Source organism: Physcomitrium patens, chromosome 23, assembly GCF_059467195.1.
Source record: "Physcomitrium patens ecotype Gransden chromosome 23, ASM5946719v1, whole genome shotgun sequence".
NCBI classification, from domain to species: domain Eukaryota; kingdom Viridiplantae; phylum Streptophyta; class Bryopsida; order Funariales; family Funariaceae; genus Physcomitrium; species Physcomitrium patens.
This window is the reverse complement of record NC_143432.1, coordinates 9,588,590-9,649,537: the sequence shown is the minus strand read 5'-3', so window position 1 is coordinate 9,649,537 and position 60,948 is coordinate 9,588,590. Positions and strand designations below refer to the sequence as shown.

General features: G+C 31.5%; 2 protein-coding genes and 1 long non-coding RNA gene across 11 annotated transcripts; all 3 read right to left on the bottom strand.

Moving 5' to 3' along the window:
- Positions 1 to 10,137: 10,137 nt before the first annotated feature.
- Positions 10,138 to 11,486, bottom strand: LOC112276223 (CDGSH iron-sulfur domain-containing protein NEET). 3 transcript variants are annotated; one of them, XM_024507346.3, is made up of 3 exons: positions 11,215 to 11,486; positions 10,782 to 11,043; positions 10,138 to 10,489 (listed from the first exon to the last, which is right to left on the bottom strand). In XM_024507346.3, exons 2-3 carry the CDS (start codon positions 11,018 to 11,020, stop codon positions 10,390 to 10,392), a joined length of 339 nt encoding a protein of 112 aa, XP_024363114.1. In that variant the 5' UTR covers positions 11,021 to 11,043; positions 11,215 to 11,486; the 3' UTR covers positions 10,138 to 10,389. The 3 variants fall into 3 exon arrangements, with proteins under 3 accessions (XP_024363114.1, XP_090102551.1, XP_090102550.1); XM_090246425.1 differs by having other exon boundaries at positions 10,782 to 11,110; positions 11,215 to 11,352; XM_090246424.1 differs by lacking the exon at positions 11,215 to 11,486 and having other exon boundaries at positions 10,782 to 11,184.
- On the bottom strand, positions 11,485 to 14,465 carry LOC149986519 (uncharacterized). Its single transcript, XR_016500193.1, has 5 exons — positions 13,809 to 14,465; positions 12,828 to 13,023; positions 12,430 to 12,545; positions 11,787 to 12,272; positions 11,485 to 11,623 (listed from the first exon to the last, which is right to left on the bottom strand). It is a non-coding gene; the product is annotated as an uncharacterized LOC149986519 (long non-coding RNA).
- A 117-nt stretch (positions 14,466 to 14,582) lies between these two features.
- On the bottom strand, positions 14,583 to 18,862 carry LOC112276222 (putative ethanolamine kinase). 7 transcript variants are annotated; one of them, XR_016500192.1, is made up of 12 exons: positions 18,562 to 18,861; positions 18,100 to 18,368; positions 17,787 to 17,878; positions 17,359 to 17,468; positions 17,145 to 17,250; positions 16,816 to 16,938; positions 16,451 to 16,542; positions 16,149 to 16,233; positions 15,786 to 15,891; positions 15,483 to 15,549; positions 15,107 to 15,315; positions 14,583 to 14,889 (listed from the first exon to the last, which is right to left on the bottom strand). XR_016500192.1 is itself a non-coding variant. In XM_024507343.3 (12 exons), exons 3-12 carry the CDS (start codon positions 17,788 to 17,790, stop codon positions 14,767 to 14,769), a joined length of 909 nt encoding a protein of 302 aa, XP_024363111.1. In that variant the 5' UTR covers positions 17,791 to 17,878; positions 18,093 to 18,368; positions 18,562 to 18,862; the 3' UTR covers positions 14,583 to 14,766. The 7 variants fall into 7 exon arrangements, 6 of the variants coding, with proteins under 6 accessions (XP_024363111.1, XP_090102549.1, XP_090102546.1 ...); XM_024507343.3 differs by having other exon boundaries at positions 15,107 to 15,199; positions 18,093 to 18,368; positions 18,562 to 18,862; XM_090246423.1 differs by having other exon boundaries at positions 15,107 to 15,199; positions 18,093 to 18,368; positions 18,698 to 18,862.
- Positions 18,863 to 60,948: the final 42,086 nt, after the last annotated feature.

Sequence of the window (60,948 nt, the reverse complement as noted above, 5' to 3'; positions counted from 1 at the left end):
TTGAGATAATATCTTTTATACTTATAGCAAGCTTAATTTCCAACAATTGTGCAAAATCTTAGAGCAATTGAATAATAAATTCAAAAAATATTAATGTTGAGAGATTAACATCAAGATTGTAGAAAGAGGCCAATGTCAAGGATATAAACCTTAAAGAACTAAAAGGCCAATATACTCTTATGTCACTCAAAAAAACTAAAAAATCACTCAAAGATGATATAGTATTGAATTAAAATGGCTATTATTAAAGATAAGAAGATTAAAAAGTTTTGAAACAAGATGAAGGACTAGAAAGGGGTTGATAATAGTGAAGAAGGTCTTGTCTCTATATATATTATTTAAATAGGAGCTATGTAGCAATGTTTTATAAGACATCCAATATGTATTGACTTTGAAAGACACATGTCTTAACTTATAAGGTAAATTATGTATAAGTGCGCCACATAGTTAGCTTGTTTCACAAGCTATCAACATGTGTGACATGTAGTTAATTTGTTGACCAAGTTTCTAATTTACCAATCAAATACAATCATGTGTAAAGTCAAAACCATATCTATGAAGCTTCTAAGAAACTTTCTTAGAAGATATTATAAAATTAATTTATTTCTAGTTACTTCTACCTAATCATATAAATAATTATTGAAGTAAATATGTATGTCTTTGACATAGAATTTACTTAGAAGTTATTTGAGGTTCATTAGAATTTATTTAGGATTTTATTAGGATTTTATTAAGATTTATTTGAAATTTATATATGATTTTTATTTTTAATATTTCTTAAAGGTTTACTTATGATTTAAAATATTTTAATTATATATATTATTTTAATTATATATATAATTATATATGTATATGTTTGGATTAATTTAATTATATATATAATATTTTTAGGATTGTGGTGGATTCCATACACTCTTTAATTTCTTGCCTTTGTCTTCTTATACGACATTATTGAACTGCTAGTTAAGAATTGACTTGTGTTGTGGTTTTGGATATTAAAGGTTCTTTTAGAGGTTTGATTTGCTGCATAAATTAATGATTTCAACTTTTGTATCTTATTTTTATTACAAAGACAATACTATCCAAATACACATATTGGTACAATGCACATGCAAAAGGTTTAGTGACAATACTTAATTATTATGAAAAGATGTTTAACCAAGATCAATATGCATACATAGATGTAAGATCTTTATTTTTTCTATATTCAACTTCATATGTGTAAATATATATGTGTGTATAAAGCAATAAATAATTTTTAGTAAATAAAACTATAAATATTTACTAGTTTATTTATTTATTTTTGTTTGCAAAATGTAACATTTTGAGAAACTTGAGATTTTTTTTGGAGCAAGTTATTATGAAAAAATATTTGAATATAATCATTAAAGATATATAGGCATAAGATCTTTATTTTTATATTATTATAATATATTTTCAAAGCACTTTGGTAATAAAATTTGATTAATTAAGTTATATGTACTCATTTTTATTCTACAAATACTTTTGTAAAAAAACCACATCAACAACTATTGTAAAAAAACTATAATTGTAAGACTTTAATTTCAAGCTTTCATATAAAATTTTCTATGTGCAACTTTATATGTATATATATATATATATATATATATATATATATATATGAATTTTTTTGTATGTGTAAAGCAATAAATAGTTTTTAAATTATATAGGAACATTTTTATTTTACAAATACTTTGTAAACTTAAGCAATATGGTCTAATTAGATATTTAAAACTATTTTCAACCATAGCAATAGTTGTTATAAAAACATCTAATTGTAAGAATTTCATTTTTAACTTTCATATGATTTTTTTTATATTCAGCTTCATATGTATAAACATACATATATTTGTTTGTGTGTATAAAATAGTAAATAAATTTTAATATTTTTTTAATAAATAAAGATTGAAATATTTTTTAATTTATTTATTCATTTTGATTTTTTAAATGCAATATTTAAAATAAATTGAGATTTTTGTTGTAAAAATTTATTATAAAAATATATTTAAATATAATTTATATATATATATATATATATATATAGATGCAGTATCTTTATTTTTGTATTATTATAATATATTATCAAAGCATTGTGATATTATAATTTAATTAATTAAGTTGTATTTATTCATTTTTATTTTATAAGTATTATATAATCTTGCTCAAATACTTGAATAATGTGGTTTTTTTGGAATTTTATTGAAGTGCAATAGTGATGCTTGAAAGTTTGTTTTGTTTTGTTTGTTTGTTTGTTTGTTTTTTTTTTTTTGTTTGTTTTTTATTTTATTTTATTTTATTTTATTTTTTGTAACAAATTTATCCATTTGTTTGATTGAATTTGTGTCATTATTAATAGTCTAGCTTTATCAATAATAAAAATTAATCAAAAAGTAATTGCTCAAAAATAGTAAAGATAACATAAGAAATCATAAATAGAAGTTGAAATAATTTATTGTAGAATACTTCCTCAACAACATCAAAGAAATCAAGAGAGAGTTCATAAAGAGAATGTAACTATTGTAGATGAGAATATTAATCCTAATTAGAGAGTAATTGGTCAATAATATAAGAAAATATTAATCCTAATTAGAGAATAATTAATCAATAATATAGGAGAATATTAATCCTAATTAGAGAGTAATTAGTCAATAATATAGGAGAAATTGTGAAAGAGATGAAGAAGAGAAAGATGATATTAATTATTGAAACTATAGAAAGGTGTAATTGCTACAAAGGAAAAATCATAATAAACTCAAACATACAAGGATTGAAGCCGTATATAATCTAGGTAGGATGAATGTTTTGTGTCAAGAGGTAGAAGGATATACTGTTATGATTAATAGAAATGATGGTAGTACTAGAGAGATTACTCAATCTATGAATTTTTAAAAAAATGCACAACAAAGTTGAAGAACATGGGAGGAAGCAATCTTATATACACAATATAAAGAAGAAGTAAAATTACATGATAGAACAAGAGAAATTGGTGAATAAGTGGAGAAATGTTTTCATAAACATTATAATAATAATAAAAAGATTAAAAGATCGTCATAATTTTGGAAATATAAATGTTCAATGCTTATATTATAAGACACTCTATTAAATGGATGAACAAACTATGCCATCAATAAAATTAAATCCATGATTTGGTACATGTTGTCTTCATGAAGATTAAACTTCCTTTTCTTGAAGATCCATTGTTATTAATTAGATAATTACTTAATGAATTAGATGAACAAAACAAAGAGTTTTGAAAGTATATTTGATGATATAATGCTATATATACAATCACCTTTCTTGATACAAAAGTTAATAATACTATCTTGCAAGGATATGGTTTGTATAGCTTTTGCATATTTAAAAAAATTTGGCATTAAATAAATATTTTTTTATTAGAACAAGATGTAGAAGCAAGTTATATACAATTTTATATTTACAATTGTGATATTGTATATGAAGCAAAGATTGCACATAATAGAAATTTATTAATTTAGATAATATAAGAGCTTCAAGAATGCTTGAAAAAATATCATGTATTTTTTCCACTTTGTTAAAAAGGTCATGAAATGTTGTTTGAAGCAAGAGAAAGAGGAAAGAGTAATGATGATATATATATATATATATATATATATATATATATCTTTATTTTAATAAAAAAATCAATAAAAGATATTATAATCTTGCAACTTCTAATGAGGTTGTAATTATTATTTTGGACAATAGAATAAAGGTAGAAGAAATAATAGATATAGATGTTTAAAGAAAAAACATAAGATTGCAACAAATTCATAAAGGATATCTTGCATACTTGTTATTCCACTATATTATTGTTATTTTTTTCATGTAGAAAAGTTAGATTACATGATCAAATGAGACATAGAGATATGAATGCCAATAAAGATAGGAATAAAAATACATAGATTATATATAATAATCAAATAAAATTTTATTCATATGTTTTTTACAATATAATGAGTACTTGATTATATTACATTATAAAAAGTTGCTATAAGAATTTATTGTAGATGCTTAGGTAGCAGTTGAACAAAATTAGTTGAGATATTTCAGTATAAATCAAAATAGGTTGTATGTAAATGTATGTCAAGGACTTACAAATATTTTTAAAGATGTACAAAACTAAAAATTTGACATGCAAAATATAAGGTAGAAGATAATTCTTTCATTGTCTCTTATTAAAAGTATAAAAAAACTATTTGATTTTTTTAAAGATTCTATTGTTATTATTTAATACTTTTAATATTCAAATATATTTGATACAATGATTGTAAATTTGTAATGAACAAAGATGCACTCTTTCTAAGAAAAAGACTCAAAGATTAGCTTGACTTGGTAGCAAAAGTGTTTGAACAAAAGAGTTGTATATTAATTGAAGTTATTTATAAATATCACATTTTAGGACAAGGACTCGCAAGAGTATATACTATTAAGTTTTAAAAGTAAGATCTTTTGCATATGTACTTCTTATTTTTAATTTTTTTTTGAATAAAATAAAAAATTAAAAGATTTGATCAATTTTAATACAATTGTTTGTGTGGAGTTTTTTATTTTAAAAAAAAATCTATTTTTATTTAAGACAAATAGCATTTGCATGGTTCATGGTCTATATGGACCTTGAAATATGTAAGTTCTATGCATGAAGGATGGAATATATTAAAAAAATATCCAAAATAATATTGAAAAGTGATATCAATGGATAGTAATGGCTTTTTCTAATATCATAGAAAGAATAATGAAATAACTTTTAAAGTTGGCAATCATATTATAGACAATTGAGATGTTTTATATAATCTTACTTTCAGTAAAAAATATAACTACCATATCAATATTAAAATTTGTGCTATGAAATATATTTACAAGTATATCTATTAAGGGCATGATTGTACAATAATACAAATTAGAAATAAAGAAGATGATGTCAAGCAATTTTCACAAGATATATATATTTATCCCAATAATTACTTATATAATTAGATAGAAATAGATAAATATAGATTAATTTCATAAAGTCTTCTAGAAAAGTTTTTTAAAACCTTCATAGACGTAATTTGTGATTTTAGATATATTTTTAGGATAGAAACTTAGCCAACAAGTTAATCACGTGTTGGTAGTTTGTGGAAGAAGTTAACTCCATATAATAGCTTGTGGAAGAAGCTAACTATGTGGTGCATACATAGATAACTTGCCTTGCAAGTTAAGACATGTAGCTAACAAAGTCAACACATGTTGGAGGTCCTATAGAATATCACCATGTAATTCTTACTTAGAGAATATATATGGAAGCAAGAATGAAACCTTCTTCACTCTTGTTAATGCTTTTCTAGTTCTTAGTCTTATTTCAAGACTTTCTAATCTTTTTGTTTTTAGCAATAGCCATTCTAGTTCAATAATATATCATCTTTGAGTGACTTCATAGTTCCTTTCAATAATAGAAAGTATTGAGGATTTTCTTTCTTCAAGATTCATATCCTTAACAGTTTGACAAGATTACTAACGTACTATTTTTCTCTTGTTTTAGAAGTGAGTAGATTATTACACTTCTATTATTACATTTTGAAGGTTGCAGACCATCCAACTTTAAATAAAAAATCTTACTTTTTAATACTCATCTTTTCCTTAAAAATAATAGATTATCCTTCTTTGTGGAAATTTTTATTAGAGATTGCAGATTATCCTCTTTTAATTTAACTTTTTGATTTTGTTTAAGTTATCTATAGAAGAAAAGATTATGGATACTATTCTTAGTAAAAGTAAGAATAGATTTGTAACTATTGTAGATCTTCATGAGCTTATCAACAATCTAAGAATAAAAATCTTACATATTTCTAACATGAATTATGGAGGTACTATGTCTACGCCTATGAAAAAAGTGCAGAGTTTATGGCAAGAAGTTGTGCAGTTGAAGGAAACAAGTAGATCAACCTCAAAACCAAATGCAGAGAGTTTTGGTTCTATAAGTATGATGGAGACAAGAATTAATATGCCTAAGAAATTTGATGGAACAAGATTAAAATTTCAAAGATTTTTGCAACAAGTCAAGCTCTATCTAAGATTACATCCTTTCCAATATCTTGATGGATTTACTCAAGTCAGATTCATAGGCGCACTTCTATCAAGAAGTGCTCTCTCTTAGTTTGCACCTTTATTGGAAAAAGATTCATGACTCATTTATGATTTGAATTCATTCCTATAACTGTTTATGGCCACATTTGGAGAAAGTATATAGACCACATTTGGAGAAAGTATATGGATCACATTCATTTAAAGATTTGCATATTATAAATGAAGTATTTCAACCAAACGTTAAGAGGATATGCTTAGGAATGGAATTATTGAAGGATGACAAAGAATGGAATCATTGCTTGAAAAAAGCCTGTGTAATGAAAATTGAGAAGCAATTAAAAATATTGTTTGCTATTAATTTCCTTTAATATTCACTTATATATATAAAAGAGCTATAAAATAAATTTATTTATTTTTATTTTTGGTATTGATGTAAATTAATAATTTGTTTAAAATTATAGAATTGAAATGCCAATAAAAAGACAAAAAATTGATTATATATTATTTATTCTTAATAAAATTCTTTAAAAATTAAGCAAAATATTGATAATTTTTTTATTAATATTATTATGGAAAAGGAATTTAAATAAAAATATCACAAACTGAATATTTACAGATCATATAGCATGGGATTGTAATAATCTAAAACAAATGATAGAAAAATATGTGCCAAAGTTGAATGATGATCAATAATTATATATTTGGATATCTTTGCTTTAATAGATAACAATCTTTGAAAGTTGTATTTTTTAAAAAGATAGTAAGAAGTGAGAAAATAACTATCTACAATACCTTAGCAATGTATTTTCAAAGTGATTGAGAAATTATTTTATGTATTGCTTCCTCTTGTATTAGACGACAACTTTTAAGTAGTAGATGGATTGTATTTTCTATGTTTAAAATTTTGCTCCATCTTAATATAAATTTTTTTCAAAAATATATTAAAAAAATCAATTTATATCATTTGGAATGAAATACCTAGAAACATCACCATTGTACTAGGATAATTGATAGAATTTTCTAAAACATAAACAACACTAAAAAGTTATTTGGCAGGATTACTATATTTTTGGATAGAGATTTTTGGCAAATTCTTTATATTGTTGAGAAATTCTCAAGATAAGAGATTTTTGATGCTTTTTTGCAACAATCAAATATTTGATCTAATATTTAAGTATATAAGTTAATCAAAAATATGTGTTTGAAAGGTATATTAGATAAAAATTAATTATTTATTTAACAGCTTTTGAAAGTATGCATTACATATGGTTGTTACTTTTGAGAGTTTTTTTTTCATGATATAATATTTTTATGTAATATATCTAATAATAGTTTTTATTTATAAATTAAAAATGGATCAATAATTAAAGATCAATTGAAAAGTAAGATAGTTCTTCTAAAACATATGAAAGTATCTCCAATATCAAATGATTTAATTCAAGCTTTTTATTTATGATTAAATGAAGATAGGACACTTAGAGATGGATATTTTACTGATAGGTACATTTTATCTATACAAAATTATAATAATGCTTATTTAAACAAGTATTATATTGTAATAACATAACGATATGGTAAAAAATAAAAACATGGATGTTGTTATAGAAGAGCATAGTAGGAAGATGTGGTAGAAAAATAAGAATAAATGATAGGAAGGTAATAAAAAGTTTAGTCTTAATATTGACTTTTAGAGAAGGAGCTTGTATTTTCTTTCTAAAGGCATAAATGTCTCAAATCAAAGTAATTGGTATATACATGTTTAGAAGGAATTTAAAAATAGATTCAAATTATCTCAAATTACCAAATATTGATATCCAAAGAAGATCAGTTGTCAATTTGGGTCTAAATCAAACCTTGAGGCATAAAACCATGTATTTGCAATGACTATAAGATTCTTTGGTAGATTAAAGAGTAAGATTTGAGAGCAAACTTGCAAAGGAATTTTTTACTATTGGTTTTATGTCAATTAAATTAATATTCAATTTTTAGAAGTTTTTCAAAGTTAGTAATATTCATGGTTGGATTAGATTTTGAAAAATAAAATTATATTTACAAAATTGAGGGTCTCTTAAGTTATGTGGTGTATATACGAATAAATTTTGGATAGTGTTTTGATATTTTAGTTGTTAGTATGTGTGCAAATTTTGAGATCAATCGAATGGTTAAATCAAGGTGTGTGAAGGTTTTTGTAGGTTGAGGCCTTAAAAATTGGAATTTGAAGGTCAATGAATATTTTTAAGATCTTTAAATTTTTTTTAATTGGATTGAAGTGATTTTTTTTGTATAGAGATTAGACTTAATATCCAATAGTTTAGGTGTATTTTGGAGGCAATTCAATAGTTCAAGAAGAAGATATTAATACTAAAAGTTTAACATTTATTTGAGAGTAGGAGGCTAACCAACATCCAAGCGGAATTTAGGTTTGATCTTTTATTTGATAAGTTTGATTTCTTCAAATTTTGTGTACTTGTTGCCAACTTAGTTGTTGAGAGGTGTATAAAATCTTAAGCAAGATCAATGGTATAATCGATAGATATTGAGGTTCTAAACTGCCATAGGATTGGATTAATTTGATTGGAGTTTGATTTATTGTTTAGAAATTGGTTAGGATTCATAATTTTTTTAGGATTTATTTAAGGTTTGACTTAGGATTTAAATAAGGACTATTAGAATTTTAATTATGATTAAATTAAGACTCAGTTGGAATTTATTTAAGATATATTTAGGATTTTATTCAAATACTTCTTTTGAGTTTCTTTAGGATTTCTTCATGCTTCTTTTGTAATTTTTTTGAAGTTTTTTTGGATTTGATTAAAACTTAATTAGCATTTTTAAGGTTTAATTGGAATTATTTAGAATTCTATTAATATTAGAATCTTATTATTACAATTTTTATTCTACCTTCAATAGCTAGGTACTTGGTGCATTCTCAAGCAAGGCTTCATATAATACAACAACGTACAATAGAAAGATTTCTCAGAATTTTATATGTTTATTTTAGTACAAATATAGTAATTATAGAAGATGGTACCAATAATGGTAATTATCATCCAATGAAGTATTTAAATAACTTAAGTCCATCTAGATTTCTACTATTTAGCTTGGAACTAAAGGTTGGATGTCTTTTTATGTTGCAAAACATTACTTTAGATCAAAGACTTTACAATAAATCATGCTTAATCATTATGCAACTGACTAATCATGTTATAGAGATAAGACTTTTATTTGGAGACTACAAGGGACAATTGTCTTTTCTTCCAAAAATCAAATTTTGCCTATCATTTGCAGAGATTTTGTTCAAATTGTGCAAAAGATAGTTTCCAATAAAGGTGGGGTTTGCAATGACCATTGATAAATCTCTACAATGACATTGTTATTATAGAATGAAGGTGTAAATCTTACAATTGCACTATTTGCATATAGACATTTATATATTGCCCTTTCACAATAATTTTTTTTGAATATAATCAAAAATTTATATTCTAAAAATAATAAATATAAAATTCTTTTACAAATATACTTCATTTGGGAGTTGTATTAACTTAATTATTTTATTTTTGTGAAAAATAAAAATTATATTTTCTATTTACAATGAATAAATATAAATACTTCCATTGTTATACATATACTTTTTGTCTTCTATTGTTCAACATTTCTTTAAGAATGGTCAATTTTTGACTTAACACCAAAATTTAAACTTTTACAGCTTCTCCTTCAGTAGGTTTTCAATAATATTCATTTGTATATGTTTATCTATCTATAGCCATATAGAGTAATTGTCAATTTTTGCATTTTAGACACAAGGACTGTCACGTCTAATTGGACTCATCTTCTGTAGACCTTTTCTCTCGGCAGCCTCAAGTTGGCCTCCGTTTCGCTAGCCCACGTGTAGTTTTCTCAAGTTCATTGCATGCATTGAACGACCTTCACGAAACACTATGAACAACAACCCACGTTGAAGAAACCAGCATTCGGGAGAATTCAACGCAAAGCGTGGCTCGTGCTTAGAAACACCGTCTCGAGAATGCAAACACAATCACTAAATACTTGTCAAAACCAAGTAAAACCTGTTAAGAGCACTGTCACGGCGAAGTATACACAAAAAAAAAAGTGTAGGAATTCACTTCTTATTTTACATCTCACATGCTCTCGAACTCTAAGTCTGCCTGCTACAAATGCTAGGATGAACTACATTGAACTATGCCGAGATCGATCTTATGAATACAGGATGACGGTTGCATTCTTGCATCAATTACAGGAACTCTCACTCTCTCCCGCATGTGAGGCTTACTTCTTCAACAGAAGGGGACCCACATTGTCACCTGTTTCCTTATTGTGCTTCACGTGGGCGCCGTTACAGAGAGGGAAGGTCTCGGATCTCCAGCATCTGTGTGAAACCAGAAACCGAAATTAGAGTAAGAGGATGAGAGATTGCTTGAAAAATGCGTATGCACCGAGCGGTGTAAATTGGAACAGAACTACCAGTTGTAATAACTGGACGATAGAGCATGTGTTCTAGATGGTTTCTACAATGAAAGCTGACTTCCGTTTATCAGTTGTTGAGAGCAAGAGAGACGCACACCAATGCAATCACGGTATCACCAGTCAGAAATCGATACACAGTGCGCACGTCAACAGATAATTATCCGAACTGGGTGCACACACGCTGATGTTTTTACCTGCAGTATGCCGTCAATGGCTTGGAGAGCTCGTTGGCTTGGACCGTGTCAACCACCTTGTCGGAGTCCTTGCGAATTGACGGGTTGATATGAGCAGCGGACGCAGTCGATGTCTCTGGGGCCTCTGCCCTCACTGCCAAGCTCACTCTCTGCGGCCTCCCTGCTCGCGAGGGTATCATAGATTCGGCTGGCAGCGCCACCCCACGGAGCAGAGTCGATGCGCTCGTCAATGTCGCCATGTCACCCAAATCTGAACAAATCACTGCTTGCAAACGGGAATGTCGACAACCTCAGCACACCCACCACGCTCCACAAATTGGCATAAGCTCCTGATTTTTAACAACGGAAACTGAGGAGTTGATGACTTTCAGTCACTAGACGGATTTAAAGAAGCTGTATGGACACGTACAGAGATATGCCAGCGCGCGCTTACCTGAAGATTTAAGCAGAGCGTGTGGCGAACACAGGAAAGAGGAAGAAGCGCAGGAAAGGAGGGATGCCCTTCTTCCGGAGTCTTCTGGCGATGCTTCTCGCGTCGATGATGGTTTGTGTGGCTGTGCTCGGCCCTCGATCAATCGTCTCTGTGGTGCTGCATTGCTCTGGTAGATCTTCCTCCTAGCTGAGCATTCATTCAAACTCTGGATGACCACAATAATTTGAGCTGAGTAAAATTGCGCCTAGGTTGATGAGCTTCCAATTCAAGGATGGAAATGAATGTGTAAATGTTGAGATGGAATCGGCTGCCTGACTCAAATACGGCAGTGATAAGATTCATGAGTAGTTGTCAGGTAGTATCAGTTCGTTTAAGCATGTATGTGCCTGTGTGAGTGATAAATATATGCCTGCATTTGTCAATGGTAGCCTCTGTCATGAACGTCAAGAGACCAGAGTATAAGAAAAGCAACTAGTTATCAGGAGACAAAAAGCTTGGCAGCATTACAAGTACATTTACTTGAAGGGTCTACTTGTCAGAAATCTCAATCCGGCATCAAAAGATTTACTTACTTAGAGCTTGAGGCTTTTCTGGAACATTATCTTCGATGTGCCAGTAATGGACTGCAGGCCGTTGCCGCATCCCTTAGCCCCAAGATCCAGTCAACTTTAATCAACATATTAGACTCAATTAGCCAGATAATATCCTGTAGTAGCAAATTTCAAACAAAACCTGCTGCTCTTACGGTTTCCATCAGTTCCATTCCATTGATACCAAAAGCCAAATACCCGACTTCATTCAGAGGCAGGTGGCATGCAGGTAGTGAGCAAAATAAATTAGTATCTGCCAAAACCACCTGATTAGATGACAGTCCGAAGAGGCACAAAGACCACGTTCTGAGGCTAACTGCTCAACACTGATTAGGAACGACTGACAACTTAAATAAATCAAGACCACAGATACAGCTCACACAAACCTGTAGAAGAACTGGGTCTACAACTCGACCTAAACCAGTTAGCAATGCTTGAGGTTGCATTTCTGCGCTCTCTGTATCGCAACTGCATCAAAGGACAAACAAAATAAGTTAGAGTATGTTGTAACAGAACATAAACTTATTTTTCTCGGTTACAAGGATTTCTTTCCCATTTTTCTAAAACTTCAATAAGGACCAGTTCTGCAAATCTAAAAAACAAAATTAGCAATGATGAAATGTACCTGCAAGTATGAGTTCTGGAAAGCTTAGCCTCTGCTCACAACAATCTACAAACGCCTCTGCTTATATCTTCCAGGAGAGGGCTCGCTAGCTATCATCCTTTCCCTTCCACAGCTCTCTGAAAATCACACGAATTCAAGTTAATTGACGCTTACCTAAGTGAATTTAGCTGTTAGAGTACCGCCGAATGACGAGATCTACAGTAGAACTGCTCTAAGAATTAGAGCTTAACGTTCACTCTTGATTCAATTCATCTACGTATTCAAATCAACAGAACCTTCACTTCAACTTGAATTTGAACTTCCATTTTAAAAGTTCAGTTATTTACTCAACCCGTTTATTGTTTAACAAGATGAAGCTGTTCTATCATCATCAACTATACTAGGAGTGTGCTAACAACCTCGCGAGCCAGTCCCATATCTTGAATAGTGAGCCGATACTCAACCGATCCTTGATCTCACTTGATGCTGGACTGCCTTCTGATGTCCCGAGCTTGTGAGCAATCGACTTTGGAACAGGAATAGCGCCGAAGGGAGCATAGATGGCGATTCGTTGCATATTTTCGTTGAAGGATAGCTGAAGAGTCAAATCATAAGCTGCAAAAATAGAATGAAATGAAATTCGCAAATACGAGTTGTCAACAGGGTTGTACTTAAGACTTATCCCGTCATTGAAGCATGAAACTTGATCACTAAGATGAGTTAAAGCGGGTTAAGGTTGATATCCAAGGGATCGATTCCATAGGGGGGGTCCAATCGGAGAACGTCCAAGAGCCTTCCATGTATACGAAAGGAACCCATGTACTTATTCACTCATGCACTTACATGGTAACTGAAATAACACCTTCGTTCCAAGTTCTGAGTAAGATAGCGTCATGAATTCATGATTTAAAACGTTGTAAGGCCCTGAATTGCCCCAAACTTGTTGCTTCAATGTCTAACAGTTAATGCACGACTCTACGAGATATCTTGCGAACTTCACAAATATCCCACACCCTGTCTTAGTCCAACAGAAATGCAGGCTAGAATGGACTGCAAGCCCGAAACAGTATACTCCTTTGTTCAAGATGAGACAAATGCAAGAAGAGGCAATTCACGTACTACCCAGCCAGCACAAGATTAACGACAACGATAAACAGGGAGGCATTCGACATCTCTCTCACACCTGTAGCAACAAAAGCTGAGAGAAGAACTGAGACAAAAACCACAAGTGCCTACTGCACACACTAGAGTGAGGGTAGCCATCATACTGAGTAAAACCGACGGAGAACAAAGTCCACATCGTAAAATGAACAGGCAAGACTCGTGGATATCGAGGTGTATCACGAAGGAAGAGCATCGAAAGTAGAGCAATACAGGGAAAAAACCGAACAATGCATAACCTTTTCGCAAACGTTGCATGCGTCGCCTGTTTAATACGCAAGCGAGAAAAAACATCATCGTGGTCATATTGTGCTGTTCTCGCTCTGATTACAAGCCTCGGATATGGTTCTGGTGCCGACGTGCCCTGATTCCAAAGGCATGAAAGTCTTTGGGAAAGTGTGAGGAGGGGGCGTCGCCATAGCAATGGATACCTTCCCAACGAGAGTTGGAAACCCTGAAACGCCAACTTCATGGCTATTTTATTACCGGCCTTACAAGAGAAGGATGCTTTGGACAATGAATTCATAGAATTGCATAATTGTGGTGCACTTTTTAGGTGTTAGTTAGAGAATGTGGTCTCGTTGAGATTGAGATTTTTGTTTTTATTTTATTTTTTAAGAGGAAACTGACCCACAGCCACATTGCAAAGTAGAGAAGCTCTGCGATGTACTTGCATAATTTTTTTGTGTTTTTGAAGAAAAAATCCAGTCTGTTCTTATTCTTAACCCGTCTTTTTTTATTAAAATACATTCTCGAATTTGAACTAATAAAAGAATCCAAAACAGCAAATACTTACTGAATGAGAATGTGACATTCGCTCATTCGCTCTATGTTCTCAGTAAACTTATTTGTGGATGCGGAAGCCAGACACAAATTATGACAATGACTTGTTACTGATTGCACAGAAGATGCCATCACTGAAGATCATTCATTATTCCAAGCAACTAGGTTTCTACCTAGTTTCAAATTCAGAAGCACAAGAAATGGAATCGAACTCATCAGCATAATCAGGATTGGAACATTGAAACTCAAATAAAATTGAGGTTAATCTTAATGTTATTTCCCAAAAGAGTTGACTAATTTTTCAGATATGGCTTACAACTTTTTGGCCACCTGAACTCTTCAATCAAATCTCATGAGCCTGATAAGCAGTGCAAATAACCAAATAGAAAAAAAACTAAAAAATCAACAGGTTGGCTACTTCCGCGAGTTTAGGTACTCAGATGTTCGAAGTTTTATGTCCTCGTTGCGTCTCTTATATTCATCAAATCGCTGGAAAAAGTACCCCAGGTAATCAAATTCGATATTGGAGTACCTTGCCTGCACAAAATTCATGTCTGGCAAGTTAGTAGAACAAAAAAACCTGGTTCTTGCACTTGACCCATGTATATCAGCAATTCTACAGGTGATTCAGGAGATTTTAGAGGGACTTCCAATGATAATATGTACGCGAATATCACATGTTAAGATACGAAAATTGAAAGTCTCATTTCAGACAGTCTACAATCAACTGAGGCTCTTGCAGAGTAGTAGTCACCTGAACAATTGCCCACGTGGCCCAATATAAGTGTGATGCCAAGGAATAGAAGCTGCATTCTGCATAAAGCTCTTCTAGCTCTGCCTTCGTACTCTGCATCTCATTTGGGACATTTTAAGAAGTTTCCAGAGTTACTGGCGCCTCCAACTTTTAAAGGTAACAGTGGAACTTCTTTCATATTCCTTAAAAGAATCCTGATTACGTATAGACTGCTTAACCACGAAGTGTGTTACTGTAAAGTTGGAAGTACCAGCAAACCTAGTCACTGGGCAAGATTGACTTTCAACATAAGAACGATTACCCTAGTACGCAGAAAGTCTTCATACATTACTTCTCAGCTATTACAGAATTGCACCAACTTTTAATTGAGACCCACCATTTCAGGTTGTTCGGGATGCAAGTAATGTCTGTAAAAGTAAAATTGCTTCTCCTTATCTGGATACCTGAGAGGACGGAAAAAAAGTTTGAGAACATAATATTAGGATCACAAAGCAGGTCAGCATCCTTCAATGCAGTTTAGTTCATATCAACACCAAGAGAAATCCATCAACGTATACAGTGAAATCTAACCAAGCTATCATGTCCTTGCTAATTAAGTGAAGAAAACGTAAAGTTTCCGCAGCTCATAATGAACCAAATTGAATAGGAGAGAGGGAGGCAACCAATGGAGAAAGCGTACAAGCTATAATCGCAGTCGAAGCCTGCATGCTCGTTGAGGTAATTGGCAATGTCATAGCCTCGATAATTGTGTGACCCGTATTCATAATCAATAATGTACAATTGTCCTGCAGTAAAAGTAGTGTTGTTTTCTTGAGTTTAAATATATTGATATATTGCATCATACAATGATTTCTGAAATTCCCGTCTTTCACAATGGTAAGCCAGCTGTACAGCAATTATAATTAAATAAATGACATGTTTAAGTCAAATGAAACATATAATAGCTAAAAGATTTGAAGAAACACTACGTCAACTATGCCATCTAAGAAAATAGAAAAATGAGAAACTTCATGCTCATCGGAGGAACTGCACACTTCATTACCTTTCTCTTCATTATACATAAAATTTCCAGAAAGAAGATCGTTATGTGCAAAAACTACAGGTGCTTTAAAACTGTCACTGATTGCCTGCACGATACATCTCATGAGAATGATATGAGAGGCACTTCAATAGGATAGGCGTTCAACTGAATGGAAGAATTCTGCAATTTTAAACCCCTTCATATCTCATGAGTAAAAGAGGACAAGTAGACTAAACTCCATGAATCACTTGCATTACATTTGTCGAAACGATTAAGCAAAAAACAATTTAGCACCATGAGCAGGTGTGCTTCGGATTCGTTACCTTTATCTCTTCAACTTCCTCCCTGATGTTCTCAAATGAAATCGTTTCATAAGTCTTCTGCTTTTCACTGTCTTCAAATACGACTGTTGAACCTTCATGTCACACGAGAACAGAGAATAAAAGTGGTATGGTTAGTGCCAAGTTATTCCCTCCTCGACGGAACAAGTGATGCTCCAACACCGCATCCCTACCCAATTATAAAATAAAACAGTGTCTATTATCTGATGTTTAGCGGCGCGATTGTATGATAAGGGTTTGAAAGCAGATCACCGAAGACACAACTTACATGACTGGGAGCCAACTGAAAATCAGTTAGCCTTCCTGTACTACATCAACCAGAGGCAAATATCGAGAGCAAACAATACCCTTTTCAATAAACTTATAAATGTCATTCCACAGTTGTGGTTCCTTAGAGCCAGGAATCTCTAACTCATGCAGTCTTCGAACTTCCACAGCTATCAGCTTAGCAAACTCTGGTTTAGCGATGTCTGCCAACAAATGCAGGCCAAACTTAACGAAGTTAAATGCATGTCTTTTGATACATTTCTGGAAAAAAAACCAAGAACAACCAAGCCAAAAACAAAACAAAACAAACAAACAAACAAACAAACAAAACCATTCACCAATACGCGCACCTCTCGTGACACAGAAGAATACACGGGTTTGAAACTGCAAAGTTGAGTGAAATAAATACCATGAGGTTCGAGTGTTCTTCCAACAAGATAGGATTGAATCATGCCGTTTCCAAATACACCTAGCAACTTAGCTCCAAACCCGGCTGAAGATAAGAACGCGATTGCCTACATGCCCAGATTGATTGGCATAATGTTAGAACTTTAAAAAAGACAATTGAACAGGATGACTCTGAGAAGTACAATTAAGTTGTCAATACTCAAGTTCACAAACACCTGGAGTTCTCGACCCCGATCAATAACAGCATCCGTATTAGGCCCAAACACGCGCACAGTTAATGGTTGGAGTTGGTCATCGTTTTCACCTTCCACTTCAGCCTTAAGCACTGCTCACACAACCAACACAACCACAATACTTCAGTCTAGCTTTCAAACGTGGCATACAATGTATTCCAGAGGCAAACTGCAAACACTGCAAACAATGAAAGATTGCAAGCTTCCACATAGATGAATTTATTACTTAGCATAGTAAGCTTCAATAACAAAAAAGAACCCCTGTTTCTATGAAGATTGACCGAAATGTATTGATTCCAGCCTGATTGGCTTTGAGGTTGACATTGGAACTGAAAGTATCAAGGTTTACAAGAGAGTGAAGGGAATGAAGTGGGGACATGCGAAATGGTGATGGTCAGGGACCAACGTACACATGTTAGTGATTCCGCCCGTGATTTTCGTCACCAGTATTTTGGAGTCGTCCACATCTGCCCACCTCCTCAAAAGCGTCTTGCAAACTCCACTGAAAATAGCTCAAGACATAAATACATGTGGAATCACTTCAAATTTATTTACAAAAAAAAAAAAAAAAAAAAAAAAAAAAAACAACAATTGCAGATCCCTACTGTGACTTGAACACTGAAGGACTCCACCAGCCTATCCTGGGAGATTCACAGAATTGTTTGGAAATTTGATGGCGCATGGTCAGTGATAGCGAAAGATCAAAGAGGATTTACATCTCACATGGCTCGAGAGAACAAAGCAGAATCCGGGAGGCGCGTATCCACGATCAAACTGCATGTGCGCACCGCCATGGAGCTGTCCGACCTCTCGGCAAAGATTTTGATAGTCCTCATGGTTTCGATCTCTTCGTCTCCTGCAATCCGGTCCTCTTGCCTGAATCTGTACCTCTCTCTTGCTTCTGAATGTCCTTCTTGTCCACCCTCTCCTTTTCCACATGAGAGATGGCCAGCGCCCAGGTCTGTTGCTCAACCGTGTTCATCACAAGTGGACTGCATACAATATCAACACCTCATTAGAACACAGCCCTCGACGCCAAACTTGTGATGGCGTCTTGATCGCCTTCACCTTTACCACTTTCCTCAACCTCACGAACTCCATGCTGAGAGAAAAACAACAAAACAAAGTTACCGTAAACAGCTTTACACCTCAAACAATCACAGAGCTGCAGCAAACATCCTCCACCTTCCCAATTACTACGCGTCGTAGATAAGGATCATCTTCATCCCCAGCAACCTTAGCGGCAACGAATTACTCCCCCCCACGTTCACCCACGACTAACACCTGATAAAGTCTGATGGAGGAAACCTGGCCTTCTTGCCTGAATATTCATTTCCAGACATTCTCCAGCCAAATTCGACTGGAAAAGTTTCCGTTTTGCAGACAAATTCCCGAGATAAACCAAGAGAACTCAACAAACCTTCGCACTCTGGGTTTGCTTGAATGCCTGCGCAAGCATGCGGATCGCAAGTCCCTTGTCAACAGTGCTCAGGCTACAAAAGTGCCTTGCAAGAGCGCATGACACGACTAAGCATTCCTTGGACCCACAATCTGCATGCATGGCAACGCACACAACAAGTGTCAACCTCTCCACACCAATGATAAGTAAGCTTAGATAGATATTAGAGACAAAGAAAACTTTCTCATTCACCAAAATCAAAGAAATTTGGAAGAAGCAAAAAACCATGTATTACTTGCAGAAAGACATTATAGATATGCACCTAGAAGTGTAATGGCATAAAAACAAAATTTTGAAGATTCATCAATACATTATAGATACGCACCTAGAAGTGTAATGGCATAAAAACAAAATTTTGAAGATTCATCAATAGAGTAAAATTAGTGATTGAATTTCAACCCCAAAGCTATTTAATTCTAAGATCACAAGTCAAGTTTATTAAAACAATACTTTCAAATTTTGTATTATCATGGTTTTTATCTTATATTGAATGACAAAATCCAATATTGAACAATTTGGAGGTTTTCTTGGCAGAGTTTTGATCTATGTATGGAGAATATAATACAATTTGTGTTACAACAAACAAAATCTGTATTTTGCAATAAAGTAATCAATTAATAACATTATATGCTTTATATTTTTTACAACTTGCAACTAATATTAAGTAGGATGATGATGCATTCATTAGCCAATTTTTCTACAAATTACAATATAAGGTAAAGAAATTGATGGTCAACTTACTTAATCCTCAAACATTGAGTTAAGTAATTGACTTTGCTATTGAATGTGATAATTGATTTTTTGAATTTTGATTTGAAAGTAGTATAAATGAGCCTCAACATTTTTACAATTCAATAGCAACATCAACATCTTCTCAACACATATATTTAGAAATAGAAGATATGTAAATTAACATAGTTTATTTCAAACTTCTTATTAAAAAAAGAAAAGATTTGTCATTAATAAAAAAGATTGTGCATATATTGTAGAAAATCTATGAGCATTGTTCAACATTGTCCAAAGAAGAAATGCAACCACAAAATGAGGAGTATGGCTATCAAAAATGATAATAAGTCAAAAAATGAGTTTATTCAACTATAGTAGGGACCGTGTAACTAAAATCTTGTACAATACATTATAAAGGTCTTATTTCCTCCTCAAAACCTTCTCTTTATTTCACAATAGATGTTAGTTTAGGACCTAAACATTACAAAGCCCCTACTTTATTAAATTCATAAACCTCAACTTGTTTTTTAAATGAAGAATTTGTTAAAAAAACATAATATGCTTTTAATAAAGAAAACTAAATATGTTCATATAGAAGTTATAGATGGTTATATATAATAAATATGAATTACTAATTGGACCAATCTATAATATATTATAAAATGAGGTGGCAAAATTCAAAGAATACATTGATGAAAAGTTTGCCAAGAATTTCACATGCCATTCAAAAATTCTAATATGAGCTTCTATTTTATTTGTGAAGAAAAAAGATAAATCATTATAGATGTATGTAGATTATTTAGGATTCAACAAGATTACTATTAAAAATAGACATCCTCTATTTTTGATATCAAGGCTTTTTGATCAATTGAATGAAGCTAAGAACTATATTAAAATAAATCTACAAAGAGCATACAATCTAGTATTCTTCAAAAAAAGAGTTAAATGGAGGACAACATTTTGAACTAAGTATGGACATTTTGAATATATTGTCATGTCTTTTGGACTCATAAATGCCCCACTTACTTTTTAACATCTTAAAAATAATATCTTTTGAGAATTTTTAGATGATTTTGTTATATATATATATATATATATATATATATATATAATATACTATTCAAATTAATTTCTTAAGATATATCAATTCAAATAATGGCATTATGATGGATCTTAAGAAAATTCAAAGTATCATAGATTAGAAGGTTCTAAAAATAGTAAAAAATATCTTATATATTTTAAATTTTTTCAATTTTTATTAGATCTTCATCAAGAATATTTTTCAAGTTACAGTTCTACTTATACATTTGATATGTAAAGACAAACTTGAATAGAGCAAAGAATTCAGTGTATTTTTTAAAGCCTTAAAGACAATATTTATTTCTTCACTAATTTTGTATTGTATTGACTTTTCCAAAGCATTCTATATGAAAACAAATGCATTAGATTTTTTCTTGAGTGTTGAATATTCACAAATAGGAATAGATAATAAATTCCACTTAAGAGCTTATCAATCTAAGAAATTTTTAGTAATCAAGATCAACTACAAAATCTATAATAAAGACCTTCTAGTAATTGTAGATTTATTTCAAGAATTACATCATTTCATAATAGGCACTTTCAATCCAATCACCATATATACAAACAACAAAAATCTTGAGTATTTTATTGTTATAGATATTCAAAAAGAAGATTTTATAAATATTCTTAAAATATTTTGTTAAATTTCAAAAGATTATATGAGATTCTTAAAATATTTTAAAAATAATTTAGAAGATTTTTAATAGTTTTTAAAATATTCTAGTAGATTTTAAAAGATTTTAGGAGGATTAAAGAAATTGTTTAAATAGCTTCTTAAGGTTGCTTCATCTTAAAGCAATATAGAAACTTCTCAAAAAGCTTCCTAATACTTAATATATATTAGAGCCAAAGTTGAGGAGATCCTCAATTTCGACAACACATCTCTTAGAGTTTTAGTTCATCTTTCTTGGTATTGATATTATACTCATCTAGTTTAATTAAATTTTTGTTATCTTTCTTATTAAAATTCTTTTATTCAACTTCTTATTTAATTTCTTATATAGTGTATCTGTAACATTTTGTTGAAACTGCCTTCCTAGCAATAATAGACCTTGATCTTTTTTGATAGAAAGTAGATTATTCTTCTTCTTCAAGGCATCTAAGCGCATTAGAGGTTTTGGAGTACCCTACTCTAAACTAGTATTATTTAGATTTCTTTTTTTCTTTTTTTCTTTTTTTCAAGATAGTTGGAAGTGAAGATGTTAGAATAGTTGAATCTCTTCAATCAAAGTTAGATGTTATTATAAATACATTGAATGCTTTAGCTTGTAGAATTGCTGAAATTGATAATTCTTTTGCAAAATTTTATGGTGATGTTAGACTTGGAGCAAGTCACCTTATGATGCAACGACTTTCTTAAGCTTTTACATCTAAGGAGGCAATGGCAGCTATACTTCAATAAGAAAATTTATCTATTTGACAATGTAAGGAGCCTTGGACTAATCTTTGAAAAATATTTGAAGATCCATGCTTGAAGCTTCAAGAATTTGTTATCCAAATTTGATTTGTAAATTTTTTATAACTTGAGCACTATCTAATAGAAGAATTACAAGTTGATTTAGTTAGAAATTTACTTATAAGACAAGCCTTATCTTAGTTTGCTCCTTTATTTGAAAAGAGATCTCTAATCTTTAACAATTTTGAAGCTTTTTTAAAAGTATTTGCAAAGGCATTTAAAAAACATAATAAGACTCAATAGTTGACAACAAAGATTTTTTCATAATGTCAAAGATTACATTCTATATCAATTTATGAATTTGAATTTAGGCAATTGGCTTGTGACATCAATTGAAATGAACAAGCTTTCATGAATCAATTCTATTGGTGATTAAAAAATAATGTGAAAGTCCTATTATTATTACTTAATATTTAAACATTCAATGAAGATATCAGCCAAGCTATGAAATGTATTAATTGATTATTTTAATATTATTAAGATTAACGCTTATGGACTTTGACAAAGCAACATATTAGAAATTCATACTCTGCTGCTTCAACAAATACATTACTTCTATACTTCAAAGTTGAGGATATGCAAATTGATACAATACAATTCAAATTTCTTATAGTAGAAGAAAAGAAGCATCAATTTGAAGAAGACTTATACTTATATAATTGTGAAGAGGGCCACAAATTTGAAAACTATCCAAAAAAAACAACATAGAATAACAACTAGGAGTGTTATCATTCAAGAAAATAAAGACGCTTATTTACAATAGGAATTATATGGCTAGACATTCCAACACCTCAAATTTATTAAGGTCCTTTTTTTTTTATCCAACCTTCTTGTTATTTTATAATATCTTTATTTCTTTTATTTATTTTATAATATCTTTATAAAGACTTCAAATAAATGCTTTATTAAATTCAAGAGCATTTTTTAGTTTTTTTTATGAAGAATTTTTTAAACTTCATAAAATTCATTTGATATAAAAGTCAAAATCTATAAATGTAGAAGTAATAGATTGTTGACTTTTATCTTTAGGTAATATTACTTATGAGACTATACTACTAGAAGTATCATTTTAGAATGATAGTAAAAAAATAATATTCAACATTATTAGAACTTCATCTAATTTTATTATTCTAAGACTTTTATGGTTAAAAAGATATAATCTATCTATAGATTAGAGATTTTGTACGATTGGATTTCCTATTGAATGCCTTTGGATAAAGCCTATCAAAAAATCATCAACAGCTAAGTCCTTACTTTTAAGAGTAAGGGCTTTTATGAAGATGGCTACAAAGAAAATGACATTTGTTATTTATGAAATTCTAGCTCATAAAGAATCAAATTATTAGTAGCTATCTTAGAGCAATATAAGGAGTTTCACGTTGTTTTTGAAAAAAAGAATGCTGATAAATTGCTAGAATATCGACAATACGATTGTGCTATTAATCTTCAAAAAAGGGATCAACTATTATTTTGAAAATCCATGATCTATCACAAAACAAGCTTTTTGTATTGAAGGATTATATTGATAAAAATCTTGTAAAAAACTTTATTTGATATCTATTTTTGGTAAAAAAAAAGATAGATCTTTACAAATGTATATTCATAATTGCCACCTCAACAAAATAAAGGTGAAGAATCATTATCCATTATCTTTGATATCAAGCCTTTTGGAGAAACTTGGTATCATATTACATGTCTTCTTATTTGAAAATGCACCAAGCACCTTGCTATGGAAAGTGAAGTTGTATGTTATAATTATTTAAAAAATCTTAATAGGTTTCAACTAGTAAGAAGGAAGCAATTTGAATTCCAATACAAAAAGATTTAAAGCCAATGAAAAGTCCTCAAAAATACTCTTCTTAATTACTTTAAGAAAATACAAATCCTAATTATCTTATTATTTTATTTTTTTGTAACTTCTAATTTTTTTTCCAAATCTTAATATTAGGTAACAAGCTTCAATTTGCAATAATTCTTAATCCAAACTTTTAGTTGATGAATAAAATTTCTTTTTAGTGAAATAATACATCATTTATATGCTCAAAAAATTTCAACTCAATCCAACTTACAAATTATGAAAAAAATACAAAAAAATTGCATTGTTGTCCCTCAATCACTAATTTAAAGATTGATGATGAAGTTTGAGCAATAATTTCTCTATCTCCAACTATTAACTTCAATTCCAAATTAGTGTGTAGCTTGATATGTTAGTCTATTAAAACCACACCAAATTTCTTTTTTTTTTTTATCAATAAATGGATCTTCATATATTATAAAAATCTTCTCCAATTCTAAACTGCCAACTTTTGGTACTTCTTTACATTAATAACTTAATATCTTTCAATTTCATTTTTAGAATAATACAAAAGTTTACATACAATTAGCACATCTATTCAACTATTCATTGAAAAAATTTGAATTATAGATGTTGTACACATCTTACAAAGCAATCAATAATGTTAGCTCTAATTTTATTGTGTAAATTCAAAGTCACTAATATAAACTTTGATTTTGCACAACAATTGCAAAGTCTTCTCAAAATCTATAAAAAAAAGCTTTACAACTTTAAAACAAGCTTAAAGCCAATTCTCCAATTCAATTCTCTTATCTCCAAAAATTCTCCCCTATTTAGTCCTAATTAGCCTTATTAGTGGCTAAAGGTTTGATTTTGACCTCAATCTATAGAAGGTCATCTTTTGAGTATCAATCTAATATTTTTTAAGAGTTATTTAATAAAATCCTATCCTTAACTTCATCTTAGAGTTGACCATACTAAATATTTATTTAATCTATTTTATTTTTATTAATTTATGATCTTTTTAAGATATTAAAAGAGTTTTTTAAAACCTAGAAGGTAAATTTACTAACCAAAATTTAATCTACTAGCTATCAAATAAGAAAATAAACCAAGAGGCTTTAATAAAAGCCTTGTTTAAATGTCTATAACTATTATTGAACCAAGATGATAGAATATAAATCATAATATTATTATTTTTTTTTTATATTTTCACTATATAATAGTATTACAATATAACATTAGTCAAGCTAAGATCTATACTAAAATAGATCAATATAGAAAATATAATTTGGTATGGATTAAAGAAGGTAATAAATGAAAGATTATATTTTGGATAAGGTACGAGCATTTTGAATATAATGTCATGTCTTTTGGATTGCTAAATGCTCCAATTATATTCAAGTATTTGATGTATGTTATTTTTTGAGAATTTTTAGGTAAATTTGTTGTCTATTATTTTGATAATATCTTAATCTATTTTAAGACTCTTGAAGAATATAAAGAATATATGAAATTAGTCGTGCAAAAGTTACAAGATGTAGGATTATGCACCAAATTGAAAAAATATATATTCTATCAATCAAAAGTAAATATATTTAGATATATTATATTCAATGAAAGCTTATTGATGGATCCAAAGAAAATTCAAGTTCTAATGGATTAAGCAACTTTAAAGATTTGCTAATTTCTATTACACACTTATAAAAAATTACTCCTAAGTTACTACTCATTTCACTTTATTGACATCTCAAGATAAATTGGAATGAAGACTTCAAGCCTAAGGGGGCTTTTAAAAATTTAAAGACAAATTTTACTACAATTCCAATCTTACTTCATGTAGATTTCACAAAGGTCTTTTATTTGGAGACTAATGCTTCCAACTTTGCATTAGGAGCTGTACTATCATAGATGGTAAAAAAAATAGTATTAGATAAGTAATATACTACTCTCTTGAAGCTAGATCAATTTTATTTATGTGCTATTTTTATGATTACATCTATTGATTTAAGTTTTTTTGAATAAATTTATACACCGTTAGCTAAAGATCTATTAATTTATAATATGAATTAGTGCCTTGACAAAAATAAGTTTAAGATTATAGAAGATCTTTTGTCTTTTGAAGATTAGTTATATATTCCAAAAAGATCAATGCAACTTTGCATTCTTCAATCTTATCATGATTTTCTTACTGCAAAATATTTTAGATTTAACAAAACATTGAAACTTATCTCTCAAGCTTTTTAATGGCTTCAAATATAGACAACAATGAAGAACTTTGTCCTCTTGTGTGATATTTGTTTAAGATCTAAGAATTCCTGACATTGTCTTTATAAACTTCTATAGCCACTAGCTATGTCAAAGTAACCATCATCTTTAATATTAATGAATTTCATCATTGATTTGCTACTATCAGCTATATTTGATTTATTTTTATATTGTTGTAGATTGATTTATAAAGATGGCATATTTTATTCCATAAAAAAATATAATTTTTGAAGAAGAAATAAAAAAGCTCATTTTTGATAATATATATCAACATCATTGCCTATCTAATGACATCATTTCTAATCAAGGACTTTAATTTATATCAAAGTTTTAGAAATCTTTTTTTGAGATATTGAAGGTGATATTAAACTATCTTCCACCTTCCACCTTTAAGTAGTTGGTCAAACAAAATAAGTCAATTAAATTTTAGAATTTTATTTAAAATATACCATCAACTATCAATAAGATAATTAGACCTCATATTTATCTTTAGCAAAATTTTCTTATAATAATATATTTTATACTTGAACTCAATAAATACCATTTTATTCCAATTATAGTTATCATCCAAAGCTTGATTTGTTAGGTACATCAAAGGATGAAAATCTAACAGCTGAAGATTTTACAAAATAATTTTTATAACTTCAAAAAATCTTGAAGCTCCATTTACAAGCAGCTCAAGACTCTTACAAAGCATCTTTAGACAAATTTAGAAAATAATTCCTTAATTTTTAAGTTAGAGATAAAATATAGCTTCTTCAATAAAATATCAAGATTAATCAACCTTACAATAATTTAGATTATCAAAGATTGGAGCTATTTTGTATTCAAAAGAAAATCATTCTAATGGCCAATCGGTTGGAATTACCTACATCTATGAAGGTATATCTAATTTTTCATATTTCTCTCTTATAAACTTATACAATATCAAATATTTCAGGAAGAATATAACTATCACTACCTTGTATTAAAATAGATAATCATGTGAAATATGTGGTAGAAAAGATCCTTGATTTTTGATGAAGAAGAGATAAGTTGGAGTATTTTATTCATTAGCATAGCTACAATATTCATGATTGTATATGAAAACCAATAGAAAATCTAATTAATGTGTAATAAAAGATACAAGAGTTTTTTTGACGTTATCTTAAAAAATATAAGCCTATTTTAAGATAACTTATTTATGAAGTTATTACTAGGATGTTATATATAACAAGGAAAGTAGATATGAAAGTAATATTCTTTGAGGAAATCAGAATTAGAAAGAAAGATAATACTACAAATATCAAATAAAGATTTTAAGAATATTTTAAGAATATTCTATTAGATTTTAGAAGCTGTATAAGATTTTAAAAAGATTTTTAGAATAATCTAAAAGATTTTAGATAATTTTTAGAATATTTTAATAGCTTTTAAAAAAAATTTAAGAAGATTATGGAGGTTGTTTGAAAATCTCTCTAGGATTGCATCATCTTTAAATAACGTAGAAACTTCTTGAAAAGCTTCTTGTGGTTGCTTCATCTTCTAAAAATATGAAAACCTCTTGAGAAGCTTTCTAATACCTAATATGTATTAGAATTGGGATTGAGAGGATTATCAGTCTTAATAATGCATCTCTTGAAACTTTAGTTCATCTTTCTTGCTATTGATCTTATACTTATTTAATTTAATTAAATTCTTATTAGTTTTTTTTATTTTTATTTTTAATTTTTTATTCAACTTTTTATTTGGTCTTTTGTATAATATATCTATGATATTTATGACATCATGTATTTTGAATTGCAACCAAGCTCATTGGAGCATGTCTTTATTAAGATTTTATTTTAAGATTATTTATTGATTAAAAAAATAATAAGATTTTTTAGATTCTTTTTTTAGATATTTTTATCTTATACCAAAAAAATTATGTAAATTTTGATAAACAAAAAACATCTTTTTTTAAAACAAAAGATTTTTATTTTTAAGCAATAAAATCAATATTAACTATTGATTCAATTTTTTTAAAGCAAGTTCAACTAAGTATATCCTTTTATTTATTTTTTTATTATATTAAGAATAACTCTTTTAAGTCTAATGATATTTCTAAGTTTAAATTCAAGAATAATCTATTCTATTTTAAAGAACACTTATATATTCAAGAAAGCAAAGCACAATTATGTATTTTTTTAAGCTAATCATAACTTTCCAACTGTTAGGAACTATATACAAGAAAAAGATTTAAGACCAAGAAATGGAGTTAACTCGACATTAGAACAATAACTAGAAATAAGGTAAGAAGGTCTTGGTTAGACCTTAAGAAGTGAGTTATTGAGAGTGAGGATCTCCTTAGCCTATATATAATAGCTCTTAGGAAGCTTCTTGAGAAGTTTCTATGAGACTTGGGAACAAAGCAAGCCTAAGATCTTTCTTTGGTAATTTCCTAAATCATCTAAAGCCTCTTAGAATCTTCTAGGATCTCCTATAACCTTCTAAAATTTTCTTAGAATCTATAAGAATCTTCTAGAACCTTCTAGGATTTATAAGAATTTTTTTAGAATCTTCTAAAATTTTTTAGCACTTCATAGAATCTTTTAAAATCTTCTTTAATTGTATGTCTATGACATAACCTCCTCTTCTAGCTTCAAGGTCTCCAAGAAGCAATGTTGCTACAAGTGAATATATGCGCAAGAAGTTGAAGATCTGTCGTATGGTGTCTGTTATATATTCTAGTTGTTTTTTGCAAGGCAAATAGTTCATAGGCCCCTATAGCCATTGATAGTGTCTCAACCCTTCTATTTGTGTCCAAGTATTAACTTTGATATCTTTGTTATGAAATTTTCTTGCAAACATTCTTTCTGGACATCTTTTATAGACAGGTTCTAACTCAAATACAATTACTAGTGACCTATTATTAGGTATCCTTCAATGTCTTTGTGGTTCAAGCAACTTTTCATCTCGGAGTCGTTTCCGCAAGCTATTTGGTTGAGATGATATGATCGGCAAGATATCTATTTCTTGACTATCCATATCATATAAAGTAGATAAGACCAAAAGAATATAAACAGGCTATGGTCGTAAACTCAAATTATTAACTTATACTGTTTTAAACATTTGAAAAAACTCCCTCTTTAAAGGTTGCCTCTCCTCCTTCTTTATGATGCCGAAAACTAAGAATCTTTATGGTGAAGCCATCTTACTAAGCTACTATTTTTTATTCTGCCGCTTTTGGTTTAGATGAATATTGTTGATGGAACTTTTGAACCTTCATTTGTAAATTTATAAGATAGTAGTTTCCATGTGCAATTGTTGATATCATATCCTTACTAATGGATCAGATATTCAAGCCTTTTATATCTTATTTTTGAATCTAATACCTCTTCTATCTCAAATTCAACATGATCATTGATTTCAATCATAGGAGGTGGTAGTTATCTTCGACTTGGTATATTTGATTATTTATACCTTTCCAAAAATGAAATATAAAAGACTAGATGAATCTTCATGGATGAAGGTAATTCCTAGTAATAAGTTATTTTATTGATTTATTTCTGAATTACAAATGGTTCCAACTTTTGGTAGTCCAACTTATCACATGGCCTATTGATTTTTATATTATGTTGAAGAAACCATACTTTATCACCAACTTGGAATAAAAGATGTTCGTTCCTTAATTCATCCGCCACTAGCTTATAACGTTGTTGAGCCCTTTCTAGGTGAATCTTTATGGTTGCTTGAAGTTCAACATCCTTCGTAGCAAATTCCTCTACTGCTGGATTTATTAACTATGAAGGCTCTATCATATCCAACTTTGGATGATGATCGTAGTTTGAGTAGAATGGCATTTGTTGCTTAGATGCATGAATTATATTATTATATGCAAAGTTTGCCAACAACAAGTAAGAAGTCTAGTTGTCTTATTGATAATTGATGGTCACCTCAAATATTGCTCGAGAATTTTGTTGATCTGCTTTGTTTATGTATTAGTTTGAAGGTGGAAGGCAGAAAAAGGTTGATGTCAATCTTAAGAATCTTGAAAAGTACCTTTCAAAACTAAATAATGTTAAACCTCTAAATCCTAAATCCTAAATGATTATCTAAAATTGCTTCGGTTTTAATAAGGTTGCCCATTGTTGATCATATGTTGCCTCATTTTCTTTTGGTTCAAAGTACGAATGTCTTGATAATGCATCTCATAACTCTTATTGGCTCTCAAGTCGATATGTGATGTAAAAGTCAAATTGTGATAAAGATATATTCTAATACACTTGGTGACAATTCAAGACTCAAGTTGACATAAAGTATTCAAGATTCTTATGATTTATATATAAATATATATATATATATATATATATATATATATATATATATAGTTACCTGATAAAAAGTATCTTCAAGAAAGTGGTGATATTTTTAGAAAGAATCCACAATAGTAAGTATAGAATAGATATTAATTCGTTTTTGAAAGATATTGGTAAAATATATTAATAGTCCATATAATAGGAAATTCAGGAAGACAGATGAGTGATTTAGTTATTAAAAGCAGTTAATTACAGAATTACGATTAGAATCTGGAGAATCAGGGGAAAGTATATAAGAGTTGTAGAAGTTAATTAGGATGCCATCGCTGTGATAGTTGTGAGCCGGAGTAAGCTTGGTGCTACCTCTTTTCTTTTGTTTGTTATTTTCTTTGAATAAGAGGATTGAGAGTTTTTGAATATTGTGAAGTGAATTATGGAATAGAAATGTGATTGGTATTATTTGAAAAGAAGAAAGATTGAATGCTGAAATCTGATTGTAGTTCAGCAGAGAGAATGAGTCTGTGTTTGTGTGAAACACCGTAATGTGAATGGCAGTTCTATGTGAAGAATTCCAGTGATTGGAATGAGGATAATTGTGTGCTGAAAACTGTGAGGGCACAATATTACAGTTGGAGATTATGAGGGTGAATATATTGGTGGAAATAGCAGTTATTGGTATGACTGAATTACTGTAAGGAAGAGACCGATAAGGTGAAGGAAGAGATTATAGTTTCCTTGTGTGTTCAGATATTAGAAATAGAGACGATATATTCAAGAGGTAATTGATTGTGTGATCCTAACGTGAATACTTAAGCAATTAGTGATTCCCTGTATTCGAATCTGTCTATACAGATTTATTCTCATTAGATTAATTTGGAATAAGTAAAACGAACAATCACATTTTGGCGCCACTGCCGAGGAGTGATAATAGCTTTGAGTGTTAGGAATTAATTATCAAACGTGTGAAAAAATTGGCAATGGAAGACGATTTTAGTAGTATTTGAAGCAAGATTATGGTTAATAAGAACGAGAGCATTGCATCGAGGAAAATAAATCAGTTGAGAGAAAGACAAGGAAGAGCGCAAGGAAAGAACTTGCTTAGAGAGGAGCAAGAACATTGTCGTATTACGTGCTTTCTTGCTTGAGAACGCGCCGGGCGTCTGGTTGTAGAAGGTAGTATGGAGATTTGCAAATAGTCAAGCAGTCTATCAGTTTTTGACTGCTGGAATATAAACGACTGCAAGAATACATCGTAAATCTATACGGATGCCCTTCGACTGCTTGTCGAAGTCCTTTTTGTCCCAATCGGTAGGTCTCTAGACGTTACACACAACCCCGAACAATCCAATCTACTAATCTCCGATACCGCTTTGTACTTACGATCTTGTATCCACTGATTGTCTTGTTAGATTAACTCAATAAATTTCATTCACTCCACATACTCAATCCTATAGACACCCTTTTAATCCTTTAATCACAGACGTAACTCGATTTCACAAAATAGTCAAGAGTAATCAAACCCACTTCATTAAAAAATCTCGATTCACCATTACAACACTGACTTTAGCAACGATTGCCTTAGTCTTCCCAAAACTCTATGAAGAAGAAAAATCCAATTCTCCGTCTTTTCTTCCCCGACCCGAAGCATGAAGCTCTTCTCCAATCTCCTTGATCTTCAAAAACCTCCAATGAAACCGAACTAACAACCTTGCAAAGAGCTTGAAGCTAGCTCTTTGATCCAAAAAAAAACCCCCCCCTTCCATCTAAAAAAAAAAAAACCCCCTCAAAAACTATTCTCCTCCTAACCTTATCCTCTGAATTTCTTCAATCTTCCATCTTGGATCCGAAATTGGCTCCCGCCGTCAGAGCTTAGATCCGAAATTGGCTCTCACCGTCAGAGCTTTTCCCCCCATTTTTACCTTTAAGAAATCCATTTACCGAAAACAACGTTCCCTGAAACAGAGAATATGACAGCCTGAAACAGAATCGAAACCCCGTACTCGAATCCACATTGAGTCGCCCGACCAATTCAGGTCTCATATTGGATAAGAGTCCAGTAGTAAGACGTGGATTTTCCCGTAATCAGACTGCATTGGGTTGCCCGACCAACGCAGGTCTCATATTGGATAAGATGCCCGTAGTAACCTGGATGTTCTCGTAATTAAACTGCATTGGGTTGCCTGACCAATGCAGGTCTTATATTGGGTAAGAGGACCCGGATTGGATTCTTGAAATTGGATCCAATTGGCTCTTCGAATCAAGCTCACCCGTCGTGTGAATTGGTCCTTTCTCTTCCTGCTGGCTCCCGTTATTGGAATCGAATGGAGCATTTTAGTATGCCCCGGCTGATTGTAATGGGATGACTGAACCTGGCCACTCAGTATTTGCACTGGAGTTGGTCGTTGCTCCCAATATTCGAGGTAACTGAACATTAATAAAAGTCCCCTTTCTTTATATTTTCATGGTATACTCGTGTTACAATACGACATCCACCCCCTCTGAACCTGTGCATCCTCCAGTATGCACGAGTTTACCCAATTGCTGTTTAATTCAGAATATATCCTCTATGTCTTTGTCCTGTTCGTCTTCGTCACCTTCATTATCCAAATCACTTTCATCTTCTTGCTGCTGAATCTCGATACCTTCATTAAGGTCTTCTATATTCATCTCTGCGTGTCTTCGTTTAAATATTTTTACTCGCTTCCCTGCAATTGGTATTTTCAATTATGTACCATCTAACTCCCGTAACGAGTAAGTCAAATTATCACAAACTGTTGTTACCGCATATGGTCCAAACCAACGTTTTGAAAATTTTTGCAAAGTACTATGTTGATTATCCAGACTATTGTTATAAACAAGTACTCAGTCACGTTCTTCGATTGCTTTTGGTCTCAATCGATGTTGCTTATCGAATCGCGCCTTGTTCTCTAACCTTGCTCTTTTTAACCTTCCCAATGCTATCTGGACATCTTCCGTTCTTTGCTCCAATTGTCGAATCCTAATAGCCAGAAGTTCTTTTCTTGTCAATCCATCTTCCCATGGTAGCTTACTCCAAGTAAGTACCTTTTCTTCAATCGGCATAATTGGTTTTTGACCTATCATAAGTTCTACTGGCATATATCCTGTCACCGAACTATGTGTTGTTCGATCAGCCCATAATGCAAATGACAAAAGCCGTGGCCACTCTTTAACTTTCCTATTACAAGTTTTAACTAATGCTTTCACAATAGGTAGGTGACCGCGTTCCCTTTTTGCATTCCCTTCTGGATTATAAGCAATAGTCAGTGATAGTTTAACTCCACATCTTTCAAAGAACTTATGAGCTTCTTGTGCATTTAATTCTCCACGATCTGCAGTGATTTTTCCTACACATCCGTAGTGGCAAATGACATCTTCAAGCAAAAACCTACAAATCCCCTCTGTAGATTTTGTCCTCAATGCTCTTCCTTCTACTTGATTTGATAAATCTTCACGAGCTAAAACCAAATATCTCATCTGCCATAACCCAACCGGCATAATAACCAAATCAACAACCCATTTAAAATGAATAGCCAGAGGATACGTAGGATGAAGACCATCTCGATGTCGGATATTAAAATACGATTGACAGATTTCACATGACTCTACGAATGAGAGCACATCTCGACACATATTTTTCCACCAATATCATTCCTTGAGTTTAGCAAAAGTAGCCTAGATTCCTCTATGCCCTGCCTATAAACTATCATGAAACTCCTTTAATAATTTTAGTTTTTCTTCCCTTTTGCCTATCACTCGTCATGGCATCTCAATTCCTTTCTTCGGTCTCTTCCATAAGAATCCATCTCGAAGTAAAAATCCATATGCTTTTTTTCTTATTTGTTTGAATTTTTCTGTAGACCAATTCCCTTGCTTAGTCAAGGTATTCAAGTAATGACCAATATCTAATAATTCTCCTTCATAAGATTCTTCAAGAAATAGCTTGTCTTCTCTGTTGAGATTTGATATTGAATAGAATTTCAATCCGACGTCATCAATGTCTTCAACTATTTTGTCTTCCCTCTTGTATCTTGCTCGAGATAGCATGTCTGCTACTAAATTGTCTTTCCCAATAATATGCTTAAATTCTGGATTTAGTGACTTAATATAAGCAATCCATCTCAACATTGCAATATCTGGCGTTGAACAGTTAATAATCATTCCAAGCAATAGCAAGCAATCTGTTTCAATTACTACTACTGCCCCAATCAAATAGTCCTTTTCAGCTTTCATAGCCGAAACAACTCCCCAAAGTTCTCTTTTGACTTGCAAATATGCACGCTGACGAAAACTTAAAACTTTAGCCCCAAATCGAACTGCAAATCTACCCCCATTTGAATCATTTTGACCCACAGTCCATCCAATGGCAATTGGACTAGCGTCCACAGTAAGAATCACTGGTCTATTGCACTTATAATCAACCTTCCTCAATATTGGAGGTGACATCAATAATTTCTTCAATCTTTGCATTGCCTGAATATGCCTTTCTTTCCATTTAAATCGGTAATCCTTGCGTAACAGTTCATATAATGGATCCGCTATGTGAGCAAAATGAAGGATCCAGATTCGATAAAATACACATGCACCCAAAAACCTGCGAACCTCTGTTAAAGAATCACAATCCTCTTTCATCCTTCTAATTGCATCAACTTTAGTCGGATCTGGTTTTCTTCCGTAAGATCCACATAAATGTCCAACAATTACAACCTCTCATACTCCAAATACGGACTTCATACCCGATAATGTAAGATGAACTTCTCCAAGCCAAGTTAAAATCTTTTCACAATCTTGTATATGATCAATAACATATTTGTGACACCCCCTCATATCTAAAGTTTCATCCTTGTCTCCTTCTCTGCACCTTTTTATAGGAACATCATCCAGAAAAGGCATAGTCTTTTTCGGAATAAAATCTCTCAATACCTTATTCATCCCATTCATCATATGCGCAACTGAGTTGGTTGCGCCTTGAGGAAGAGTGCACATTCTAATCAATCCAAGTGGTGTCCTCATTGTTGTCATATCTCTACTTCCTTCGGTAAGTTGAAATTGATCATAACCTGAATACGAGTCACCCATTGAATAAATCGCCCTTCCAGCAAACGCCTCAGCAAATTCATCCACAATAGGCCCAATTCCTACATTCCTGACAGTTACTCCATTCACCGGTTGTATATCTTGAATAAACCGGAGTGACCCATTCTTCTTAGGTACCGTAAACCATCGACTAGAATATGGCGCAAATGAAGGTTCCAATATTTTCATCTTTATCTTTTATTTTAATAATTCAACCAATTTAGGTAAATGTGCCCTCGGTACTAGAATCGGTCTTAGATTCTAAGGTACATGTGGTACAGTGAAGATAACCATAGGTGTTACAATATTTGGATCCACACATCCAATTTCATGAGATTCGAAGGCAAACGATCTACCTTGTTTAGCCAACATCTTTTTGAAGCAAGTAATTTCCTCTAGCAATAAAGAACCATCAGAACCAATCTTCAATTCTTCAAAAGTTTCTTTAGTAAACTGATGTCCAATACTCATTGGATCTCTTAAACTTGCTTCTTTTGATGCTTCTTCCATTTGTTCTTTAGAATCTTCTGGTAATGATCCGGCAACAGGCTTTACCTTCTTATCTGCCGTTTTATATCTCGTCTCTACAGTGACTTCTGGTGCTTGAAAAGATTTAAGCATGGTATAAACCTCTCTTGAATGAATCTCAACAATCTTATCATTATCCCCTAACCCAATAGATGTAATCAATTCCAATGAATCTTCCAGTCCATTTTCTTCATAAACACCTAAAATCCTCTCATCATCTTGCAATGTACCTAACTTGCGTAATTGTCTTTCAATATCATATAATCTTTTTCTTTCTTTTCTTTTAAAATCATCAACTTTCTTATACATAATATTTCCATTCTCCAATATACCAATAAAACTCGCATCAAAGGCACCTTCATCTCGCGAGAGTACCTCCTCTTTTGTACCTCCATAATCTCGCTTTATAGTGGTACCTCCCCAAAATCCTTAAATCCTTCAACAATCTTTGGTAATGGTTTCTCCCTCAACCTATCTCGATTCCGTTCATGGTTAGGAGGTACTGTAAGAAATTGTACAGCTTTCCTTCCATCTTCGCTCCGTACCCTTGCATAAGCAAAACCATCGTCAAGTACTTTTGATTCCATCCGTGTTGCCGTGATACAAGGTTGTCCTAAAATCAACGGATAAGACGTTGTATCTTGAACAAAGAAATGTTGCTCCGTCGCAACATCCCCAATCCGAATTTTGACATCTGGACAAGCTCCATATAATTCGCCCCGTGTGTTATTAGCCGCTCGAACTGCCCATCCATGTTCCATATCAATTGGCCATTTTTGCTTCTTATAAAGATCTTTAGACATGAGATTTATTTCAGAACCATGGTCGACTAAAGCAACAATTGGTTCTTCTATATCTCCTACTTTCACCAATACCTCAGTAGTTGCTCTTGCCCAATATTTCCGAGTATAATGGCTCAAAGTTTCCATTTTCTTGTCACTAGAATCTTCGAAATGTACTCGTTGATTATACCCATTCTTTTCATTTGTTGGTTACTTGTAACCAATATCAATATCTTCTTCATCTCTATATATTCTTGCATCAATAGCATGACTCATTCCAGTTTGCCCATTAATTGCCTCTTTCGCTTAATGCTGTCAATGATGACATCATGAAACTCCTTCTTTGCAATTCCCAAGACTTCTTTTAATGTGAATTCCACCTTAGCGTTTAATATACGTTCTTCCAACACCCCTTTCAAATTTGTTGCCGCTTCAATGTCAGAAAGTAGCTTATAAGCAATTGATTTGCCCTTATCTTTTGTCTCCTTTGTTTTTTCTCCAAATGATGCTGAGGTATCCTTTACAGGCAATTCTTATGAAGCTGCCTCCCGAGCCTTGTCTCCTCGAGTTTGTCTCTTAGAAGAATTTCCTTCTCTAGTATCATCAAAATTTCCTCGTCTCTTTTCTTCCATCAAAGCTTCATGTTGGCTCTTAGCAATATATGCATGAACTGAAAGAGACTCAACAGGATCCCCCCAACTTGTTCTACCTCGTATTGTAGCTACAGTCCTCAATAACGCTTCTCGAGGTAATTTTCCTTCTTGCATTGTAGAAACGGCAGAAGCCCAAAACTCACTAGTTTCCGTACTTCCACCAATTTCATCATCTACTCTAGCACCATAACTTGCACTTTCTCGTGCTGCTGTTTCATGCTCTTTTAGGTAATCTTGAACCAATGCTCTCATTCCTCCCTTGCCAAAATTGGTTTAAAGAAGATCCTCTCTATTTTTCAATGCTATCTTCACATCTTTCCAGCAAATAATTCCCTGCCGTATCATATTATTAAATTCATTGCAATCTTTTCTAGTGTGTGAAGCATCATCACACCAAATGCATCTTTGTACATATCCTTGTTTTGAAACATTCTTCGAATTGTTTATAGAAGTATTCTCTTCAAGTCTTGCCAATTTGATTTGAAGATCTCGCATTCCTCGTATAATTTCTTCCATCCCCATATCTGCTTTCTTTGATAAGGATGTTGAAGGTTGAACTGTAGGCATTGTTGGTGGTATTGTACATACTGGAGCTTTGGGTGCTTGTATTGTTTTCGGAATATTACTCCTATCTTTCCTCTTTTCTCTTTTTGTAAGCAATCCCACCGCATCTTCAACGTTCTTCCACTTTGTTGTTAATCCTTCATCTTCTTCTTTGTCTTGAAGAAGGAGTTCTAATTTCCCTTGCAATTCTCCATCAGCAGCTTGAAGAAATAGATCAACTTTGTTTGGCTCCAATGTCAATTTTTCTACCTTCGATAATTGAGAGTACTGCCTCTCAAATTCCCTTAGTAGCTCTGTTGCTTGCAAATTCTTATTAGGCTATTCAATCCATTCCAGAAACAGCTTCTTAGTAACGTGATCAGCATCTTCCAAGAAATATTCGTCTTTCAATGCATGTGAAAAAACCTCCCATGAATTCCCATAACGATCCGTAATCGATGTAATGTGGTCTCTTATCTCTGGTATTGTGGCAAGTCCAAATAGTTCAACCATTTTCTTCTCAGAAACCCGATTTAATTCCATTTCACGAACATAACATCTTAAATACCTTGAAATATTCCTTCCATCAAATTGATCAATTTTATTGACCACTGCTTGCAATGCTTTGGTTGCCAAAGCTTCCTTTTGATCATTACTTTGCTGTTGCTGCATTGATAATGAGAAGGCTTGAAACATACTAGCAATAGACGGATCCATGTGCATACCTTGTCCTTTAGAAGAATACCCACCAGAAACTCCTCCCAAAAATCCTTCAAAATTTTTATTTTCGTTTTCCATAAAATAAAGATAAAATCAACCGAAATCTAATACCTTCCACCTCAAGCTTTCACGTTGGGTTCACCACTTTTGTCGTATTACGTGCTTTCCTGCTCGAGAACGTGCCGGGCGTCTCGTTGTAGAAGGTAGTATGGAGATTCGCCAATAGTCAAGCAGTCTATCAGTTTTTGACTGCTGGAATATAAACGACTGCAAGAATACACCGTAAATCTATACGGATGCCCTTCGACTGCTTGTCGAAGTCCTTTTTGCCCCAATCGATAGGTCTCTAGACGTTACACAGAACCCCGAACAATCCAATCTGCTAATCTCTGATACCGCTTAGTACTTACGATCTTGTATCCACTAACTGTCTCGTTAGATTAACTCAATAAATTTCATTCACTCCACATACTCAATCCTATAGACACCCTTTTAATCCTTCAATCACAGACGTAACTCGATTTCACAAAATAGTCAAGAGTAATCAAACCCACTTCATTAAAAAATCTCGATTCACCATTACAACACTGACTTCAGCAACGATTGCCTTAGTCTTCCCAAAACTCTATGAAGAAGAAAAATCCAATTCTCCGTCTTTTCTTCCCCGACCCGAAGCATGAAGCTCTTCTCCAATCCCCTTGATCTTCAAAAACCTCCAATGAAACCAAACTAGTAACCTTGCAAAGAGCTTGAAGCTAGCTCTTTGATCCAAAAAAAACCCCCCCCCCCCTCCATCTGAAAAAATAAACCCCCCCCCCTCCATCTGAAAAAAAAAAACCCCCCTTAAAACTATTCTCCTCCTAACCTTATCCTCTGAATTTCTTCAATCTTCCGTCTTGGATCCGAAATTGGCTCCCGTCGTCAGAGCTTAGATCCGAAATTGGCTCTCACCGTCAGAGCTTTTCTCCCCATTTTTACCTTTAAGAAATCCATTTACCGAAAACAACGTTCCCTGAAACAGAGAATATGACAGCCTGAAACAGAATCGAAACCCCGTACTCGGATGCACATTGAGTCGCCCGACCAATTCAGGTCTCATATTGGATAAGAGTTCAGTAGTAAGACGTGGATTTTCCCGTAATCAGACTGCATTGGGTTGCCCGACCAACGCAGGTCTCATATTGGATAAAATGCCCGTAGTAACCTGGATGTTCCCGTAACTAGACTGCATTGGGTTGCCTGACCAATACAGGTCTCATATTGGGTAAGAGGACCCGGATTGGATTCTTGAAATTAGATCCAATTGGCTCTTCGAACCAAGTTCACCCGTCGTGTGAATTGGTCCTTTCTCTTCCTGCTGGCTCCCATTATTGGAATCGAACGGAGCATTTCAGTATGCCCCGGCTAATTGTAATGGGATGACTGAACCTGGCCACTCAGTATTTGCACTGGAGTTGGTCGTTGCTCCCAATATTCAAGGTAACTGAACATTAATAAAAGTCCCATTTCTTTATATTTTCACGGTATACTCATGTTACAACATGACAACGTAATGTTAAAAGGAAGCATCGACAGAATTGGATTAAACCATGATTGCAAGCTTGTCGACACATCCGAACATATCAAGAACTGGATAGACTATTAATTCTACAGTCCTATGTACTGTTAGAAAAACTACCAAGAACACTTGCGAGAAATTTTGTGAACATTTCAGTGGAAATCTTGAAGCCGTTAACTGAAAGAGAAGGAGGCGTAGAAGAATTTGGTACTCCATTGGATATTTTTTCAATAGGGGGTACCATTCAAACAAGCAATACTGGCTCTTCAGATTGGCACAAATTGATCGCCAATAAAAATAACTATATTATATTTCAAAATCTAACATTTTCACCTGCAATTCAACCAATAAAACTATTTGCAAAAAACAACAGTAAATAGAGGAGCACTGAGAGCTTGAAAATTAGAATAAGGGAAAGCAGAGATTATTTTAAAACAGAGTTTAGCGGAACAAGAAATTCAATGGTGTCAGGAAGACCAGCCATTCAGATTGCAGTACAAATGGGTACAATAAGCAATCGTACAACTAGTGTTGTCATACTGTAAATGCTTACAGTATGTAAAAATTAGTTAAAACATATTACATGTTGATAAATCTAGATGTGTGTTAGAGTGGCTAGTAGATTAAATTAAAAAGAGTTGGTATAAGAAACTTTACTTTGTTTCTTTATTTCTTTTGATTTTGACATTAAATATATATATATATATATATATATATATATATATAGGACCTAAATATTTAGTATGAAGCCTTGGGAGAAGGTAGAAGCGTAAAGATGAAGATTTAAACTAATAGGAGGTTAATTAGGAGGGATGAAACCAAGGCATGGTTGGATGAAGGTAGAAATAAGGAACTTCATCTCTATTGGTCGAAATCCTTAAATATAGATAACAAACAATAAAATTCTTAAAGAAATATTAGAATGATCACAAATATTACTCAAATATATGTCAATTCAACCTTAATTTAATTCTAATTAAAACCCTATTGAATTTCACTCAAACTTTAGACCAAACCTAATTAAATCTTAAATCCTAACAAATCCTAAACCCTAGTCAAGTCCTAAACAAACCTTAAATTAAACCCTAAATCAAACCCTATTTCTAAACCCTAAACCAAACCCTAAATCAACCCTAAACCCTAAACCAAACCCTAAATCCTAAACCAAACCTTAAATCAAACCCTAACCAAATTCTAAACCCTAATCCAAACCCTAAATCAAATCCTAACCAAACTCTAAATCCTAATCCCATACCTAATCCAAATCCTAAATCAAACCCTAACCAAACCCTAAATTCTAAATCAAACCCTAAATCGAACCCTAGCCAAACCCGAATCCAAAGCCTAGTAATTCCTATGACAGATTTAAACCTTAATATCTAATGAATAAACCGTTGATCTCAATTTAAAATTTGCATATTTCTTAAAAATCAAGTTTAAAACAAGCAAAAAAAAATTTGAAAAGGATCGGAGTTACGAAATTGACAAAAACCTCAAAAATGTGTTTGGGTGTTAGCCGGCCTCCTTCTCCAATCTTGATGCCAATCTTCCAGAGCCAATTTCTCTTCTTTGCATTGTTCGATTGGTTTCAAATTTCTCACGGACATAGAAAAATAAGTCTATCACCCTCTCACAGAAGTTTTACTCCAATCCAACCAGTAGATTGCATGAAATCTTAAAAATCCTCACTAGACCTAAAATTCTACTTTCTGAGACCTTGACCCGCTTAAACCTCAATAACTCTCACTTTAACCGTTAGATCGAGCTCAAATTCACAACATGTATTTAAAACAACTATAATCATAAATCCAAAAAATTTCACCCATAGATCTGCAACGAAACTCTTGAAATCACTCAAAACATAAACCCTATTTTATTTCATAAAATCCAAGTCATCCAAAACAAATTTCCCCTTTGTCAAAGCTCTTACAAAGTCATATCAACTCCAAATCACCTAAAATCAATGCCCATAGAAACCCTATCCAATCTTCTATGAAATCCCACTCTCTGATTTGCCAAAGAGTCCCGAAGTCGTCGTCGAGACTCGGTTTTGTGCCTCAGGGTCTGATTTCGACCCTGATTCATAACCGGCCCTCTCCGGGTATCAACTTTCGTCTTCTTGAGGTAATTTTTACGAATTTGCACTCCTAACTCCTCCTTACACATGTCTATATTCTTTATTTTTCTAATCTACCTTGTTTTTCTTTATTTATGGCCTTACAAAGTAAATAGAAGCATAATTTGTAAAAAGGTAGCATTAGCACCTTTAATTTTTCTACCTTTTTACTAATATCTATTTTTCCAAGATAATTTGCTACAATATTTTTGAAGTGAGATCCTCAAAACATGATATATTTCTTCACCCTTTTACCTACTAGTCATATTACATCACGACACCGTACTAAAGAAATTCATGAAGTTAGCTTAAACCCAAATCCAGGAGTACCTTCCTCAATTGATTGGTACAATATCATGGAGAATCTCAATTACCAGAATCAAAATTTACATCAGACAATGAGAGTCAATCGATTGAGGAAGATGCCGATGGTATAGGTTCACCACAATTTGGGGTAGGACAAAACACTTTAACAGCAAAGGCATGAGTCTACCAATGTGGAAGTCCCGGCGAATATTTACTGCATCTAGAAGATGTGACTAACTCAGATCATGCTATTGCCGAATGGATGAACAATTCCATAGTCAATAGAGTCAACACATTGGAACCAGATTTGGGTGGTTGTCATATGTCGAATAATAGAAGATATTCAGATCAGGAGAAGACAATTAAATCAAAGGTTGTTGAAGGCCCTGTGTGTGAATCCATTAACCTGAGCACCAACGAAATACCACAGCTAATTAAAATATATGTCGGTATTATAGGTACAGAATTGGATGCTTGGAAACAATTTTTTGTCTATCACAAATCTGCCTTTGCATGGTCGTATGCGAATTTGAAAGGAATTTTGGTTGACCTGTATGAGCACCAGATTATTTTGGAGGAGGATGTTATGCCAGTTTGTCAAAAATAACATCGGCTTAACTCAAAATATTCTCTTTTAGTAAAAGAAGAATTGGATAAACTTCTCGACGTGGATTTTATTTGTCCTATTCCACATAGTGCATGGGTATCACCAATCATGATGGTATTGAAGAAGAATGGGAAAATCCAAATTTGTCAGGATTTTCGGAAACTTAATGCAGCCACCAAGAAAGATTACTTTCCATTATCTTTCATGGATAGTATGGGTAACATTTTGTCATTATCACCAAGTAATAAAAGAATAGGAGTGGAGCACCGGTTAAAGTCATTCTATGGTGTTGTTTTGGGTTGGCTGGAGTGCCATTTTTTTGTATTTCTTATGTTTTCAAGAGTAGTAGTTCCAGTTAAGAGTTAACAGTGAGGAGCTGGTCACAAGTGTCGATTGAAGATATTCTAGAATGAATGAGTCAGCAGCAACAATAATTGGATCTTCGGAATATCCAGATCTTCAAACTGGATGCTCAAGACCGTGTGCTGGGTGAGTATAATGAAGTTCTATCAAACCAGTTGAAGAAGGAGCCAATGGATGGACTGGAAGAAGAAGAAGAAGATTTATAATTGGAACCAAATTTGGTGGAACGCACATTAAATAATGCAGCAAATGATCAATTGGGTGGGCCAAAGGAACTAGTAATTTTGTAGAATTTTATTAGATAATTTTTAGATAGGTATCAATTGAGTGTTTGCAAGGACGCTGTACAGATAGAAGTGGGGCTATGTAGAATAGATATTAATTTGTTTTTAAAAGATATTGGTAAAATATATTAATAGTCCATATAATAGGAAATTCAAGAGGACGGATGAGTGATTTAGTTATTAAAAGTGGTTAATTATAGAATTACGATTAGAATCTGGAGAATCAAGAAAAAGTATATAGGAGTTATAGAAATTAATTAGGATGCCATCGCTGTGATAATTGTGAGCCGGAGTAAGCTTGGTGCTACCTCTTTTCTTTTGTTTGTTATTTTCTTTGAATAAGAGGATTGAGAGTTTCTGAATATTGAGAAGTGAATTATAGAATGGAAATGTGATTGGTATTATTTGAAAAGAAGAAAGATTGAATGCTAAAATCTGATTGTAATTCAGTAGAGAAAATGAGTCTGTATTCGTGTGAAACACCGTAATGTGAATGGCAGTTCTGTGTGAAGAATTCTAGTGATTGGAATGAGGATAATTGTGTGTTGAAAACTGTGAGGGTACAATATTACAGTTAGAGATTATGAGGGTGAATATATTAGTGGAAATAGCAATTATTGATCTGACTAAATTGCTGTAAGGAAGAGACCGATAAGATGAAGGAGGAGATTATAGTTTCCTTGTATGTTCAAATATTGAAAATAGAGACGATACATTCAGGAGGTAATTGATTGTGTGATCCTAACGTGAACGCTTAAGCAACTAGTCATTTCCTAAGTTCGTATCCCTCTATACGGCTTTATTTCCATTAGATTAATTTGGAATAAGTAAAATGAGCAATCACAGCAAGCAACTCTTTATTGTGGATTTTGTAGTTGATTTCTACCACTGAGAATTTTTTAGAATGGAATACAATTAGAAGAAGTTTACCATCTTTTCTATATTGCAACAAAACTACTCTTAATACAAAGTCTAAGGCATCAGTCTCTATTAAATAGGACTTGTTGAAATGTCAATGTATCAAAATTAGAGCTGTTGTGAAAGCATCTTTTAAGCTTTGAAAAGCTTTGTCTATTTTGAGACCCTAATCTAGCTTGTCCTGGCATATCAACCACTTTATTATATTATAACATGACTATACGGTAAAAGATGATAATATGTATCTTATTATAGAAGAGTCAAGTTAAAAGATAAAGTAAAAAAATATGGATAAAAGATACTAAAACTTTTAGTACTAATGCTATTTTTTTAGGAAAGTGACTTCTGTTTACTTTGTTGGACCATAAATAAGGCAAAATAAAGTAGATTAAAAAAATAAAGAATATGAGCATTTATAGGAAGAAGTTAGGAGTTGATTTTAACAAAAATTAACTCAAAAAGACAAAATTTGATACCCAAGGAGGACCGGTTATCAATGTGGATCAAAATCAGACCTTGAGCACAAAACGGAGTACCTACAGCAATTCGAGGATTCTTTTGCAGATCGAAGAAGAGAATTTGATAGGAGACTAAATAAGATCTATATGAATATTATTTTTTGTGATTTGGATTTGTAATTACTTTGTAAGGGCTTTACAAAGTTAAGTTTTTTTTGGATGACTTGGATTTTTGTAAAATAAAATAAGATTGACATTTTGAACAATTTTAAGAGTTTTATAATAGATCTACAAGTAAAATTTTGTAGTTTATTGGTCATAGTTGTGTTTAATGTGTTGTAAATTTTAGCTTGATATAATGGTTGAATTGAGGGTTATTGAAGTTTTAATGGATTAAGCTCTCAAAAAGTAGAATTTTAGATCTAGTGAGTTTTTTTAAGATTTCTTACAATCTACTAGTTGAATTGGAGTAAAATTTATGTGTAAGGATATAAAAATTGTTTTTCTATGTATATAAGAATTTTTTGATCAATAGAATGGTGAAAAAGAAAGATATTGGCTCTGGCAGATTGGCATCAAGGTTAGAGAAGGAGGCTAGCTAATACCCAAGTACATTTTTGAGGCTATCGTCTATTTGATAATTCTGTGCTTGTTTTTAATTTAACTGTTAAGAAGTGTGCAAATTTAGAGTTAAGATCAATAGTTCATTTATTAGTAATTGAGGTTTAAATTTGTTGTAGGAATTATTAGGGTTTGATTTAAGATTAGAATTTCATTTAGGATTTAGGATTTGATTAGGATTTAGTTTAAGATTGAAGAGTTGATTAGGATTTGATTTAGGATTTAGGATTTGGTTAGGATTTGATTTAGAATTAGGATTTAGGATTTGATTAGGGTTTAGTTTAGGATTTAGAATTTGATTAGGATTTAGCTTAGGATTTAGGATTTTATTAGGATTTGTTTAGGATTTAAAATTTAGTTAGTTTTTAGCCTAAAGTTTGAATGAAGTCCAATAGTATTTAAACTAGGATTAAATTAAGATTGAATTGGAATATATTTTAGATATATTTGTGTTCATTCTAATATTTCTTTAAGATTTCTTATTGTTTCTTTGTAAGTCCTTTGAAGTTTCTTTGAATTTGATTAAAGCTTGCTTAGCATTGTTATTATCTAATTAAATTTTAGTTAGTATTCTATTAGAGCTAGGATTTTGTTGTTGCAATTTCTATTTTATCTTCTACAACCAAGTATCTGGAGCATTCTTAAGCAAGACTTCACATATTACGACAATATAAGTGGAGCAACAATCTTAGAATAATTCTTAATAAAATCCCTGTAAAATTTTATAAATTTAAGAAAGCATTAGATATCACATACAATATTTGGCTTTGATTAATTAATGATTGCTTGTACTTTCTTTGGATCTATAAAAAAATTCTTTGTTGGAAATAGTATATCCAAAAAATTTGACTTGAGATGCATAAAATACACATTTTTCAAGTTTTGCATATAGTCCAACACTTTGTAGCTTTTCAACCATAAGATAGACATATTTTTTGTGGTCTTCCAGATTCTTTGAAAAGATTAGAATATCATCCAAATAAATCATAACAAAGTTGTTGAGATGCTTGCAAAATATGTCATTTATTAAATGTTGGAATATGGCTGGTGCATTGATAAGTCCAAAAGGCATGACATTGTATTCAAAATGTCCATACCTAATACAAAAGGCTGCCTTTCATTCATCTCCCTCTTTAATGCATACTAAGTTATATGCACCTCATAGATCAAACTTTGTAAAGAAGTTAAGATATCAATAGTAATAGATATTGATTTTTTACCATAATTTTATTAAAACCGCAATAATTAACACACATCCATATAAATTCATCTTTCTTCTTCATAAATAATATCAAAGCACTAGTTGACAACTTGGAATGTTGAATAAAATTCTTAGTTAGATTTTCCTCAATATTTTCTTTTAAAGTTGCAAGCTCATTTTGGAATAAAGTGTAAATGGATCCAAATGGTGGTTGCTCAATCTATGAATAGATTAGATATCCATAGTTGCCATGATTGTTAAAGCATCCAGATTGGCTACTATGGTTGTTAAAGGTTATTTCTAATGGAATTGTTTCATGAATGACATCTCTAGAGGATAAAGGTTGACCATCTATTACTTCTACATATACAACTTTGGATTTTTTGATTCTATAGATTTTATGTGATCTAAAAAATTCTTCATCAATAAATCATACAAAGATCTCTAAGTGAAGTAATACATGATACTTTAGTTTTGTGACTCCTAATTGTATAGGTATAATAAAATAATGGGAAGGGCTAAAAGATAGTACATGACTTTTTTTGATTTGTGATAGTGAAGAATCCAATCACATTATTCCTATCGTAATTAGACACCCTCGTTTTCTTATAAAGATTTTGACAATGTGGCTGCACTCTTCATTTGATATATATGCTAGCATTTCTCTAAACAATTATTAATCTTTTGGCCAGATTTTTTACAATATAAGTATAGGCTAAGTTCTCTTTGATGTTTTTTTCTTATTTAGAAAGAGGTTTGAAGTGAACTGCATTAATTTGCATATCTTTTGCTTCCAAATGCTCATTAGAATTTGATGGTGAAGAAGCTGCAGAATAATTGATGTATATATGTGGCATAATTGAAGAATGTTTATCTTGTCATTGTTGAAATAAATAGTTGTCATACTTCATAGCTTGATTAATAGCTTCATTGAATATTTGAGGATTTTGCATAGACAACAATAAGTCTTTGATATTTTTCTTTAATCCCAAATGAAACTGGCTCATCAATGCATCTTCTCTTCAATTTATATCACATGCTAATTGTCAAAAATTTGAGACATATGTTGATGCAAAATGCATTTTTTGTCAAAAGCTTCAAATTTTAGTTATTAAAGAATAAGCCTTATCATGTTCACCAAATGCTTCTATAAATACTGTAAAAAATGCTTCAAAATTGTGCAATATATGAGAATTCTTTTCAAATAAGGAAGCAAACAAAGATAAAGCTTGACCTGAGATGCTTCAAACCAAACCAAACTAACATAAGATGCTTCAATAAAGTATCATTGAGTTTGAAGTAAGGTGATTAGTTGTACTTATTTTACAAAGCCACAAAATTTTGAACAGGTATCATCAAACTTTTTCAGAAGGCTAATCCTTGATTCTTTTGCTATTATTATTGTCAGACTATTGTCTTGAGTGGATGCACCTTCCATATTTGTTGAAGCAGAAAAAGTCATTTGAGAATTTGTAACCTCTATTGCCATTTGATGTGGTAGTTGAGGCACTCCGGCTCCTAGACCATTATATATGGTCATATATAGTTCTTCATTCTACTTTGACAAAGTATTTGTCTTGATCCTCAATGCTTCAAGAGCATTAATTATAGAATCTAATTTGATCTCTTTAGAATTTGTCATATTGACTTTTCCACCTTCTACCATAAAAAATCAGAGAAACACACATTCAAAAGAAAAAAACCTGATTTATAGTACAAAGGAAAAAAACCAAAAGAATATTAAGAAAAGAACAATATTAGTTTGTGGGAGGGTAATCCAAAACCTTTAGAATGCTATTATACTTCCAAAAAGAGTGGTAATTCACTCTTTGTCAAGAAATACTAAACTTCTAATATTTTTTTATTGTAATCTTGACAAACTGTTAAGAACCATATACAAGACAAGGATTCAAGACCAAGAAATGGAATTAGTTTAACATTAGAACAATAATTGAAGATAAGAGAAGAAGATCTTGGTTAGACTACAAGAAGTGAATTGTTGAGAGTGAGGATCCCCTCAACTACAATTCTTTTATATATTAGGTCCAAGGAAGCTTTTTAAGAAGTTTTTATGAGGCATGGAAACAAAACAAGCCTAAGATCCTTTTTTGGCAACTTCATAAATCATCTAAAGCCTCCTAGAACCTTCTAAGGTCTCTTATAACCTTTTAGAACTTTCTTAGAATCTATTAGAATCTTTTAAAATCTTCTAGAATCTATAAGAATCTTCTTAGAACTTTTTAGAACTTCGTAGAATCTTCTTGAATCCTCTTCAATAATATATCCGTGACACCAACACTATGACATTTTAGATACAACAAGATATTGGAGCTAATATCCAAAGATTTTTAGTGGCTTCAAATAAAGACTTTTTATAAACATGTGATTTTTGTTTCAAGATAAATAATTCCTTGTCGTCAAGCTTATGAAAATTTTCAACCATTATCTATTTTAAAACAATCATAGTCTTTTGTTTCTATGAATTTAATCATGGATTTTTTATTTTCAGGTTCTTATGATTCTATATTTGTCATAGTAGATCATTTTATCAAGATGGTATATTTAGTACTATATACAAAATTTATTACAAGTAAAGAAATAATTAAGCTTTTTATTGATAATATTTATTATTATTATAATTTTCTCAAGGAATATTAAATCAAATATAAAATCCAATTTGTATTAAGATTTTAGTAATTTTTTTTTTAAGATTCTAGAGATAGATATAAAACTATCTTTAACTTTCTATCTTCAAATTGATAGACAAAAAAGATGGATAAATCAAGCTTTGGAGCAATATTTGAGGTGTATCATCAACTTCTAATAAGATGATTGAACAACTATTTTTTCATGAATAATTTTTTTTATAACAACATAATATATTCTTCTATGCAATAAATACCTTTTTTTATTAATTCTGGTTATCATCTACAACTTCATACTTTTGGCTTTTGTAAGGTTATCATCCACAATTTTGATTCCATGTGTTCTTAAATAGTCGTTGAATTCTTGTGATAAGTATTCTCCTCCTCTAATTTTCTTTAGGCATAATATTTATTTTTATTTTTTTCTTTTGTACTTTATTTCTAAATTTTCTATTTTTTTTTAATATTTTATCTTTGTTTTGTATGTAAAATATCTATTTTTTTTAAACTAATCATTGATGAATATTACAATGTATTTGGAACCTTTCAAGGATAATATTTTCATAGATCTTATTGAATCAGAATTTATAAATTATAATATCTTTTCTACATTGTGAGGTATATTTTTTAGAAATATTTTTTAATTTTGTTGTTTTGAAAGGCAGTCCTTACATATCTCTTATAGTATGTAAAATTGTAGTAGTCCTTGTACATGGTAAGCTCTTTAAAAATATTATAATCCAACATAATATAAGTGCTCAAAATTTTTATGCCATAGTCTAATATTTTCTATTTTTATCAAGTATAAAAAAATTAACAAAATCCATTTTCTTTCTTTTTTGTTCCTAAAAATATTAATTTTTTATTTTATTCTAATATCAAACAATATTTATTTTTGAGTATAACTACCTTGTTGTATTCTATTAATATTCTTACTAAGATTAAGTTTCAATTCAAGATTGGAACATATAAAATATTATAAAGATTTATTGCATCAAATGTTGAAATTACATAAATAGTATTATATTATAACACAGCCATTAGGTGAAAGAGAAGAAAAAATATTATATTATAGAGGAGCTTAAATAAAAATATTATAGTAAATTATCTTAAAAATATACATAATAGACATAGAGGTGGTAAAACTTAATAAGTGCTAATGCTATATTTTTATAAAAAAGACTTTTACTTACTTTGTGAGGCCATAAATAAAAAAAGATAAAATATATAAGAAAGAAATTAATATAAGAATTTTTAGAAAATAATTGAGAGTAGTTTTTAGCAAAAATTATCTTAAAAAATCAAAAATTGATACCTAGAGAGGACCCATTATAAATCAAGGTTGAAATCAGACTTGAAGGCACAAAATTGTACTCCTACTATAATTTTAGAGTTCTTTGGTTGATTGGAGAGTGGGATTTGAAAGAAAAATTATGAGAGGTTCTTCAAGCAATTATATTGAGGTATTTGAATTTTTATTAACTTTGTAAAGGCTTTGCAAAATTAAGGTTGTTATGAGATTACATTGGATTTTAAAAATCATAAAGAACTTATACTATGGATTATTATGTGAGATTCATTAATGATCTATGAAGTAAAATATTACATGATTAATGTTTTTTTGAATTGGTATTTTAAGTTTGATCTTGATCTGATAATTTTTTTTAAAAGTTATTGGAATTTAAATACACTAGTGTCTCAAGAATTAGAATTTAGAAGATTATTGAAAGTTTTTAAGATTTACAACAATATATTATTTAGATTGAGTTAAAACTTTGTATGATTGTAGTTGACTTAATTTTGAATACCATTGCAAAGTTTGAAGGTCATTAAAGAACGAAATTAAGAGACATTAGCTTTAAGAGATTGGCATTAAGGTTGGAGAAGAAAGCTAGCTAATACTTGAGCAGATTTTAGGATTTATCTTCTATTTTGTAAATTTGATCTTCTTCAAATTATTTGTACTTATTTTTAATTTAATAAATTATAGATATATAAAATTTGAACTAAAATCTATAATTAGAATATTAATTATTGAGATTTATAGCTATCATAAGATTAATTAAAATTTTATTTTAAGTTTAAGATTTGAGTAGGATTTTATTAAAGATTAATTTAGGATTCAGAATTTTACTAAGATTTAATTAAGAATTTGATTTAAGATTTAGAATTTGATTAGAATTTAAATTAGATTTTAATTTAAGATTATAAATTTTTTAAAGATTATATATATATATATATATATATATATTTCTTTAAGATTAATTTATAATTTCTTTATGTTTCTTTTGTCATTTTTTTAAAGTTTTCTTTTGAAATTGATTAAAATTTGATTAATATTATTAGGATTTAATTTGAGATTGTTTAGAATTCTTTTAGAGTTTTTAAGACCTTGTTGTTATAAGTTCTATTTTGTCTTGTAGAGCCAAATGGCCAATGCATTTTCAACCAAATATCACATAATTCAATAGCAAAACTAACAGCTTCAATCCTATGAAAGTTGTCATTTACTAATTTCATTGTTCTACTTCAAATTTGTGTCTCTAATAATTGAAGGTTTGAAGTTTTTACAATAAAATAATTGTTGGCTCTTGAATCAATATACCAATTTTTGTTTTAAAAGTCAATAAGATTGGCTTTGCTTATTGTAGAATATGTAAATAAAGTTTGTGATAAGTTACTGGTTGGTTATTGATAACCTTGAGAATTAGACTTATGATTAGGTAGTTTAGTTGATAACAGTAGGTTGTTAGTAGAATAAATGGTTAAGAATTCAAAGGTTCATAACCTTTGGAATCTGCTGGGTGACGGTCCATCTTTTGGTAGGATAAAGAGGTTGAGAAAAAAGAGATCGGGGCAAGACTATAAAAGTCGTAAGTCGAGGTAAGCTTGGTGCTACCTCTTTATTTTCTTTGCTTTTATTATTTGGTTATGAAGAATTGTGATTGAGAGAAGTATTATTGAAATTGTGATTAGAATATTGTGGAATATGACTTTGGACTGACCGTTTTGGAGAAAATTTGTGACCTTGAGAATTGAGATATCGAATTGTGTTGTGTTAAGGGAAGATATTGAATTTTGTTTGATGAATTGAAAAACTAAATATAATAAGTAAGATGGAGATCAATAATTGAATATATATAAACTGCAAAGAGAGTAAGTGGGAGATGAACTGATAAGAATATGAAAGTATTGTTGAATTGATAGTCGTAGAATGAATTATGTGTTGAATTAAGATAAAAGTAGTAAGCCTTGGTATATTGTAGTTTCATAAATGATTTCAGATAGCTAGAGTACAGTCAATTGTGATACTAACAAACCCAATTCATATAACTAGTCTTTTTTCATGTTCGAACCCACCTCTATTAGTTCAATTGCTTTGATATATTGAAGCTTGAACACAACAAGAACAACATTTTGGCACTACTGCCAGGGAAATGAGAACAATATGAAATGTTAGAAATTGATTGTATGGGAGATAGAATTATATGTTGAATGAGAATGTGAGAAGAACCAATTTTAGGGTTATAAATATGTGAGTTATAATTCAAGGTAGTATTGATTTTGTAAAGAAGAATGAAAGTTTATGAATAATAATCATGAAGGAGAGGATTATCAAAGAATTAATCGATAAGCAAAAGAAAGACAGGAGTGATTACGCATAAGAAATCTCCTACGGGAATGACAAAAAGGAATTGCAAGTCCAAGTAAAATCAAAAGAAGAAAAATTCAAATTCAAATAGCAAGGAGACTAGTGATAACACCAATGGTCATAAGAGTGCAAGAAGTATCAATTACGGTACAAATGGGAGCATTAGGAGACCGCACTAAAAGTGTGGGACCATTACCTACTTTTAGTGGTTGATCGGGCTTTGATCCCGATTACCATATTTCTCAATTCTTGATAGCCTGCGTGGCTAATAATGGTAGAACTGAAGACATTTGATAAAGATGGTTGCCAACAACTTTAAAAGATATAGCTTTTGAATGATATAATCGACAACTAGTGGATAGATTTCTCAATTGGGAGGCCTTGAGGAATGCTTTTCTAACCCATTTTAGACCAATTGGATTTGAAGATCTGCTTAGAGAAAGTTTTATGAATAGCAAGATGTTTGTAGGAGAATTAGTAGAATCCTATTATGGCCGGGTTGCAGATATACTTTATAAATGGCCAAATAATAAAATACCACATGCATTTATATTATCGATATTAATTAACAGTTTGCATCCAGCAGAATTGAAAATGTTTGTAAAAGAGGCTCGATCAACTACGATAGAGACATTGTTGGCATGAGCAAAGGTATGGAAAGAATGTCATTATGACCAATTATTAACAGTGGGGGCCATGATGATTCCAAGTTTAGGAAGCCAACAAATACAACCGAAAAATGTGTCGATGGATAATTATCCACAAATGGTTGCCTCCAATGTGAAGAATGTTATGTTGCAAAAATCAATTAATTCTACTCCACTCCAAGCAATAGCACCAATAACAATGATACCTTATTTTACATCACCAATCTATCAACAATTGGAATTGTTCACAAATGCGACTATTAAAGATCCAAATGAAGTCTTGTTATTAAATCTAACAAAGAAGATGGAAGAATTGGCCATGAATTTGGCTACAGATAAGGAGAAACGACATAAGCCTTCTAATACAAGATCTAATATATAATATAATAATTATAAGGGACAAGGTCATTTTGATACGGAATGTCCATCACCCAGACAAACGGGTGTTCAATGTACATTTTGTGGAAGAAAGCACCCTACCTAAAACTACTCGCATTTACTAAGGCAACAATAATTCAATAACCAGACGTTAATATAGCCAACTCAATGGGATGTTAATCAAGTACAGACTAAAAATATGAGTGGTTGGAATAGTGATTGCCCAAATCGACCTAATCGTAGCTTTGGAAATTTTCAAAATACTAATTATAATTTGGTTTATAGAACAAATATGTAAAACGATGGAAATAATCAAGGGAGTAATCCTCAAACTATATTAATTCAGCAGTCCAATTCTTGACCAATAGTAACTGGTCAGCAAGGATCATTTACTATGGCTACCTAGAATCGACCTAGTAGATATATTCTACTGGAGATTCTAAGTGTACCTAACGGTATGGGTCAAAAACCACTACGTTGCTATCGGTGCTAGAAAATTGCTCATTGTGCTAGTGAATACCTTAATCTAAGGTTTATAGACGAATATGCTCCACTATGTAGAAATTTCAAGCAATCATGTTATTTTCATTATCAATGCAATGTTCCATTTAATCCTAATAATCATGATCAGAAGACACAATCGACTGTGTAAATTGTAGAGCAAAAAAATAATGGGAAACAAGAATCATCAGTTCATCAGGTAGAAGTAGTCCAAGCTATCTTTACAAGAAGTCAGCAAAAGGGGAAAGGACCAATTCAAATATTAGAAGAACCAATTCTTGTAAATCGTGATGGACTGTTATCAGGCAAAAAAAAACCTAGTACAAATTTTGAGCAGAAATTGAATATTAAAAGTGAGTCAATTCTCTCCATTTAATCCTTTCAGTATATTTGGTCGACCACCGAATTCCAAAGAACCAATATCACACCAATTGGGAGAACAATCTTACCTGTTGAAAGAATCAATTTTACAAGCTCCATCAAATTTAGTTCCAATAGCTTTACTAATTTCCAATATAGAGAAAATCAATTTACTTGCGTCGGTGTCTAAGATTGGGAAAAAAAATGGACATTGTGAATTACCATTAATACAGAACCATATGATATTCTAAAAGATTTAGGTACCATACAACCCACGATCTCTATGAAGCAACTATTGGTGGAAGCACTTAAATGCCGAACTATCTTGAATTTCTCATTAATTTGTCACAGATCTCAAAATAAAGAAATCCGAGAAGTAAGTTTGAATCTCAATCCGGATGCACCAACAATTGATGTCTCAATTGATGGAGTGTTAGTACCAAGAGTGCAAGTAGACAAAGGATCTAGTGTAAATCTTATTAATGCCATTACAATGGAGGAGTTGGATTTGAATCACTTATTGCCTACTACAGTAGTTTTGAGAATAGCTGACTCCAGTCAAGTTAAACCTATGAATATTTTACAAAGTATTGATACAGTAATTGCGAGGATTACCTACAAAATTGATTATATTATTTTTTAATTACAAAGCTCTATATTGTCATATCCAATTTTATTGAGGCGACCATTGTTGTATTAAGCTAAAGCTTCAAATGACTAGGGCCGTGGTACATTGACAATTAGAAAAGATAATGATAAAATTGTACTTCAAATATACCTTGTCCAATATCACAGAGAAACTCAATTTTTCAGTTCAAAATTCACGTCAGATTGTGAAGATGAGTCCATAGAAGAAGAAATTGGTGCACCTGACCTATATTATGCTGATACAAGGTAAGTTGTCGAGCACACTAGAATAAAATATTAGTGCATGGGACCGAGAGAGTACTAAGTTCTTCCAGATGTTATTGATGATTCTAATCATATGATTGCATATTGGATGAATAGACAGGATGTTAATCACGTTAGTGCTATGGAATTGGAGTTGGAAAGTTCTAATTTATAGGATTTTATGAAAGATTTTGGAATTGAGTAGAACATTATTTCAGAGACTCCTTAAATTCCACGATGTCAACCAATTAATTTAGGTACAAGGAAGGCTCTCCAAATCATTCAGATTTATAATGGTATAAAAGACAAAGAAAAAGAAATTTGGGTGGATTACTTTTTAATGCATAAAATTGCTTTCGCATGGTCGTATGTGGATTTGAAAGGAATTCCAGCTGAAGTTTGTGAGCATCGAATTATATTGGAGGAGAATGCTATAATAGTATGTCAAAGACAACATCAAATTAATCTAAAATACTCACTTATGGTAAAAGAAGAATTGAATAAACTCTTGGAGGTTGGATTTATCTATCCGATTTCTTTCAGTGAATGGGTTTTACTAATTGTTATGGTACTGAAAAAAAATGGAGAAGTTTGCATCTGTCAAGATTTTTACAAATTAAATGCGGCTACCAAGAAGAATTATTTTCCTTTACCATTCACGGATAGTATATTAGATGCTGTCACTGGACATGAATGTTATTCATTTCTTGATGGATTTTCCGATTATAATCAAGTTAAAATTACAAAAAAAAACTAGTTAAAAACTACTTTTACTATGGATTGGGAGACCTTTGCCTATAAGGTTATGCCATTTGGACTTTATAATGCACCAGCTACATTTCAAAGAGTAATAACACAAGTATTCCGAGATTATCTATGAATTTTAATGGAAATATTTCTAGATGATTTTTATATATTTAGTACGAGAGCCAACCATTTAGAATGTCTAGGTCAATATTTGAATCAATGTGCCAAATATGGAATTTCTTTAAATTTGGAAAAGTACCAATTTGGTGTGCCTTCTGGTAAACTATTGGGTCATATAGTTTCGATGGCAGGCATTGCTACAAATCTGGATAAAATAAAGATTATAATAGAATTAAAGCAACTAGATACTATTACGGGTGTTCAAGCATTTGTTGGCCATGTTAGTTATTATCAACGATTTATCTATCTATTTGTAGTTATATGCCTTTCGTTGACAAATCTCTTGAAAAAACCACCAACCGATGGGATCAATCCAGTTTGGACAAAGGAATATATAATTGCATTCAAAACATTGAAACAGAAATTGGTTTTAGCACCAATATTGGTGGCACCTTGTTGGACAAAACCATTCCAAGTTTATGTGGATGCATCTAATGTCACGATTGGTTCTGTGTTAAGCCAGAAAGATGACTAGGATTTTGATCACCGTATTTATTATGCAAGTCGTCAATTGGTAGCTGCTGAAAGAAATTATACAACAACCAAAAGAGAAGCATTAGGGATGATTTATTTCATACAAAAGTTTTGACATTATCTTTTTGGTTATAAATTTATTTTTCATGTTGACCATGATGCTTTAAAATATATGATTAATAAGCCTCAATTGAGTGGTTGTATTACACGATGGATTTATTCTTGCAAAAATTTGATTTTACAATTCAGGTACGACTAGGAAAATCTCATTCCAATGCGGACCATTTATCTCGGTTATCCAATATATTGGGTAATGAATCCATTAACGATGCACTATCCGACGCAAAACTGTTTGTGGTAGATGTAATTACTTCGGAGTATAGTGAAATAATTCAATATTTGACATTTCAAACCTTCCCACCCAATTTTAATGAAAAGCTTAAATGACGCTTAATATTAAAATATGCACCTTATATGATGATTGAAGAAGCTTTATATAAACAAGGCAAAGGTGGAGTTTTGTGACGCTCTATTTATCAGACTGAAGTGAGTACTATATTAGAAGGTTGCCACTTGGATAGTTGTGGTGGACATTTTGCGGAGAACAGTATGGCTCGTAAAGCTTTACAGGCTGGTTATTGGTAGCCAACAATGTTTGTAAATGCCCACCAATTCGTCCATCATTGTGATCCATGTCAGAAAACGCGTCGACTTACTGGAACTTCAGCAATGCTATTGGTACCAATTCTAACTCAAGCACCTTTTGAAAAATGGAGAATTGATTTTGTGGGATCAATTGCACCATCCTCGAGAAATAGACAAAAATGGTATATACTGGTAGCAATAGATTACATAACAAAATCAGCTGAAGTCGTAGCTACAAAAATCGATAGTGCAAGTACAGTAGCAACCTTTTTGTATGAAAATATTATTACATGGTTCGGTTGTCCACGAGAATTGGTTAGTGATCGAGGAACTCATTTTATAAATAATACAATCGAAGCACTTACGGCTAAATACGAGATAAAACATCGTAAGACTACATTGTATCACCCTAGAGCTAATGGACAAACGAAAAAGACTAATAGAATTTTATATAAAATCTTAACAAAAATAATTTCAAAAGTGGGAAGAGATTGGGACACTAAATTGTTCGTAGCTTTATGGGCATACTGTACTGTGTATAAAGTTACTACCAATCCTACCCCTTTTAATTGGTTTATAGCCAGGAAGTAATATTACCTATTGAATTAAAAGTCCTAAGTTTACAAATTGTTATAGATAATAGATTGGGAGATCATCATTTATTGCGGCACTGTTTAAAAGAATTGAAAAAAATAGATGAAACTAGAGCCAATGCATTAATGATAATGGAAACTACACAAAAATGAAGGAAGACTTATTATGATAGTAAGCTTAGACCAAAGGCTTTTATGCCAAATGATTTGATATTTTTTTATGATAGTCGATTTAAAAATTTTCCAAGAAAATTTCAAGTTTGATGGCATGGGCTATATCGAGTTATTGACAGATTTTCAAATGGTTCAGTGTAATTGGAAGATTTTATGGATACTAAATTTATGACATGGATCAATGGCAATCGGCTTAAACTTTACTATACATAAACTCGGGACGGGTTTTCTGTTACAAAAGGAGAGGGAAGGAATAAATAATGATGATGATAGGATAAGTAAATGTAAGGTGATAAGAAGTGTGAAGAATATGGATGGGATTAGTGATGATGGTAGTAAAGACTGGTTATCAGACCTAATTAATAGGATATTTTATCATAACAAATCGTGGAAAATAAGAGGAAGTTGATCCAATTGATTGGACCATAGTAAGAAGTAGGAGGGAGGCTCTTCACAAGCATCGTGTTTTCTTTTGTATAAGCACCCGTGTCTGTGTATTTTGAGAGATTAGTTGTGAGTGCTTGCTTGTATTAGAATATAATGGCGATTGAGAAGATTAAGTAGCTATTGAATAGCAAGGAGAAACAACGCAATATAAGGCATAAGGATGAGTTGCCACCATTGGAGTGTATCATTGTGACTAATATGGAGCCGATCCGATTGGATGTTTGTTAGACTAAGGAGAAGTAGCAGGATTTTTGAAGAATGCATATGCAAGGATTTTTATGCATTTCGTAAAACTTACCACCAATTGACGTTACACTAGTGGAGGTTAGGATTAAAGAGAAGTAGATGGCGGAAAATGAGAAGATGGTAAACATAGTGTCTGAGAAAGCAAAGATAGAGACCGATTGAAAGGAACGGCAAGAGCATTTGCAGGTAGAGGTTGTGATGTTGTAGACTAAATTAGTCACATTAGAGAAGGAGGCCAATAATTTAGTGTGGACCAATATGCCAGTTTCCACGACAACACCTTCGGAGTTACCTTTGAAATCAATAGAAGAATGGCAGAAGATGTTTGAGGATTGGGACAACTAAATTTTCATCTTGAGTCTCAGGTACGGGAATTGGATTTATTGAATGAAGATCTAACGGCACGTTTGGATGAAGAACCATCGAACACTGAGGCAGATGATGAAGATGTAGCAGAAGAAGAAGTCGCCAATTCAAAGGGTGGTAAGCCAACACCATTAGCTGAAGAAGTCAACGCTGCTATGTCTTTATAAGTTGAGGCTAAATAATGTTTACGAGGGCGCTACACAATTAGCAGTGGGGCTATGTAGAATATGTAAATAAAGTCTTTCCTCATGTTTGAATCCACTTCTATTAGTTCAATTGCTTTGGTATATTGAAGCTTGAACACAATGAGAACAATACTTATATTATTTCCAAAGCTACCATAAGTACTTCATTTGACATACCTTTTATTAAAATTGTTGTATTGATTTTGTCAGTAGTTTCACGTAATGTGGTTAGATCTTCCATATACATAGTAGTATATTAATTTAATATTTTTATATTATCCAAATTTAGATGTGGGAGATTGCAATCTTTTTTGTGTAAAGTTTGATAGCCTTCAAAGTTTGTTTTGAAGCCACTAATTATTCATGTCAGGTATTAGTTTCTCAAATGATGTGGGATTCCTCAAGCTAAGTTTCTTCTCTTTTGACCTCCTCATCCTTGCATAAAATAATTGTCTCCACGTCTTTTGAAATTTATTTATTAAAATTGTACTACTAAAGTTTTTTTTTCTTATCTCAACTTTTGTTCTCCTATAACTATGTAATGAGTTCATATAAGAAGCTTATCTATAGTATCTTCAAATATTGGTTGTGTCATATAAGTGATGCCTTAAATTACCATTTTGTAGTT

Coding starts and splice junctions, on each gene's coding strand:
- LOC112276223 (XM_024507346.3), bottom strand. CDS start 11,020: ATGGCGACATTGACGAGCGCATCGACTCTGCTCCGTGGGGTGGCGCTG. Junction 10,490..10,781: donor CCATTGACGGCATACTGCAG/GTAAAAACATCA, acceptor GGTTTCACACAG/ATGCTGGAGATCCGAGACCT.
- LOC112276222 (XM_090246420.1), bottom strand. CDS start 18,212: ATGAGGACTATCAAAATCTTTGCCGAGAGGTCGGACAGCTCCATGGCG. Junction 15,200..15,482: donor ATCCCGAACAACCTGAAATG/GTGGGTCTCAAT, acceptor AATGAGATGCAG/AGTACGAAGGCAGAGCTAGA. Junction 14,890..15,106: donor CCACGTGGGCAATTGTTCAG/GTGACTACTACT, acceptor AATTTTGTGCAG/GCAAGGTACTCCAATATCGA.